Source organism: Mirounga leonina, unplaced genomic scaffold (assembly GCF_011800145.1).
Source record: "Mirounga leonina isolate KUSES-001 unplaced genomic scaffold, KU_Mleo_1.0 Mir_204, whole genome shotgun sequence".
NCBI lineage: Eukaryota > Metazoa > Chordata > Mammalia > Carnivora > Phocidae > Mirounga > Mirounga leonina.
In genome coordinates this window covers 5,889,783-5,961,871 of record NW_023270513.1, presented here as the reverse complement: position 1 = coordinate 5,961,871, position 72,089 = coordinate 5,889,783, and the positions used below count along the sequence as shown (strand labels likewise).

At 39.6% G+C, this 72,089-nt stretch overlaps 1 protein-coding gene across 3 annotated transcripts; it reads right to left on the bottom strand.

The window, feature by feature from the left end:
- Positions 1 to 36,995: 36,995 nt before the first annotated feature.
- Positions 36,996 to 65,709, bottom strand: UPRT (uracil phosphoribosyltransferase homolog). 3 transcript variants are annotated; one of them, XM_035028777.1, is made up of 7 exons: positions 65,212 to 65,709; positions 48,968 to 49,010; positions 45,103 to 45,172; positions 43,551 to 43,613; positions 41,507 to 41,668; positions 40,268 to 40,408; positions 36,996 to 38,345 (listed from the first exon to the last, which is right to left on the bottom strand). In XM_035028777.1, the coding sequence occupies exons 1-7, from the start codon at positions 65,580 to 65,582 to the stop codon at positions 38,239 to 38,241; spliced, it is 957 nt and encodes a 318-aa protein (XP_034884668.1). In that variant the 5' UTR covers positions 65,583 to 65,709; the 3' UTR covers positions 36,996 to 38,238. The 3 variants fall into 3 exon arrangements, with proteins under 3 accessions (XP_034884668.1, XP_034884669.1, XP_034884670.1); XM_035028778.1 differs by having other exon boundaries at positions 40,310 to 40,408; XM_035028779.1 differs by lacking the exon at positions 41,507 to 41,668.
- Positions 65,710 to 72,089: the final 6,380 nt, after the last annotated feature.

Sequence of the window (72,089 nt, the reverse complement as noted above, 5' to 3'; positions counted from 1 at the left end):
TCCCTGCTCCCATACCTGGGAGCTCTGCCGCACTCAGGCACCCCCGGTCTTTCTGTGACCCCGAGGGTCCTGAGACCACACTGTCCCGGAGGGTTCCACCCCCCGCTTAGCCACCAGAGTGACGTCCCTCGGCGGAGCAGACTTTTAAAAGTTCCAATTTTGTGCTCCGTGGTTCTATCACTTGCCAGAAGCGGCCGACGGAGGCCCCTCCCCCGCCATCTATCCTCCCGAATATCGCCGCGGATTCACTTCTCCGCACGTCCTACCTTCCAGAAAGTGGTCGCTTTTCTGATGAGAGAGTTGTTGCTCTTCTTTTCTTCGATCTCCTGTTGAGTTTGTAGGTGTTCAGAATGGTTTGATCCCTATCCAGCTGAATTCCTGAGAGGAGACGAAATCCAGGTCTCCTACTCCTCCACCATCTTGCTCCGCCCTAATTTTAACCCTACATTTTTTCAGTTTGTTTTGTGGCCAAACATGTGATTTCTGTTTTCTTACTGATTTTTTACCTGGATAATTTATCTATCATCTATCTATCTATCTATCTATCTATCATCATCTATCTATTGATATAAGTGGAGTATTAATGTCCCCTATTATTATTGCATTACCATCAATTTCTCTCTTTATGTCCATTAATGTTTATGTATTTAGGTGCCCCTATGTTGGGTGTATAGATATTTATAATTGTTATATCCTATTGTAGGATTGATCCCTTTATCACTACATAATACCTTTCTTTGTCTCTTATTACTGTCTTTCTTTTAAACTCTGTTTCCTCTGATGTAAGTACAGCTACCCCCTTTTTTTTTCTCTTCCATTTCCTTGTTAAATGTTTTTTCAACCTTTCACTTTCAGTCTGTAAGTGTCTTTAGGTCTGAGGTGTGTTTCTTCTCTCTATCTGTAACATTTGACATTTTAACTATTATGTGTCATGGTATGGCTCTCCTTGGTTCATCTTGTTTGGAACTCTAGTTCGTAAACCTGGATATATATTTCCTTCCCTGGATTAGAGACACTTTCTCCTATTATTTCTTCAAAGAAGTTTTCTGCCCCTTTCTCTCTTCTTGTCCTGAGACTCCTATAATGTGAATGTTTGTTTCCTTGATGTTATCCAAGATATCCCTTAACCCATCCTCATTTTAAAAAATTCTTTTATCTTTTTGTTGTTCACTACTCTTTCTTGCAGATCACTGATACATTCTTCTGCATCCAATCATCTGTTGATTCCCTCTAGTGTATTTCATTATTTTAGTTATTGTATTCAACTCTGATTGGCTCTTTTCCATATTTCTATATTTTTATCAAAGGTCTCACTGAGTTCTTCCACTCTTCTTTACAACCAGGTGTGCCTCATTAAGATCATTACTTTAAATTCTTTATCAGACATATTACTTATCTCCATTTCAATTAGTTTTTTTTCTGAGGTTTTGTCTTTTTCTTTCTTTTTTCTTTTTTCTTTTTTTTTCTTTCTTTCTAATTCCCCATTTTACTTCACTTTGTTTCTATGGATTAGGTGAAACAGGCACTTCACCTAACTTGAAGGAATGGTCTTGTGTATGGTCATTTTCCATGTAGACTGCATGTGTTTGATGAATTTTGCTGGCTGGCTGAAACTGGCTGGCATGGGCTGGAGGTCTAGAGATCTCCATACAGTTGGCATCCTGGGCAAATAACTAAAGCTGATGTTGGTACAGGCCAGGGGGTCCCAGGGTTCTAAGTGCTGAAGGCACCCTAGCAGGAGAGGTGAAGCTAAAATAGGTGCACTCCAGGGGATCGTGGGTCACTTTGTGCAATGGTCACCCAGTCAGGCCAACTAAGGCTGAAGTGGATGCCGGCCAGGTTGTCCCAGGTTTCTATACCTGGCATGAAAGCAAAAGGTGAAATGGGTACAATCTCGGGTGCCCCAGGGTTCTCTGCATAGGAAAGGGAGGTCCCTAGGATCTCTGCTCAGTGGGTGCCCTGGCAGGATAGCTGCAGCTAAAGTGGGTACGAGCAAGGTGGTTCCAAGGCCCTACACTAAGAGGGACACTTGGCAGGGTAGCTGAAGCTGAATTGGGTGTAAACCGGGGTTTCCAAGACTTCCCACAAATAGGACGCTCTAAAGGGGCAACTGGACCTGAGGTGGGGCACAGGCCAGAAGGTCTTGGGGTGCTCTGTAGTGGGCACCCTTAAAGGACAGCCAAAGCTAAAATGGACATGGGCCACTGTGGTCTCTGGGCTCCCCATGTGAAATGTGTCCTGGCAGGACATATGAATCTGAATTGATTGCATACTTGTTCTTCTGGGGCTCTCCACACTGTGGGCAACATGGCAGTATAGCTGAAGGTGAATTGGATGTATGCTGGGTGTCACAGGGTGCTCAGCACATGGGTTGCCTGGGCTGCATTACTGGAGCTAAGCCTGATATGGGCAAGTGTGTTCTGGGGTGCTCATGCAGGCTGGCTACATCCTTGTTTATTTTCTGTTTAGATGATCTCACCATTGATTTAATTAGGGTGTTAAATTCCCCTACTGTTGTTGTATTATTATCAATTAGTTCTTTTATGATTTTTAATTATTGTTTTATATATTTGGTGCTCCCAAGCTGGTGCATAAATACTTACAAGTTTTAGATCTTCTTGTTTGATAGAATCCTTTATTATGATATAGTGTCCTTCTGCATCTCTTGTTACAGACTTTTATAAAGTCTAGTTTGTCCAATATAAGTATTGCTATTCCAGCTTTCTTTTGATGACGATTTGCATGATAATGTTTCTCCATCCCCTCACTTTCAATCTGCAGGTGTCTTTAGGTCTAAAGTGAGTCTCTTATAGGCAGCATATAGATGGGTCATTTTTGTATCCATTCTGACACCATATGTATTTTGATTGGAGTGTTTAGGGCATTTACATTCAGAGTAATTACTGATAGATAAGTATTTGATGACATTTATTACTTGTTTTGTTGTTGTTTCTCAAGATATTCTCTGATCCTTTCTTATTTTTATCACTTTTTATCTTTCTTTTCCACTCAAAGAATCCTCCTTAATATTTTTTGCAAGGCTGGTCTAGTGGTCACAATGTCCTTTAGTTTTTGTTTGTCTGGGAAACTCTTTATCTCTCCTTCTATTCTGAATGATAGCCCTGCTGGATAGAATATTCTTGGCTGCAGACTTTTCCCCTTCAGCACTTTGAATATGCCATGCCACTCCCTTCTGGCTTGACACATTTCTGTTGAGAAATCTGCAGCTAGCCTTATGGGTCTTCCCTTGGAAGCTGAGATCTTATTTTTTTTTCTTGCTACTTTTTAGATTTTTTTCTTTATCTGTATATTTTGCAAATTTAATTATAGTATATGTCAGTATTGTCCTGCTTGTATTAATTTTGATGCAAGTTCTCTGTTCCTCCTGAATCTGAATGTCTGTTTCCTTCCCCAGATTAGGGAAGTTTTCAACTTTAGTTCCCCAGATTTTCTATCCCATTTCCTCTCTCTTCTTCTGACTCTGTATTATGAATGTTATCACATTTGATGGAGTCAGTGAGTTCCCCAAGTGTATTCTCATGTTACATAAGTCTTCTTTCTCTCTTTTATTCAGCTTCATCATTTTCTATTATTTTGTCTTCTATATTGATATAGGAAAGCTGTTATTAGGGTTCGAGGCTGATGGCCAAGAAAGAATTCTTGAGACGTCTTTGGAGCAAAAAGATGATTTTATTAAAGCATGGGGACAGGACCCGTGGGCAGAAAGAGCTGCACCAGGGTCATGAGGAGTGGCCCATTATATACTTTCAAGTTGGGAGGTGGTTAGGGATAGCATAAGTCTCTAAGGAATTTTGGAAGCAAGGTTTCCAGGACCTTGAGCAGGGTAGCTGTTGTTGGGGAAAGGTCATTTATTACCGTATAATAAAACCTTAGTCATGAGACCCTTCAGATGTATATCGGTGGGCCATATGCTTGGGGGATGATTGCCAACACGTATCTTGCGGGGGTTAGAGATAAAGGAAGTTTCCAAAGGAATTTTTATACGTTAAAGTAGACTTACAGGATCCTGGTTGGGGGTGGGGGTGGGGGGTCAGACTAGGATTGCCTTTTGCCCTTAGCGAAGTATTAACATTGAGGCAGTTGAGTCTCTAGAGGAATGTCACTCTGCCTGTTTCAAGGACTTGTCAATGGGCTGTGGGTAGTAAGGAAATTTAATAATTTTTCTTCTGCCTTTGTTTCCCACATCATTCCCCCCTGAACTATTTTGACCCTTAAATCTTTAAGGTTGTTGAGGGTGGAAGGTCTCATCTTCTATAACTTCTTCCTTCTGAATAGGGGTGTAGAGATGTCCCTGCCTATGGTTCAACATTGGTCAGTTGAGGCTTCTATAGATATAGGAGTTACAAAAGGCAGAGGCAGCTGAATCCAACGGAGATGGCTCGTGTGGATCTTCCCAAGTGGAAAGGATCATCTGTTGGCTTGAAGTTATGGCAGTGAAGGAATCTGGGCACCAGGTGGAGAGACATGGGAGAAAACAGCAAAACATGATTAGTGTAACAAAAAGAAAAAGAGTCCTCTGATAGTTGACAAAAAATCCTTTTCTAGTCCAGGAGTTTAATCAATCATTAAAGGAAAGAGAGGGATTGTTTAAAGTGCCAATTTGAGTATTTATGTCAGAAACCCAGAAATATTTTGTGGTAATCTGGAACATATACATAGCATTTTGTTTTTATGACAGCACACGTTCCACCTTGTGCAGCAGTTAATCTAATGGCATTCTATTTTGTAAAACTGCTTTAAGGATTTGTGTTACTTCAGTATTTAGTAGAGAAATGCTATTTTGAGTATCATGTAGGGCCTTGACTGTGTACTTATTAAAAGCTTCCATGTGCCAAACAATACCCTCCAGTCCCAAAGAGGGAACAAAAATGGATGTTAGTTGACCATACCAACGAGACAGAGAACATGTCCACCATTGTTTTAAATTTGGAAGGTTGGCTTTGTTGGTAATGATTTTAATAATGCGTCCGTGCATCCAGGCAAAACCCAGAGTACAGTGGCCTATCTAGCCTGGGGGAAGCCATGAACACAAGTTAGAGCCGTATAGTCATTGGGTCCTGTTAGGAGAGAGTCGTCTAATTCTGGGCCTCCTTTAACTGCAGTCAAGATATCAAGGGCTATTCAGTTTTGGAGGGCCATCTTTTGAATATGTAATAAAAGACAGTCTATTGTTAGTTTGTAGGGACCAAGGGAATCCAAATATAGGGATAATTTTTCTTAGAAAAGTTTTTGTCGGGGCGCCTGGGTGGCTCAGTCATTAAGTATCTGCCTTTGGTTCAGGTCATGGTCCCAGGGTCCTGGGATCGAGCCCCGCATCAGGGGCGTCCCTGCTCAGCGGGGAGCCTGCTTCTCCCTCTCCCACTCCCCCTGCTTGTGTTCCCTCTCTCGCTGTCTCTCTCTCTCTCAAATAAATAAATAAAATCTTTAAAAAAAAAAAGTTTTTGTCACCTCTGTGGCCTTTTTACCCAAATCAGTAGCCTGGTGTAAACCGGTATTACTTTCATTGGTTCCTAAGGTCATATCCTTTGATGGCCTTTGAGGTGAATTACAGCTACCTCTTTAGGTAGGTGTACAGCCTTAAGAAGAGTAATAATTTTAGGCCCATATTGATTGGGGAGTTATGGCTTGATAATAATCCCCTTCTGAATTGCTCCATGGACATGTAGGACTAGGGAAGCACATTTGGAGTCAGTATAAATATTAATTTTTTTAAAGATAGAGACAAAGTAAGAGAGGGAACACAAGCAGGGGGAGTGGGAGAGGGAGAAGCAAGCTTCCCGTGGAGCAGGGAACCCGATGCGGGGCTCGATCCCATGACCCTGGGATCACGACCTGAGCCGAAGGCAGACGCTTAATGACTGAGCCACCCAGGCGCCCCTAAATATTAATTTTTAAGGCTTTGGCAATTGCAAAGCACGAGTGAGCACTATAGCATACCCAGCTTTTCTTATTCTCTTTTCCATAAAACTATTGCCATCAGTAAACCAACTGTCATCTGTATTTTCAATAGGAGCATCTTTTAAATCTGGTTGACTAGCATAAACAAGATCAATGACCTCTGAACAGTTATGCTCTATAGAAGTATGATGGTCAGGTCCAAGCATAAGGGTAGCTGGGTTTAAAGTCTGACAGGTTTCAAGTACTATGTCAGGCATATTTATAAAGTGTAACCTGGTATTTAATAAGTCAGCCTCCCATCATCCTGTGGTGGCCTTTGGTTTCTAAGACACTCTGGACCTGATGTGAAGTCATTACAGTCAAGGACTGTCCCATAGTGAGCTTTGAGGCTCTTTTCACCCGGAGGGTTGTTCTGTGCTTGGCTAAAGCCTTTGTTTGCAATTGTACCTCAGTAGGATAAATATGACTATGAGGGATGAAACCATCATTTGTTTGAGGTCCAGCATTAACAATATCCTAATTATAAGGAATCACTGGCAAGTGGGAGAAGACTTGTCAAGAGATAAGGGCATCCCCAAGTGCATCATCCAATCCAAGCATAAAGAAAGTGGGGTCATCCATTATCTCCATAAGCCCATAGTTAACCCTGTGGAGTGTGGTATGCTCTGGCTTTTAAGGAGCAATTTCATCATCCCAGCCACATAGAATTGGTCAAGGTGCTAGATGAGTTATACAATCGTTGGGGAATCAATCCCATTTCCCATCTGTTTAAATAATCATGTGCCCATGGGGTCCTGTTATTATCCCCACAGAATAACAAGCAAGAAGATTGTCTATACATGAGTTATTATGCTAATTTCTCTGAAGTTTACCTCAAGTTGTCTAGCTTAGGTAAACAACACACATTTATTTTTTTTTTAAAGATTTTATTTATTTATTTGACAGAGAGAGACACAGCGAGAGAGGGAACACCAGCAGGGGGAGTGGGAGAGGGAGAAGCAGGCTTCCCGCTGAGCAGGGAGCCCAATGTGGGGCTCAGTCCCAGGAGCATGGGATCATGACCTGAGCCAAAGGCAGACGCTTAACGACTGAGCTACCCAGGCGCCCTACAACACACATTTAAAGACAATCAGATCTAGAATTTAACATCCACAAAGGTGTGTTACTGAAACAATTTTTTTCTCTAAAATAACCTCATATTTAATCAGAGGTACCCAAATCAGGACTAATTTATTTGCAAAACAAGTTCAGTTTTAACAAACTTGGCCTAATCATTTACATAAGCTCAGCAAGAATAATGATTGATCATATAGATCTTTTAGAATCCGGTTTGCTAAAACTTTTATAAGGAATCTCTAGGCTGAACTTTTAGTAGCCTCTCCAGGCCAGAAGCCAAGCCAGGTACTTGCCATCAGACATGCCTGTGATAACTGTAGATTTGGGCAGATTCCTCTTCATGAGGTCCCCAATATATCCTGAGGTTCCTGCACCTGCCAGGAAGTGACATTCTTTACTCACCTGGTGAGGCTGCTGGGAACTCTGTAAGCAAGGTATCAGGCCAACATTTCCATGGGGCTTTATGGCTCCAGGTTTCCTAAAGTCAACCTTAGTTCCTTAAAGCTGTTTGGTCATATCTGAGTCTATGCATGTCTCTCTCAAATATGACATTCCAGTCAAAGCCTTGGTAAAATAACCAATGTTTCCAATGACATCCTATTACAAGGAGAACAGATTCTTCCTCAACTTATGCAAATGACTATGACTGCCATGGAAGAAAGACTACTTACTGAGACCTTTTGAATTTTGGAGGGTTCAGGTAGAGAGAAAAGTTAAATGCTTCAATTTATTCACAAATGAATACTTTTTCACCTTTCTGTAAGTCATAGATATCTTAAGAGAAAGTTTCCTTAATCTGGAAGAGTAAATATTAGAGAACCAGCAATGTTTCAAACAAGAGTCACCAAACTATAGTCGTCTATTTTTTTATTATAGTATAATGTATTATTGTTTCGGGGGTACAGGACTGTGATTCATCAGTCTTACACAATTCACAGCGCTCACCACAGCACATACCCTCCCCAGTGTCCATCATCCAGCCACCCCATCCCTCCTCCATCACTCAGCCACCCCCCTCCACTCCAGGAACCCTTAGTTTGTTTCCTGAGATTAAGAATCTCGTATGGTTTGTCTCCCTCTCTGGTTTCATCTTGTTTCATTTTTGCCTCCCTTCCCATTTGATCCTCTGCCTTGTTTCTCAAATTCCACATCAGTGAGATTATATGATAATTGTCTTTCTCTGAGTGACTTATTTCGCTTTTGTTCATTGAGTCCCAGGTTACTAATTCTTGTTCAGTTTGAATGCAGCTTTTACTTAGTTCTGGAAAATCTTACCCATTTCAGTTTTATGATCTTAAAGATCATACCTGTATTGTCCTAAAAGTCCGTTATATGCATCTCCTTGAAGATGAAACTCATTTTGCAAGACAATAAGAATAATTATAAATGACAAAAACTCAGAAATGGACATTGTTAATGATCTGATATGAGAGTTCATTATGATGTGATTGACAAGGAAACTCAGTTATTCTGTGACACATAACACTTCAATAGCCAGAATATTGAGTGATGATGACCTTACACCAGAACATAACCTACCAAACAAACAAGCCTAATTAGTCAGTGAGACTTTGTTCATGATTTAAATCTTGGGGAACTTTGTTAAAACCTTAGAAAGTTTTAAAGCACATACCTAAATAGGATTAGGGATGTTAAAGACTTGATAAAGGCAAAACATAGAAACTGGTTTTTCTGGGCAGGCAAAGAGAAAACAGCTGTTTACATTTTAATAAAAGTTCTATTTGAGACATAATAAAAATTTTAAATATCAGTACATACAAAAAGAACTAGATTTTCTATGATAGAAGTAATGCATGCCCATGGTTTTTTTAAAAAATCAGACAGAAATGAACAGCCCAATTTAAAAATGCATAAAATATCTGAACAGATATGTTACCAAAGTAGACATACAAATGGCAAACAGCATATGAAAAGATGCTCAGTACCGTACATCATTATGGATTTACAAATCAAATCAACAAGATACCACTACACCTATTAGAATGGCAGAAATTCAAAACACTGACAGTACCAATGCTGGTGAGGATGTGGAGCAACAGGAACTCTCATTCATAGCTGGTGGGATTGCAGAATGGTACAACCACTTTGGTAGACAGTTTGGTAGTTTATATAAAACTAAACACTCTTGGGTGCCTGGGTTTATTTGGAGGAGGCCTATTTAGATAATTATCATGCAGTGTGTCAGGAGAGAGTTTATTAGCCGACTCATTCAGGCAAACACATTCTGCAAGAGGCCCTTAGGTCAGGGTCCTGGTGCAGAGCAATGAAGGCCTAGGTATAGCAATGAAAGTACCCTGGGTCCATTTGCCCAATATATTTCCTGCAGAGGAGATCTAACTGATAGATCCCACTGAGGCCATGCAGTGTTACAGGAGCTTAATCCTTTCCTAAGTTTTGCAATCCGAATTGTTTCCAGTGGGTTAAAAGGCATCCCAAGGGAAAGTCCTTGGGAACTGAAGAAAAGAGAAGGTCCATTACCTAGAAAATCTCCCCCCCCACAACTCCCAGGGGGCATTCCACACAGGATATGTCAGAGGTTCCTGGTGTCAAAGCGACCTGAGGCGTCCCCTGAATAAAACCGCTATGACCACTGCTGCCAAGGACCAAACACTGCCCACTGCAAGCAAGGAAAATCTCTGCAGATGACTGGCCTGAAGGATAAAACAGCCAAGACACAACAGCAGAGTGCACTCTGCATATGTTACAGACACTGAGACACTCCCTACAGCATCAGGCCCTGGACACTATATGGCCTCTTCTTCATAAAGTTATTACTTTCAGGAAAAGGAGACATAACTGCTTTTCTAACACAGAGAAGAAGGTAGAGACTTAGAAAAAATGCCAAGATGGAGGAATTCATCCCAAATGAGAGAACAAGATAAGGCCACAGCCAGAGATGTAAGTGAAACAGATATAAGTAACATGCCTGATGGAGAATTTCAAGCAAAAATCATAAGGATAAGTCACTGGGCTTGAGAAAACAATGGGACACATCAGTGAGACTCTAACTGCAGAGATAAAAGAGTTAAAAAAGAATCAATCAGAAATGAAGAATGCAATAAATGAGATTGGAAACAGGCTTGATGCAATGAACAGCAGGGTGAAGCAGAGGAATGAATTAGTGATATATGATGTGGGAAACAAAGGCAGAAAAAAATTATTAAATTTCCTTACTACTTACAGCCCACTGACAAGTCCTTGAAACAGGCAGAGTGACATTCCTCTAGAGACTCAACTGCCTCAATGTTAATACTTCGCTAAGGGCAAAAGGCAATCCTAGTCTCACCGCCCACCCCCCCATCAGGATCCTGTAAGTCTACTTTAACGTATAAAAATTCCTTTGGAAACTTCCTTTATCTCTAACCCCCCCCCCCCCCCCCGCAAGATACGTGTTGACAAATCATCCCCCAAGCATGTGGCCCACTGATATATATCTGAAGGGTCTCATGACTAAGGTTTTATTACACAGTAATAAATGACCTTTTCCCAACAACAGATAGCCTGCTCAAGATCCTGGAAACCTTGCTTCCAAAATTCCTTAGAGACTTATGCTATCCCTAACCACCTCCCAACTTGAAAGTATATAATGGGCCACTCCTTATGACCCTGGTGCAGCGCTTTCTGCCCACGGGTTCTGTCCCCATGTTTTAATAAAATCATCTTTTTGCTCCAAAGACGTCTCAAGAATTCTTTCTTGGCCATCAGCCTCGAACCCTAATAACAGCTTTCCTATATCAATATAGAAGACAAAATAATAGAAAATGATGAAGCTGAATAAAAGAGAGAAAGAAGACTTATGTAACATGAGAATACACTTGGGGAACTCACTGACTCATCAAATGTGATAACATTCATAATACAGAGTCAGAAGAAGAGAGAGGAAATGGGATAGAAAATCTTTGGGGAACTAAAGTTGAAAACTTCCCTAATCTGGAGAAGGAAACAGACATCCAGATTCAGGAGGAACAGAGAACTTGCATCAAAATTAATACAAGCAGGACAATACTGACATATACTATAATTAAATTTGCAAAATATACTGATAAAGAAAAAAATCTTAAAAGTAGCAAGAAAAAATAAGTCCTTAGCTTCCAAGGGAAGACCCATAAGGCTAGCTGTAGATTTCTAAACAGAAATGTGTCAAGCCAGAAGGGAGTGGCATGGCATATTCAAAGTGCTGAAGGGGAAAAGTCTGCAGCCAAGAATATTCTATCCAGCAAGGCTATCATTCAGAATAGCAGAGAAAGTTTCCCAGACAAACAAAAATGAAAGGATATCATTACAACTATACCAGCCCTGCAGGAAATATTAAAGGGGACTCTTTGAGTGGAAGGTAAAGACCAAAAGTGACAAAGACAAAAAAGGATCAGAAAAAATCTCCAGAAACACTGACATAAGAAGTAATAAAATGGCACCAAATATATATCTACCAATAATTACTCTGAATTTAATTAGAATAAATGCTCCAATCAAAGACTCCAATCAGAATGGATGATAAAACAAACCAATATATATGCTGCCTATAAGAGACTCATTTTAGAGCTGAAGACACCTTCATACTGAAAGTGAGGGGATGGAAAACATTTATCACAGGAAAGGATGTCAAAAGAAAGCTGGAGTAGCTTATATTGGGCAAACCAGACATTAAAACAAAGACTGTATTGAACAACGTGGTGAGAGTGGACATCCCTGTCATGTTCTTGACCTTAGAGGAAAAGCTCTCAGTAGAAGGTGATATTCACTCTGGGTCTTTCGTATATGGCTTTTATGATGTTGAGGTATGTTCCCTCTATCCTTACATGGCAGAGGGCTTTTATCAAGAAAGGATCCTGTATTTTGTCAAGTGCTTTTTCTGCATCTATTGGATCATATGGTTCTTGTCCTTTCTTTTATTAATGTGGTGTATCATATTGATTTGTAGATGTTGAACCACCCCTGAAGCCCAGAAACAAATCCCACTTGGTCAGGGTGAATAATCTTTTTAATGTACTATTGGATCCTATTAGCTAGTATCTTGGTGAGAATTTCTGCATCCATGTTCATCAGGGATGTTGGTCTGTAATTCTCCTTTTTAGTGGGGTCCTTGTCTGGTTTTTGGGATCAAGGTAATGCTGGGCTCATAGAATGAGTCTGGAAGTTTTCCTTCCATTTCTATTTTTTTGGAACAGTCAGAAGAATATGTGTTAACTCTACTTTAAATGTTAGGTAGAATTCCCCTGGGAAGCCATCCAGCCCTGGACTCTTGTTTGTTGGGAGATTTTTGATGACTGACACAATTTCTTTGCCGGTTATGGGTCTGTTCACATTTTCTATTTCTTCCTGTTTCAGTTGTGGTAGTTCATGTTTCTAGGAATTTATCCATTTCTTCCAGATTGCCTAATTTGATGGCATATAATTGCTCATAATATTCTCTTATAATTGCTTGTATCTCTGGGGTGTTGGTTGTGATCTCTCCTCTTCCATTCCTGATTTTTTTTTTATTATTTACTTATTTATTTATTTATTTATTTATTATTTGGGTTCTTTCTTTTTTGTTCTTTTTCTTTTTTTTTTTTTTTGAGAAGTCTTGCCTAGGGGTTTATCAATCTTATTAATTCTCGCAAAGATCCAGGCCCTAGTTTCATTGCTCTGTTCTATTGGGTTTTTTAAATTTCTATAGCATTGATTTCTGTTCTAAACTTTATTATTTCTTGTCTTCTGCTGGATTTAGGCTTTATTTGCTGTTCTTTTTCAGCTCCTTTAGGTTGCATATTTGAGACTTGCTTCTTGAGGAAGCCCTGTAATTGGACTACCAGGTATTTATCCAAATGATACAAAAATAGTGATTCAAAGGGGCACATGGACTCCAATGTTTATAACAGCAATGTCCACAATAGCCAAAATATTGAAAAAGCCCAGATGTCCATTGGTAGATGAATGGATATAGAAGATGTAGTGTATATATATATATATATACAATGGAATATTACTCAGGCATCATAAAGAATGAAATCTTGCCATTTGCAATGACGTGGATGGAACTAAAAGGTATTATGTTAAGGGAAATAATTAAGTTAGAGAAAGACAAATACCATATGATTTCAATCATATGTGGAATTTAAGAAACAAAACAGATGAACATAGGGGAAGGGAAGGAAAAATAAAATAAGATAAAAACAGAGAGGGAGGCAAATCATAAGAGACTCTTAACTATAGGAAAAAAAAACTGAGGGTTGCTGGAGTAGAGGTGAGGGGGTGGGGTAACTAGGTGATGGGCATTAGAAGGGCACTTGATGGAATGAGCACTGGGTGTTATATGCAACTGATGAATCACTAAATTCTACCCCTGAAGCTAATAGTACACTATATGTTAACAAAATTGAATTTAAATAAAAAATTAAAATTAAAACAAAGAAAACAAAAACTGCAACAAAAGATGAAGAAGGTCAGGATATCATAATAAAGTGGTCTATCCAAAAAGAAGATGTAATAATTGTAAATGTTTATGCACCCAAAAGGGAGCACCCAAATATGTAAAACATTTAGTAACAAACATAAAGGAAATAATGGATATTAACAAATTAATCGTAGGAGACTTTAATACCCACCTTACATCAATGGACAAATCACCTACACAGAAAATAAACAAGGCAACAATGGCTTTGAATGACATACTGGACCAGATAGACTTATAAGATATATTCAAAACATTCCATCCCCAAACAGCAGAATACACATTCTTTTCAAATGCACATGGGACATTCTCCAGAATAGATTACATACTAGCTCACAAATCAGGCCTCAACAAGTACAAAAAGATTGAGATCATACCCTGCATCTTTTCTGACCACAATGCTATGAAACTTGAAGTCAATGACAAGAAAAAAATTGGAACGACCACAAATACATGTCGGCTAAGCAACATGGTACTAAACAATGAATGGGTCAATATGGAAATCAAGGGGAAAAAAACACCAAAAAAGTATGCAATCAATTGAAAATGAAAACACAAGGATCCAAAACCTTTGGAATGCAGCAAAAGCAGTCCCAAGAGGGATGTATATAGCAATACAGGCCTACCTTAAGAAGCAAGAAAAATTTCTTTTTCTTCTTCTTCTTTTTCTTTTTCTTCTTTTTTTTTTTCTTTTTCTTTTTCTTTTTTTTCCTTTTTCAAAGATTTTATTTATTTGACAGAGAGAGACACAGTGAGAAAGGGAACACAAGCAGGGGGAGTGGGAGAGGGAGAAGCAGGCTTCCCACTGAGCAGGGAGCCCGATGCGGGGCTCGATCCCAGGACCCTGGGATCATGACCTGAGCTGAAGGCAGACGCTTAACGACTGAGCCACCCAGGCGCCCCAAGAAAAATTTCAATTAAAAATCTAACCTTACATGTAAAGGACATACAAAAAGAGCAATATATGAAGCCTGAAGCTAGCAGAACAAGGGAAATAATAAAGATTAGTGCAGAAATAATTGATATAGAAACTGAAAAACAAACAAACAAACAAACAATAGAACAGACCAATGGAACCAGGAGGTTGTTCCTAGAAAAAATTACTAAAATTTATAAACCTCTAGCCAGGCTTATCAAAAAGAAAAGAGAAAGGACCCCAAAAAATAAGATTACAAATGAGAGAGGACAGATAACAACCAACACCACAGACATACAAACAATAATAAGAGAATATTAGGAAAAACTATATGCCAACAAATTGGATAATTTAAAAATGGATAAATTCCTAGAAATGTATAAGCTACCAAAACTGATACAGGAAGATAGAAAACTTGAAAACCAATAACCATCAAAGAAATAAAATCATTAATCAAAAATAATCCTACAAACAAAAGTCCCAGGCCAGATGGCTTCCCAGAGGAATTATACCAGACATTTAAAGAAGAGTTATTATCTATTATTTTTAAACTATTCCAAAACATAGAAAAGGAAGGGCAACTTCCAAATTCATTCTATGAGGCCAGCATTACCCTAACACCAAATCCAGATAAAGACTCCGTTAAGAAAGAGAATTACAAACCAATATCCCTGATGAACATGGATGCAAAATTTCTCAATAAAATACTAGCAAACCAAATCCACCAATACATTAAAAGAATCATTCACCATGACCAAGTGAGATTTATTCCTGAGTTGCAAGGGTGGTGCAGTATTTGCAAATCAATCAATGTGATACACCACATTAATAATAGGATAAGAAACATATGATCATCTGAATAGATGCATAAAATGCATTTGACAAAGTTCAACATCCATTCATTATAAAAACCCTCATCAAAGTAGGTTTAGAGGAAACATACCTGAACATAATAAAGGTCATCTATTTAAAGCCCACAGCTAACATCATAGTCAATGGGGAAAAACTGAGAGCTTTTCCTCTATGGTCAGGAACAAAACAGGGATGTCCACTCTCACCACTGTTATTTACCATAGTATGGGAAGTTCCATCCACAGCAATCTGACAACAAAAAGAAATAAAGGGCATCTCAATTGGCAATGAAGATGTAAATTTCACTATTTGCAGATGAGGTAATACTCTATACAGAAAACCCAGAAGACTCCACCAAAAAACTGATAGAAATGAGGAGCTAAAATGGTGGCATTAGGAGGACCCTAGGCTTGCTTCATCTCTTGAAAACAGCTAGATAAATATCAAATCATTTTGAATACCCAAGAGATTGATGAGGACTGACAGAACAAACTGCACAACTAGCGGGAGAGTGGAGGCCACATCGTAGAGGGTAGGAGGTGCAGCGATGTGATTTGGGAGATAAAAGGATCCTATGTGCTGTGGAGGTGAGGGAGCCCTGCTCACAGAGAGAGGTAAGGGTTGGGGGAGCACACAGGGGATTGCACATGAAAAACACTTCCCCCAAAGCCATTGACTGGGAAAACCAGAGAAGCTGATTTTCATGAGTTTTTACAACCAGCAGGGCTCAAAGATGAGTTTTAGTGGTCCACAGCATAGCCAGTGGATGTTGCAGTGCTCCTGTGGAGAAGAAGGGCAGATAACCCAGTAGCAGAGGGCATGATCCGAAGATCCCCTGGGATGCACTGGGAGGGACAGTTCCCCTTTTCTGGACCACATCTGTAAGAGGTGGCATTGCATCTCTGGGGACAAAAGGGTCTGTGGGTGCCATTACCCTGTCCTGCCACTCAGCATAGGTACAGAGACATCCGCTTAGGGCAGCTAACCTGGACACAGCTCTTTGTTGCACTTTATTCCAAAATCCACGCCCCTACACTTTGTTGTGACTGCCCTTCTGGGACAAACCTGCATCAGGCTGAGAGCAGCAAGACCATCACCCAGAGTAGGAGTGCCAGTCCCCACTATACTAGGTCACTAAAGTTTGTTGTTTTAAAACAGCCATTTTGCCTGGAATAGAACACAGGTACACTGTGCTGCCAGGTGGGCAGACAGCCCAGACACAGAAAGGGTGAATGCAGGGATATGAAGGATGCCTGGAACACACAAGAGGAGACTGTTTGCTCTTCTGAGAAGGCTAACCAGACAGCAATGGGTGCAAACTCCCATCTCCAGGACTAGGGAGGGCTGGAGCCATTTCTCTACCCTGCCCCTCAGGATAAACTAACTTCAGTAAGCAGAACAGCACCAACAGTGGTGACCTATAATGCTTACACCAAACCCTGCGCCCCTGTGCTCTGTAGGCACTGCTTTTCTAGGGAAAGTGTATCTCAGAACCAGAGCAGCAGGCCCCTCCCCCAGAAGACCAGCACAACCCCAGTTCACCCCACAGACACCTTGTCTACTGACCATAGTTCTGCAAAGCTTCAGCTCTAATAGAAATAGCACTGGGCCTCTTATAACAAGCAGACCAGAGCACACCTAGTTAAAACTCACCATACTCTGGCCATGTCCAAACCCTCCCCACTGCAGGCAAGGAGAAACTCTGCAGAGCACTGACCTGAGGGAAAGAGCAACCAAAACACAGCAGCAGAGTGCACACAGCATACAACAGAGATACTTCCTGAAGCACAAGGCCTTAGCAGTATATGACCTCTTCTTTCTAAAGCCATTAATCTCAGGAGCAGAAACCATGACAGGATTTTCTAACAAACAAAATAGAGAGACCTAGACAAAATGCCATGATGGAGGCATTCATCCCAAAAGAAAGAACAAGAAAAGGTCACAGCAAGGATTCTACACGAAACAGATATAAGTAATATGACTGATCCAGAATTTACAGCAATCATAAGGATACTAGCTGGGCTTAAGGAAAGCATAAAAGACATGAAGGAGTCCCTTACTGCAGAGATAAAAGACCTAAAAACTAGTCAGGCCAAAATAAAAAATCCTATAACCAAGATATGAAACTGACTGGATGTAATGACCACAAGGATGGAAGAAGAAGAGGAAGAATAAGTGATATAGAAGACAAAATTATGGAAAATAACAAAGATGAAAAGAAGAGGGAAAAAATATTGGTTCACAAATGTAGAGTTAGGGAACTCAGTGACTCCATAAAGCAAAGTAACACTAGTACCATAGGAGTCCCAGAAGAAGAGAGGGAAAAAGTGGCAGAAGGTTTATTTAAGCAAATTATAGCTGAAAACTTCCCCTAATCTGGGGAAAAACAGACAACCAATCTAGGAAGTAGAGTGAACTTCCATCAAAATCAACAAAAGCTAGACATCACCAAAAGATCATAATTAAATTTGAAAAATACAGAGATAAAAAAAATTTTAATGGCACCAAGACAAAGCAAATCTTCAACTTAAAGGGAAGACAAATTTAGTTTAGCAGCAGACCTCTCCATAAAAACTTGGGAGGTCAGAAGGGAGTAGAATGATATATTCAATGTGCTGAATGGGAAAAATATGCAGCCAACAATACTCTACCCAGCAAGGCTGTCATTCAGGGGAGATAGAAGGAGAAAGAGTTTCCCAGAAAAACAGACACTAAAGGAGTTCCTGACCACTAAACCAGACCTGCAAGAAATATTTTGAAGGGGACTCTTTGAGCGGGAAAGAAAGATCAACAGCTAAAAGGACTAGAGAGGAACAGAGAAAAACTTCAGAAACAATAACAAAACAAGTAATAAAATGAACTAAATTCATAACTGTCAATAATTTCTCTGAATGTGAATGGACTAAATGCTCCAATCAAAAGACAGGGTGTGAAAAGGGATAAAAAAGAAAAAACAAGACCCATCTAATTCTGCCTACAACAGAAGAAAGAAAAATCTAGGAATCAATCCCATTTACAATTGCACCCAAAACCATAAATACCTAGGAATAAACATAACCAAAGACGTAAAGGATCTGTATTCTGAAAACTATAGAACACTCATGAAAGAAATGGAGGAAGAGGGCGCCTGGGTGGCTCAGTTGGTTGAGCGGCTGCCTTCGGCTCAGGTCATGATCCTGGACTCCCTGGATCGAGTCCCGCATCAGGCTCCCTGCTCGGCAGGGAGTCTGCTTCTCCCTCTGACCCTAACCCCTCTCATGTGCTCTCTCTCATTCTCTCTCTCAAATAAGTAAATAAAATCTTTAAAAAAAGAAAGAAAGAAAGAAATGGAGGAAGACACAAAAAAAATGGGAAAACATTCCATGCTCATGGATTGAAAGAGCAAATATTGTTAAAATGTCTATGCTACCCAGAGCAATCTACACTTCCAATGCAATCCCTATCAAAATACCATCAACATTTTTCACAGAACTGGAACAAATAATCCTAAAATTTGTATGGAACCAGAAAAGGCCCCAAATAGCCAAAGGAAGGTTGAAAAAGAAAACCAAAGCTGGTTTATCACAATTCCAGCCTTCAAGCTCTATTACAAAGCTGTAATCATCAAGACAGTATGGTACTGGCACAAAAACAGACACATAGATCAACTGAACAGAATAGAGAACCCAGAAATGGACCCTCAACTCCATGGTCAACTAATCTTCAACAAAGCAGGAAAGAACATCCAGTGGAAAAGGTCTCTTCAACAAATGGTGTTGGGAAAATTGGACAGCCACATGCAGAAGGATGAAACTGGACCATTTCCTTACACCATATACAAAAATAAACTCGAAATGGATGAAAGATCTAAATATAAGACAGGAATCCATCAAAATCCTGTAAGAGAACACCGGTAGCAACCTCTTTGCCCTCAGCTACAGCAACTTTTTGCTAGACACGTCTCCAGAGACAAGGGAAACAAAAGCAAAAATGAACTACTGCGACTTCATCAAGATAAAAAGCTTTTGCACTGCAAAGGAAATAATCGACAAAACTACAAGGCAACCTACAGAATGGGAGAAGATATTTGCAAATGTCTTATCAGATAAAGGGCTAGTATCCAAAATCTATAAAGAACTTATCAAAGTCAACACCCAAAGGAAAATAATCCAATCAAGAAATGGGCAGAAGGCATGAACAGACATTTCTCCAAAGAAGACACAAATGGCCAACAGACACATGAAAAAATGCTCCACATCACTTGGCATCAGGGAAATACAAATCAAAACCACAATGGGATACCACCTCATACAGTCAGAATGGCTAAAATTAACAACTCAGGAAACGATAGATATTGGTGAGGATGCAGAAAAAGGGAAACCCTCTTACACTGTTGGTGTGAATGCAAGCTGGTACACCCACTCTGGAAAACAGTATGGAGGTTTCACAAGAAGTTAAAATAGAGCTACCCTATGATCCAGCAATTGCACTACTAGGTATTTATCCAAAGGATACAAACATAGTGATTTGAGGGGGCAAGTGCACCCCAATGTTTATAGCAGCAATGTCCACAATAGCCAAACTATGGAAAGAGCCCAGATGTCCATTGACAGTTGAATGGATAAAGAAGAGGTGGTATATATACCAATGGAATATTACTCAGCCATCAAAAAAGAATGAAATCTTGCCATTTGCAATGACGTGGATGGAACTAGAGGGTACTATGATAAGGGAAATAAGTCAATTAGAGAAAGACAAATACCATATGATTTCACTCATATGTGGAATTTAAGAAACAAAACAGATGAACATAGGGGAAGGGAAGGAAAAATAAAATAAGATGAAACCAGAGAGGGAGACAAGCCATAAAAAACTCTTAACTATAGGAAACAAATGGAGGATTGCTGGAGGAAAGGTGGGTGGAGGGATGGGGTAACTGAGTGATTGGCATCACGGAGGGCACTTGATATAATGAGCACTGGGTGTTATATGCAACTGATGAATCACTTAACTCTAACTCTGAAAGTAATAATACACTATGTGTTAATTAATTGATTTTAAATAAAATAAATAATAAAAAAATAAATGCTGCCTAAAAGAGACTCATTTTAGACCTAAAGACACCTGCAGACTGAAAGTGAGGGGATGGAGAAATATTTACCACACAAACAGCAGTCAAGAGAAAGCCAGGGTAGCAATACTTCTATCAGACAAACTATATTTTAAACCAAAGACTATAACAAAAGATGAGGAAGGGCACTATATCATAATGAAGGGGTCTATCCAACAAGAAGATCTAACAATTGTCAATATTTTTGTACCCAAAATTGGAGCACCCAAATATATAAAATACTTAATATCAAACATAAAGGAATGCATTGATAATAATACAATAATCATAGGGGAATTTAACACCCCACTTACATCAATGGACAGATCATCTAATCAGAAAATCAACAAGGAAACAATGGCTTTGAATGACACACTGGAGCAGATGGACTTAACAGATATATTCACCACATTTCATCCTAAAGCAACAGAATATGCATAACTTGTTAAGTGTACATGGGACATTCTCCAGAAAAGATCACCTAGGTCTCAAAGCAGGCCCCAACAAGTACAAAAAGACTGAGATCATACCATGCATATTTTCTAACCACAACATTATGAAAATCGAAGGCAACCTCAAGAAAAAATTTGGAAAGACTAAATACATGGAAATTAAAGAACATACAACTAAAGAATGAATAGGTCAACCAAGAAATCAAAGAGGAGTTTAAAAATATACATTGCAACAAATAAAAATGAAAACACGCCAGTCCAAAACCTTTGGGATGCAGCAAAAGCAGACCTAAAAGGGAAGTATATAGCAATACAGGCCTAACTCCCAAAGCAAGAAAAATCTGAAATAAGCAACCTAACCTTACACCCAAAGGAGATAGAAAAAGAACAACAAATGAAGCCTAAAGCCACCAGAAGAAGGGAACTAATAAAGATCAGAGCAGAAATAACTGATATAGAAACAAACAAACAAAAAGAGCAGATCAATGAAACCAAGAGCTGATTCTTCAAAAGAATTAATGAAATTGATAAACCCCTAGCCAGAGTTATCAAAAAAGAAAAATGAAAGGACCCAAATAAATAAACTCACAAATGAGACAGGAGAAATCACAACCAACACCACAGAAATACAAACAATTATAAGAGAATATTATGAAAAACCATATGCCCGGGGCACCTGGGTGGCCCAGCTGGTTAAGCATCTGCCTTTGGTTCAGGTCATGATCCCAAGTTCATGGGATCAAGCCCCGCAGGGAGCCTGCTTCTCTCTCTCCCTCTGCCACTCCCCCTACTTGTGTTCTCTCGCCCTCTCTCAGGTGAATAAATAAAAGTCTTTAAAAGAGCTAAGAGATCAGAGGGAGAGGGAGAAGCAGACTCATCGCTGAGAAGGGAGCCTGATTCGGGGCTTGATTGCAGGACCCTGAGACCATGACCTGAGCTGAAGGCAGATGCTTAACTGTCTGAGCCACCCAGGCACCCCCAAAAATAAAATCTTAAAAAAAAAAAACCCATATGCCAACAAGTTGGACAACCTGGAAGAAATGGATAAATTCCTAGAAATATATAAACTACCAAAACTGAAACAGGAACAAATAGAAAACTTGAAAAGTCCAATAACCACCAAAGAAATTGAATTAGTAATCAAAAAATCTACCAAGAGACAAAATTCCAGGGCCAGATGGCTTCACAGGGCAGTTCTACCAGACATTTAAAGAAGACTTTTATACCTATTCATCTTGCACTATTCCAAAAATAGAAATGGAAGGAAAACTTCCAAACACATTCTATGAGGCCAGTATTACCCTGATTCAAAAACCAAAGACTCCACTGAAAAAAGAACTACAGGCCAATATCCCTGATGAACATGAACAAAAAGATTCTCAACAAAATACTAGGAACTAGAATACAGGATTCGAGTTCTTCCAATCCATGAGCATGGAATGTCTTTCTATTTCTTGGTGTCAACTTCAATTTCTTTCATCAGTGTTTTATAGTTTCAGAGTACAGATCTTTTACCTCTGTGATAAGGTTTATTCCTAGGTATCTTATGGGATACCCAGGAACACATTACACGCAATCATTCCCCACAATCAGGTGGGATTTATTCCAGGGTTGCAAGGGTGGTTCAATATTTGCAAATCAATAAACATGGTACACCACATTAAAAAAAGAAAGGATAGGAAACATTTCATCCTCTCAACAGATACAGAAAAAGCATTCGACCAAATACAACATCCATTCTTAATGGAAACCCTCACCAAAGTAGAAGGAACATAACTCTACATCATAAAGGCCATACATGAAAAACCCACAGCTAATATCCTCCTCAATAGGGAAAAGCTGAGAGATTTTCCTCTATGGTCAGAAATAAGACAGGGATGTCCACTTTCACCACTATTACTTAACATAGTACTGAATGTCCTAGCCTTAACAATCAGATAACAAAAAGGAATAAAAGGCATCCAAATTGGCAAGGAAGGATTAAAACTTTCACTGTTTGCAGACATGATACACTATGTAGAAAACCTAAAAGACCCCACCAAGAAATTGCTAGAACTGATACATGAATTCAGTCAAGTGGCAGGATACAAAATCCATGTGCAGAAATCTGTTGCAATTCTATACGCCAATAATGAAGCAGCAGAAAGAGAAATCAAGGAATCGATCCCTTTTACAACTGCACCAAAACCCATAAGATACCTAGGAATAAACCTAATCAAAGAGGTAAAAGATCTGTACTCTGAAAACTAAAACACTGATGAAAGAAATTGAAGATGACACAGGGAAATAGATATTCCATGCTCATGGATTGGAAGAACAAATACTGTTAAAATCTCTATATTACCCAAAGAAATCTACACATTTAAAGCAATCCCTCTCAAAATCACCAGCATTTTTCACAGAGCTAGAACACACAATCCTAAAAGTTTTATGGAATCTCAAGAGGCCCCAAATAGCCAAAGGAATCTTGAAAAAGAAATGCAAATCTAGAGGCTTCCAGACTTCAAGTTATATTACAAAGGTATAATGATCAAAACAGAATGGTACTGGCACAAAAATAGACACATAGATCAATAGAACAGAATAGAAAACCGAGAAATGAACCCACAACTATATGGTCAACTAATCTTTGACAAAGCAGGAAAGAATATCCAATGGGAAAAATAATATCTCTTCAGCAGCTAGTGGTTTTTGATTTGTAGTTACTATTAGTTTTGTATATAACGTCTTCTGTATGTAGCAGTCTATATTAAGTTGATGGTCACTTAAGTTTGAACCCATCTTTACTTCTTCCTCCCCATACACATTTTAGGTATATGGTGTCATATTTTACATCCCTTCATTTTGTGAATGCCCTGACTGAATTTTTATAGAAATATTTATTTTTACTGCTTGTTTCCTACTTTTCATACTGCCACTTTTGGTCTTTCCTTTCCACTCAAGTGTTCCCTTTAATATTTCTTTTAGGGCTGGTTTACTGGTCTTGAACTCTTTCAGCTTTTGTTTGTCTGGGAAACTCTATTTCTCACTTTGATCTGAATGATAGTCTTGCTGGATAGAGTATTCTTGACTGCAGATTTTTCCCTTTCAGAACTTTGTATCATGTCACTCTCTTTTGGCTTGCAAAGTTTCTGCTGAAAAAGCTGCTTATAACCTTATTATGGGGTTTCCCTTGTATGTAGCTGTCTTCTTTTCTCTTGCTGCTTTTAAAATTTTTGCTTTTAAAATTTTTTCTTTATCACTACTTTTTGCCATTTTGATTACTATGTGTCTTGGTGTGGACCTCCTTTGGTTGACTTTGTTGCGGGATCTCTGTGTCTTCTGGATCTGGGTATCTGTTTCCTTCACTAGATTAGGGATGTTTTAAGCTACTATTTCTTCAAATAAATTTTCTTCCCCCTTTTTCTCTCTTCTCCCTCTGGGATCCCCATAATACAAATGTCATTATGCTTGATGCAGTCACCACATTCCCTAAGTCTATTCTCATTTTGCATAATTCATTTTTCTGTCATTTGTTCAGCTTTATTACTTTGCATTACTCTGGAATCTAGTTCATTAATTCATTTTGCTTCTTCCAGCCTGCTATTTATTCCATCAACTGTATTTTTAATTTCATTTATTCTGTTCTTCATCTCTCATAATTCTTTTTTATGTTTTCTACCTCTTTCTTAAGGTCTTACTGATTTCCTTCACTCTTTTCTCAAACGCAGTGAATATCTGTATGACCATCACTTTAAATTCTCTATCAGGCATTTTATTTGTATCTTCTTCACTTAAGTCTTTTGCTGTGGTTTTGTCCTGTCCTTTCATTTGTGATATATTCTTCAGTCTCCTCATTTTACCTAACTCTCTATTTGTGTTAGGAAAGTCAACTATGTCTCTTGCTCTTGAAAGTAGTGGGCCAGACATACACTTTTAACTAGGTAACTCCAGCAGGAGGTGGAGCTCCACAAAGATTGCACAGCTGACGGGCACTTCACAAAGTGCCCATTTGGACAGGGGCACATTTTCACAAGCTGCAGTAATTGTCCTCTCCCACAGGCGACGTGCAGCCACCCTGTAGGCCCAAGCCAGCCTGGGCTGCTTGGCAAAGCATGTGCAGGCAAGGGATGTACTTTTTTTATTTGTCTTTTTTTTTTATTAGTAGTTTCAGAGGTAGAATTTAGTGATTCATCAGTTGCATATAACACCCAGTGGTCATTACATCAAGTGCCTTCCACAATGCCCATCACCTAATTATCCCTTCCCCCCACCCGCCTCCCCTTCAGCAACCCTCAATTTTGTTTCCTAGAGTTTAGTGTCTCTTACAGTTTGCCTCCCTCTCTGTTTTCCTCTTGTCTTATTTTTCCTTCCCTTCAAGGGGTGCACTTTTAACAAGGTGTGCTCCTTCTCCACAGGAGTTCAGGAGAAGCAGTGTTTTTAAATTTTGCATGGGTCTTCTTGGGGAGGGTATCCAAAGCACTGGGACTGAGGTAGATCTGGCTGAAGGGGACAGAGCATAGTGTAAGTGAGTTGGGTAATAAGTGCTGGTGCTGCACTGGTTCCTGCAGGTGGCTGTGTGTTTATAGTGTCGGGCGGGGGAAAGAAATGACATCTGCCAGCTCCTTTGTTCCTGGTGAAGTCCCTGAGCAAACTCAAATTAGTAACTAACTCTCCCTCCCATAAGCCCCAGGTACCTTTCAAACTGCTGCTTCCAAGCTGTATTTCCACATGCTGTTTGCTGTGCTATTTCTTTAGTGGCAAGGGCTCAGTTTCCTAGAGTCTTCTAGGCTCTCTCACAAGCAAACCCACTGATTTTTTTAAATTTCAGTCTTTAAGTCCCACTAGTTATAAGCACTCATGAAATCCGACCCCTCTGATTTTCAAAGTCAAATGCTATGGGGATTTCTCTTCCTTTTGTAGGCTCCTCACTGTACTAGTCTGTTTCTCACCCTTCTCTGTGCCCACAGCTCCCTCCTTCTGGTGGTCAGACACACGGGGTTTAGGTCCCCACCAAGTCCTCATCCTTCCTACCCTCTTTGATGTGGCCTCTTCTCTACATTTAGTTGTGGAGTTTGTTGGACCAGCCTTTGGGATACTTTTCTGGGTTGTTTGCTCTGATGCAGATGTCATCTAGTTGCATCCATGGGATGACATGAGTTTATGGTCCTCCTACTCTGCCATCTTCCCTGGAAGTCCAATCAAAATAGACTTTAAACAAAACATTTTAAGAGAGATGAACAGGTATATATTTTATAATACTCAAAGATGAAACTCTAAAATTGTTGCCCATAAGATCAGGACCAAAATGAAGATGCCTGCTTTCAGCACTTTTTTCAGTATTATAATGGAACTTCTAGTCACAGCAATTAGGCAAAAAAGGAATAAAATTCATTCAAATTGGAAAAGAACTAAAACTATCTCTATATGCATATAACATGATCTTATATGTAGAAAATCCTGAAGAAGACAGACACACACACAAAAACATTTAGAGCTAATAAACAAGTTCTGCAAAGTTGCAAGATATAAGATCAACACAGAAAATCACTCTTATACCCATACTGTAGCAATGAACAATCTGAAAGGAAATTAATAAAACAATTTCATTTACAATAGCATCAAAATAAATAAAATACTTAGGGATAAATTTAATGAAGGAGGACGAGACTTGTATACAGAAATCTACAAAACATTGCTGGAAGAAATTAAACACAAATAAATGGAAGGACATCTCATGCTAATGGGTTGGAAGATAATTTTGTTAAGATGTCAATATTACTCAAAGTGACCTGCAGATTCAATGCAATTCCTCTAAAAATCCCAGTGGCCCATTTTACAGAAATGGAAGCTTATCCTAAAATCCATAAGGAATTGTAAGAGACCCCAAGTAGCCAAAAGAATCCTGATAAAGCACAAAGTAGAAGAATTCCCACTTCCTGATATCAAAACTTACCACAAAGCTACAGTAATCAAAACTAGCATAACGATAAACATATACAACAATAAAACAGAATACAACAATAAAACAGAATTGAGAGACCATAAATATATTTATGGTCAATGGATTCTTGACAAGGGTACCAAGACAATTCAATGGGGAATAAAGCCCTTTTTATAAATGACACTGGGACAACTGGATAACCACATGCAAAGGAATAAATTTGAATTCTTTCCTTACATCAAACATGAAAATAAACTGAAAATGGATTACATATTGTATGATTTCATTTATGTCAAATGTTCAGAATAGGTATATCCATTGAAACAGAAGATAAATTAGTGGTTGCCAGGGACTGGAGGGAGGCAGAATGAAGAGTGACTACTAATGAATACAGGTTTCTTATTGTGTTAATAAAAAATTCTTGAATTAGATAGTGGTGGTTGGTCAATTCTGTGAATGTATTAAAAATGACTTAAATATTTTAAAGGGTTACTTCTATTGTATGTGAATTATGACATAATAAAAAAGTGATGAGAGACAAAGCATGAAACCTTTACATACTTCAGTGAACATGTGCTTACATTCAACATGAGGGCAACCGAAGAATGGTCCCCACTGAATAGTCTCCTTGACTTTTGTAGGGAAGTAAGGGTATGGAGGATACTGTAAAGCTATTCAGTCATTTCACACATCACCTCAACATTTTTTTCCTGCTTGATGAAGTGGTTTTAGGACCAGGACTACAACAGTGCCTGTCAGAACCAGGGATGATCCCTAAGCAAGAAACTAATTATACCTTTAAATCTTTATGCCAGAATTTCTAAGGGCCTTTGGGGATGGATTATACTTTCACCCCATCTTGCAAAATTGGAATTGACAATGACTGCAGCTGTATTGCCTAGTGGCCCAGATAGCCTACTAGTTACCTGTGTAACCCTATTCCATACAGAGGTGAATGGACTGAAAGGAAAGCACTTGCTAGACTCTTACTGCTGTTGTCAGAAATCTGAACCAGCACTGTCACCGAATCTGACACTCCTTCTAAAGATGGGAAGGTTTGGGTTAAAACCAGTGACAAGTACAAAGAAGGAAAAATAGTAGCTGAAGGTAAAAGAATAAATGGCTTATGTAACAAAGGACATCCCATATTACATTGTTTCCTCGAGGGGTTCAAAAGAAGAGAAAAATACTATCTCATCATAATTATACAAGATATCCAAGAGGGTGACACTGTTATGTTTGCCCAGACCACCCCCACTTTTGGATTTTGACAAGGTTGAATGGAAGCTTGCAAAGCTAAGTGGTATTATTACTCTAGGAGACATTCTGGTCATATGCTATAATGAGCAGGATCAACTGCTGATGACTGAATAAATCTTTAACGATGTGCCAGTACATTTTGCTTCTTAAATTTCAGGTTATATCTACTATAAAGGATATCAGTTAGGAAGATACTTCCAGGAATTACTCTGCTGAACCATCAAACCATACAACTCCTGGCAGACTGATCACTGTGTAAAACTATAAACTTTGATCACCAAATACTTAGAAAGGTTCTGGGCTATTATGGTCAGAATATAGCAGCTGCATGCCTATGATGCCAAAGTGTGCTGTGTATAAATACTTAATACCCTTGTTTTTGTGGGTATAAAGCTAGTAAATAAAAGCTAGTTTCTGATAGGAATAAGGTAGCAGGCATTATATGGTGGGCTTAAATCCCCATGGGAAATGGCCCCACTTTGAGACAAGGAAGGCTAGGGGAGGCCTTCATGGCATACTGAGAATAAATAACACCTAGGCGTGACTACCCATATAATCTCAGCATGTGGGACCCAACATTTTAGGGAACAAAACATGTATTCTTTAAAAAAGATTTATTTATTGGGGCGCCTGGGTGGCTCAGTCGGTTAAATGTCTGCCTTCGGCTCAGGTCATGATCACAGGGTCCTGGGATCGAGCCCCGCATTGGGCTCCCTGCTCAGCGGGAAGCCTGCTTCTCTCTCCCACTCTCCCTGCTTGCTCTCTCTCTCCAATTAAATAAATAAAATCTTAAAAAAAAAAAAAAAGAATAGCTTTTAAAAAATAAATAAATAAATAAATAAAAAGATTATTTATAAAAGGGGGAAGAGAGAGCACATGCCAGCACGTGGGGGCGGGGGGAGGCAGAGGGGAGGGAGAGAGAAACTCAAGCAGACTCTGCACTGAGCATGGATATACCAATGTATGTTAACACCACTCTCTCAATAACTGATAGAACAAACACACAGAAATATCTGTAAAGAGAAATCTTGAACAACACTATCAACTAACTTAACTTAATTGACATTTCTATAGAACACTCAATAACAATAGGAAACACATACTTTCCAAGCACACAGGGAAGATTTACCAAGAGACTATATTCTGGGCCATAAAACAAATCTCAATAAATTTAAAAGGATTCAAATTGTATGAAGCATAGTCTCTGAATTAAATTAGGAATCAGTAATTAAAAAGAATCTAGAAAATACTATAAACTTGGAAATTAAATAACACACTTCTAAATAACCCTAGATCAAAGGAAAAATCAAAACAGAAATGAAAGTGTTTTGCCTGAAATGAAAATGAAAACACAACATACCAAGATTTGTGGGGTACAGCTAAATCAGTATTTCTAAGGATATTTATATCATGAAATTCTTGTATTATAAAAGTACCACCTAATATCAAAGTGTGGCCACCAGACCAGCAACACCAGCATTACCTGGGAACTTAGAAACTCAAGTCCTCAGTCCCTATTCCAGACCTACCAAATCAGAAATTCTAGTGGTGAGGTCCAGGTGACTTTGATGCACATTCAACTTTTGAGAAACACTGCTGTATACTATTTGAGTGTCGTTTTTATGGTGTTAGGGTTTCTTTCTTCAATAAGGAATCTACAAAGTTTAAATTGCTCTGAAATTCATGTCATTAAAAATAATCTTGTTTTGAATAGTCTGTTAATTTTGTATCATTTAGAAAATTTCCCAGGCCCTGAGTTGTACAAGTGATTAACCCTACAAATAATGCCTCACTTGGTAAAAAGGTCCAAATTTCAGAAGCCATAGTTACAATTTTTCTTGAAATCTGAAGGGGGTTAAAGGAAAAACATTTGTGGGGAATATGATCCCACTGAATAAATGCTATTGCTTATAGTCGGAAGTCCCTCCATGTGGAAACCAAGAGTAGTCAAATCCCAATCATGTTCAGTGATGAAAAGAAACAAGACACATTATTTTTTTAAAGATTTTATTTATTTGAGAGAGAGAAAGCCAGAGACAGAGCATGAGTGGAGGGGGAGGGGGAGAGGGTGGGCAGAGGGAGAGGGAGAAGCAGGCTCCCCATTGAGCAAGGAGCCCATTCTCAATCCCAGGACCCTGGGATCATGATCTGAGCGGAAGAAAGATGCTTAACTGACTAAGCCACCCAGGCGCCCCAAAACAAGACACATTAAATCTAAATGGCTGATAATATAAAAATAATTTACTAACAATATGGTTTTATACCTGCACTTGAAAATGAACTTGTCTGATGTTCTAGATAGTTACTTCCAGGTATTAAAATCCTAACATAAGTACCAACTCAGAAGCACTGACTGACTCCTATAGGGGTAGACATCACCTTTCCAACTAATTCAATACATCAATCTAAGCCAAATCTGGTCTCTATCTAAAGTTTCTGCTCACATTTTTCCTAGGACACTGAGTTAAAGATTTGGGCTTTACTGGGCTTCAGTTACAGCTTCTGCTAATCAAGAATAAACAAATTCGAAACTGTATCAAAATAATGGGTAATAAATGATAATTTCAATAAGAATATGAAAGCAACATTTGCCATGGAAGAATTGTAATATGGGTAATCTATCAATTAATCTCAGTTTTCATAATTATGACAGTTTTCAAAAATAAAGGGAGATAGGTTGGAGCTAAGATGACGGCATACTAGAAGGACCCAAGGCTCATCTCGTCCCTCAAACAGAACTATATAACTAACAAATCATTCTAAATGCCCCCAAAATCAACCTGAAGACTGACAGAACAAATTCCACAACTAAAGGGAGAGAAGAAACCACATCGAAGAAGATAGGAAGTGCGGAGATGTGGTTGAGGGAAGAAACAGATCAAGGGTACAGGTTAGGAGCTGTGGTTGTGGAGAGAGATGAAAGAGAGCAGAACACACAGGGGAATGCACAAGGAGGACATTTCCCCAAAGCCACTGACTGGGAAAACAAGAAGGGCTGATTTTCATGAGTTCTTGCAACCAGGAAGGCTTAAAGACTAGCGATTTGAAGGTCAGCAGGCAGGGCTGGCATAGAACCCTAAGGGCACTGCCTACACCTGGAGAGAAGGTAGGCTAAAAAACCCAGGGGCAGATGGCATGGAAATAATGACCTGAAGAACTCTTGGGGGCACATGGGGGGAGATTATTTGGCTCTTCTTGGAGTGAGTCCCTGAGAGGCAGAGTTCCAGGGAGATGATTCTCTTAGTGACAAAAGAGTTGGCCAGAGCCATTTCCATCCCTAGCCCCTCAGCATAAACACAGAGCCACCTGCATAAAGCAACACTGGTAGCCTAACTTGCTTACACCAGGTCCCAAATCCCTGTGCTCTGGCAGTACTGCCCTTCTTGGTGAAGCCTGCCTCAGTCCCAGGGTGGTGGGCCCCTTCCCCAGAAGACCAGCACAGGACCCTGCAACACCACATCTCCTGACCAGAGAGGTCTTCAGTTCTAGTGGAAGTAGTATCAGGTCTCATTTAACAAGCAGGCCAGAGTAAACCTAGTTAAAACTCACCACATTTTGGCCAAGGACCAACACTGTCCACTGCAGGCAAGGAGAGCCTCTGCAGACGACTGACCTGAAGGATAGAGCAGCCAAAACAAAAGAGCAGAGTATATGCAGCACACACCAGAGATACTCCCTGGACACTATATGACCTCTTTTTCATAAAGCCATTCCTCTCAGGAACATGAAACATAAATGGCTTTCTTAACACACAGAAGAAGTTAGGGACATGGACAAAACGCCAAGAAGGAGAAATTCATTCCAAATGAAAGAACAAGATAAGGTCACAGCCAGAGATCTAAGCAGAACAGATAATAAGTAACATGCCTGATGGAAAATTTTGAACAACAATAAGGATACTTGCTGGGCTTGAGAAAAGAATGGGCCTAACCTTACACCTAAAGGAACTACAAAAAGAACAAAAAACGAAGCCTAAAGCCAGCAGAAGGAGGGAAATAATAGATTAAATGGAAAGAAATGATATAGACACATAGACCAATGGAACAGAGTAGAGACTCCAGAAATGGACCCTCAAATCTATGGTCAACTAATCTTTGACAAATCAGGAAAAAATATCCAATGGAAAAAAGACAGTCTCTTCAATATGTGGTGCTGGGAAAATTGGACAGCTACATATAGAAGAATGAAACTCGACCATTCTCTTACACCATACACAAAGATAAACTCAAAATGGATGAAAGACCTCAATGTGAGACAGGAATCCATCAAAATCCTAGAGGAGAACATAGGCAGTAACCTCTTCGACATCAGCCACAGTAATTTCTTTCAAGACATGTCTCCAAAGGCAAGTGAAACAAAAGCAAAAATGAACTTTTGGGACTTCATCAAGATAAAAAGCTTCTGCACAGCAAAGGCAACAGTCAACAAAACAAAGAGGCAACCCACAGAATGGGAGAAGATATTTGCAAATGACATTACAGATAAAGGGCTGATATCCAAGACCGATAAAGAACTTCTCAAACTTAACACTCAAAAAACTAATAACCCAGTCAAAAATGGGCAGAAGACATGAACAGACACTTCTCCAAAAAAGACATACAAATGGCTAACAGACACATGAAAAAAATGCTCAACATCACTAGCCATTAGAGAAATACAAATCAAAATCACAATGAGATACCACCTCACACCAAATGAGATACCACCTCACACCAGTTAGAATGGCAAAAATTAACAAGACAGGAAACAAGAAGTGTTGGCGAGGATGTGGAGAAAGGGGAACCCTCTTATAGTGTTGGGGGGAATGCAAGCTGGTACAGCCACTCTGGAAAACAGTATGGAGGTTCCTCAAGAAGTTAAAAATAGAGCTACCCTATGACCCAGCAACTGCACTCCTGGGTGTTTACCCCAAAGATACAGACGTAGTGAAAAGAAGGGGCACGTGAACCCCAATGTTCATAGCAGCAATGTCCACAATAGCCAAAATGTGGAAGGAGCTGAGATGCCCTTTAACAGATGAATGGATAAAGAAGATGTGGTACATATACACAGTGGAATATTATTCAACATTCAGAAACGATTAATACTCACCATTTCCATCGACATGGATGGGACTGGAGGAGATTATGTTAAGTGAAGTAAGTCAAGCAGAGAGAGACAATTATCATATGGTCTCACTTATATGTGGAACATAAGCAATAGCACGGAGGACCATAGGGGAAGGGAGGGAAATCCAAAGGGGGAGAAATCGGAGAGGGAGATGAACCATGAGACACTATGGACCCTGAGAAACAATCTGGGGGTTTCAGAGGGGAGGAGAATGGGGGGGTAATAGTGTGATGGGTATTGAGGAGGGCACGTGCTGTGATGAGCACTGGGTGTTATACTTAACTGAGGAATCATTGAACACTACATCAAAAACTATGTACTATACAGTGGCTAACTGAACATAATAAATAAATAATAAATAGCAAGAGAAAAAAATTTTAAAAAATGATATAGAAACTAAAAAACAATAGAACAGATCAATGCAACCAGGAGCTGTTTCTTAAAAAAAAAAAAATAAATAAATAAAACTGATAAACCCCTAGCAGACTTATCAAAAAGAAAAGTGAAAGGACCCAAACTAATAAAATCACAAATAAGAGACGAGATAATCACAGAAGTACAAACAATTCTAACAGAATGTTATGAAAAAATATATGGCAAAAAAATTGGACAACTTGGAATAAATAAATTCCTAGAAACATAGAAACAACCAAAACTGAAACAGGAAGAAATAGAAAACTAGAAAAGACCAATAACAAGCAAAGAAATTGAGTCAGCAATCAAAAAATTCCCAACAAACAAGAGTCCAGGGCCAGACGGCTTCCCAGGAGAATTCTACCAAACATTTAAAGAAAAGTTAATATCTATTCTACAATTTCAAAAAATAGAATTGGAAGGAAAACTTCCAAATTCATTCTATGAGGCCAGCATTACCCCAATACCAAAACCAGATAAAGACTCCACTAAAAAAGAGAATTACAGGCCAATGTCCCCAGTGCACATGGATGCAAAAATTCTCAATAAAATACTAGGAAATCGAGGAGCACCTGGATGGCTCAGTTGTTAAGCGGTTGCCTTCAGCTCAGGTCATGATCTCAGGGTCCTGCAATTGAGCTCCACGTAGGGCTCCCTGCTCAGCAGGGAGTCTGCTTCTCCCTCTCCCTCTGCCCCTCCCTCCTGCTTGTGCACACACACTCTCTCTCTCAAATAAATAAATAAAATCTTTTAGGAAAAAAAAACTAGGAAATCAAACCCAACTGCACATTAAAAGAGTCATTCACCACAATCAAGTGGAGTTTATTCCTGGGTTGCAAGGTTGGTTCAATATTCCCAAATCAATCAAGATGATATACCATACTAATAAAAGAAAGGATAAGAACCATATGATCCTCTCAGTACATGCAGAAAAACCACTTGACAAAGTACAGTGTCCATTTTTGATAAAAAACCTCAACAAAGTAGGGACTGAGGGAACATAACTCATCATAAAGACCATATACAAAGAAACCCAGAGCTAATATCATCCTCAATGGGGAAAAACTGAGAGCTTTTCCTCTTTGGTCAGGAACGAGACAGGGATGTCCACCCTCGCCCCTGTTATTTAGGATAGTACTGGAAGTTCTAGCCTCAGCAAACAGACAAGAAAAGGAAATAAAAGGCATCCAAATCAGCAAAGAAGAAGTCAAACTTGCACTATTTGCACACGACATGATACTCTATGTAGAAAATCCAAAAGACTCCACAAAAAATTTGCTAGAATACATGAATTCAGTCAAGTCTCAGGATCCAAAATCAACATATAGAAATCTGTTGCATTTCTTTTCTTTTTTTTTTTTTAAACATTTTATTTATTTATTTATTTGTCAGAGAGAGAGAAAAAGAGAGTAGCACATGCAGGGAGAGTGGCAGGCAGAGCAGGCAGGGGGAGAAGCAGGCTCCCCTCTGAGAAAGAAGCCCGATGCAGGACTCTATCCCAGGATCCTGGGATCATGACCTGAGCTGAAGGCAGATGCTTAACCGATTGAGCCACCCAGGCATCCCTAAATCTGTTACATTTCTATACACAAATAATGAAGCAGCAGAAAGAGAAATCAAGGAATCTATCCCATTTACAATTGCAGCAAAAACCATAAGATACCTAGGAATAAACCTAACCAAAGAGGTAAAATCTGTATCAAGTGTAAAACACTGATGAAAGAAATCGAAGATGCCACAAAGAAATGGAAAGACATTCCATACTCATGGAACAGAAGAACAAATATTGTTGAAATGTCTATAATACCCAAAGCAATCTACACATTTAATGCAATCCCTATCAAAATAACACCAGCATTTTTTACAGAGCTAGAACAAACAATCCTAAAATTTGTATGGAACCAGGAAAGAGCCCAAACAGCCAAAGCAACCTTGAAAAAGAAAAGCAAAGCTGGTGGCATCACAATTCCAGACTTCAAGCTGTATTACAAACTTGTATTCATCAAGACAGTATGGTACTGGCACAGAAACAGATACATAGATCAATAGAACAGAACAGAAAACCCAGAAATGTACCCACAACTACAGGGCAACTAATCTTCAATAAAGCAGGAAAAGAATATCCAATGGAAAAACAATAGTCTTAGTAGTTATGTCTCCCGAGGCAAGGAAAACAAAAGCAAAAATAAACTATTGGGACTTTATAAAAATAAAAAGCTTTTCTGCACAGAGAAGGTAAAAATCAACAAAACTAAACGGCAACATTAGGAATGGGAGAAGATATTTGCAAGTGACATATCTGATAAAGGGTTAGTATCCAAAATATATAAAGAACTTATCAAACTCAACACCCAAAAAACAAATAATCCAGTTTATAAATGGGCAGAAGACATGAATAGACATTTTTCCAAAGAAGAACTGCAGATGGCCAACAGACACATGAAAAGATGCTCCACATCACTGATCATCAGGAAAATACCAATCAAAACTACAATATCACCTCACACCTGTCAGGATGGCTAAAATCAGCAACACAGGAAACAACAGGTGTTGGAGAGGATGTGGAGAAAGGGAAATCCTACTGCACTGGTGGTGAGAATGCAGACTGGTGCCGACACTCTGGAAAACAGTATGGAGGTTCCTCAAAAAGTTAAAACTAGAACTACCCCAGCAACTGCACTCCTAGGTATTTACCCGAAGGATACAAAAATACGGATTTGAAGGGATACCTTGATGTTTACAGCAGCATTATCAACAATAACCAAATTATGGAAAGAGCCCCAATGCCCATGGACTGATGAATGGATAAAGAAGTTGTGGTGTGTATATATATGATATTATGTATATATAAAATGGAATATTAGTCATAAAAATAATGAAATCTTGCCATTTGAAACGATGTGGATGGAGCTAGAGAGTATGATGCTAAGTGAAATAAGTCAGTCAGAGAAAGACAAATACCGTATGATTTCACTCATATGTGGAATTTAAGAAACAAAACAGATGATCATAGGGGAAAACAAAGCGAGGTAAACCAGGAAACAGACTCTTTTTTTTAGGAAACAGACTCTTAGAGAACAAACTGATGGTTACCAGAGGGGACATGGGGTGGGGGGATGGGTTAAATAGGCGATGAGGATTAAGGAGGGCACTTGTGATGAGCACTGGGTGTTGAATCCCAACATTCTACAATTGAAACTAATATCACACTGTATGTTAAGTAACATACAGTGAATTTAAATAAAAACTAAAAAAAAATTAAAATAAAGGGAAAATACAGTGAAGTCTTTCTAGCATTCCTAGGCTCTATAGGGAAAATGCATTCCATTGTACACGAGCTTTTCCTTCCTCTCCCCTCATCTTTGCTGACTTTCATCAGCTTTGGTTCTAAGACACTGCCTGCTGCTTTTTCTGGATTTTTTGGACCAGAGGCCCACAACAGCTGCCTCTGGGGCTGAGAGAGTATAATTATTCAAGTCATCAGCCAGAACCACTGTTAAAATGTTTAATATCAATGCAAAATGAGATCAGGGTTTCACAAACAAATTTCAGAACACAAACACTGATTTCTACAGCAGTTTATCTTCCTTTCAGAGGTCTAAATAGGAACACACATAAATCTTAAGGATTTAAAAAATATCATGGTATTTTTAACTTTAATACATCTACAGGTGACAAGTATGCGAAAGAACTCATTCCCAAATTGAATGGAATATCCAAATTTAAAATGTAGCAATTTAATTTACTCATGGGCCATGAAACTCAGCAAGAAACCGCTCTTTCCATTCTTTCCCCCATACCTCAGAAAAACCACCACAGATTCCTCTCTAGGGCATTGATGGCATTAACAGTACTGAGCCTTGTCAGCATCCACATATCCCTGGTTCAATCTATCTACGTAAATTAATGTTACAGTTCCGTTGTCGGAAATGCTCACCAGCTTCTTCACTGCAGTGTACTTGGCAAGGCACCTACCAACAATGCACAGGATGGGAAGTGAGCCATGAAGAACATAATGGCTTGACTAAAGAGCTAGCCATATATCCTGGGTCTGCTAACTGAGTGAGGATATTAATGGAAATGTACAATTTCAGGACACATTCTTTTTTCACCTTCCCCAAGTTACCGGCATGTACAGTACTAGGAAGTAAAGAGTAGAAGAAGGTGCCAACAGCCATATATACGAACTCTCCCTAGAACTAAAAGCAAACTAAACAAAATGTAAACTACAGTGGGCCAAAGACCAGACTCCCATTTGGGCTTTATTTGTGGCTGCAGACAACATCCAAACTGAGAGGTTCAAAAATTAGCAAACAGTTTTGGGGCACCTGGGTGGCTCAGTCGGTCAAGCACCTGACTCTTGATCTCAGCGCAGGTCTTGATCTCAGGGTTGTGAGTTCAAGCCCCGCACTAGGCTCCATGCTGGGTGTGGAGCCTACCTAAAAAAATATTAGGTAGCAGTTTCAGTGCACCGAGGGATCATCGACTTGCAGAAGAACATTATTAAAATATTTTCTAAGAGTTGTGTGTGCTTCCCTGTTGAATTTGGTGCCGACAGTTAAGAAATAATCAAATAAACTAAATAAATCTCAAATATTTCCTTTTTACTATACCCACTTCCAAGTTATAAAACGTAATTTCCTCTGCCATTCCTCAAGTGAATTAGTAAAACAAGTAGAAACTCAGAACATTAACTATAATAGTACACAAGATCATTAATTTTCCTTTGGTAACTCAGTCTGTCCCAAAGTATTTCTGTCCAAAATGTGTAGGTGCGACAGGATGAACTTCAGTAGTTAAAATTGTGATCTCTGGAAACTCCTGAATGATTGATTTGGCACCTTCAAAAAATAAAAAGAGAATTACTGTTATGGCATGACTTTTTGGTAACATTAGCTGGAATTCAGAAATTTCAGAGTCATTGGGTATAATACAGACAGAAGACAGAAAGCAATGACCTTTAAATACCTAGTCAGACTGGATTACTCTCCGAGTTTATATGTCTGATATCTGAAAAGCTTTGACAATCATCACACTATGCCTCCATTCATTCACTAATAAATTCTTAGAATCAAATTGTTATATATCCAAGACTTTAAAAATACATTCAGTTACAACAACTTTCTCCCTGAAGAGTCTTTGTTTTGTTTCATTTTAAAGGCAGCTGGAACAGAGAGACTACAATCCCTTCCAGAAACAGGATCATATATAAGATGATGGCTTCTCAACTGGAGCACTGTGAAACAAGTGTAAAAACTCCTTTGGATGTCAGAGTGAGCTAGCTTTTAGAACTTAGGACTCTAGCTTTGGGGGTTGCAGGGAAAGGGACGAGCTAGGACCCTCGCCAAACTAAAAAAACATAGCAATGCTGCCACAAAATAAGATTTGTTCATCTACAATGTCAAAGAATAGTACACCACTCTAATGTATACTCTTAGAAATAAGAGTTAACTTTTCTACTTCCAAAGGCAGGAAACCCAGTAATTATTTGGTTATCTCAATGTTCACAGTGCCACCTCTGCTATATATAAACAGATGACCAAGCAAATTGCCCATTGTCACCATCAACATTTGAACTGCAGGTGAATTTTTATTATGAAACAACAAAATAAACAATGGCCTACGGAAAGCAGCCCTCCCAACTGGATACCCTGTAGCCCCTTCAAGGTTGGCTGAGACTGGGAACCTTTGGAAATGAGGAAACACCCTAAGCATAAGCCACATATTTCTCTTTCTTTTCGGTTAGGAAACAAATACAAATTCATTGTCAAACATTTGGAAAATACCAAAAAAAAAAAAAAGCTTAAAAAAATAAAATGAATTGCTTAGAGTCCCAGCATCCTATGAGAGCCACCATTAATATAGTATGTATTTTAAAATGAAAATTGAAATAGTATTGTGCATCTGTCTAATCTCTCATGCTAAGGAAAGACTTATTAGGTTCTATGTTAAATCCAAGTCTGATTTTGGTAGTCATAATAGTCATAATTTGCATTAGTCGCCTCTAAAGTTGGTGATAACATTTTATGTTATTTTAATGCTGTTATTTTTTAACATGCTTTTTTATGTTTACATGTAGGTTTTTCTATGTTATTAAATATTTTTCAAAAACATGATTTAACAGTTACATAATATTACATCCTTTGAATGTATATTTATTTAACCATTTCTTGTTGTAAGTCGTTTATATACTTTCAAATTTTTTCTCATACTACAAATAACTCTGCAGTGAATACCCTAAGGGCTAAATTTCTACATGCGTGTATGATTACTTTCTTAGGACACTTTCACAATTGTCCTAGATTGTATGGCCAAACACTGGGGCCTTACATTAGGTTTACCTTCCCGAGGAAATGGAGAACACACAGTTCTACCCTTTATGCCCTCTGAGCAGAGGCAGAACTTAGAAAACAACCACTCTTTGCTTCACGCTGCGAAGTTTATGCAGCAAGACCACAGGGCTAACCAGAGCCTCAAGTTTCTTGCTGTTTGGGAGCAGGTCTCAGGCTCAGGTGAGCAGTCAGGAGAAACAGGGACATTGTAGCCATGTGCAGGCTCTACCCAAACAGGGATACCAGGAAAACAATTACAATCCCTTTCAAAGAGGTTAGTTCATACTTTCCATTTGAATTTGAACATGAGAATGGTATAAAAATACTTTATCACTAAGCTTAGAGATAATAAACTACCAAAATTCGATTTAGATTTAATGTGGAAGAAGCAATTTTCTTCACAATGAGAGTCTGGATAGATACACACTTACCCAACCCATGCTCATCTGGAGCCCCAGTCATGCTGAACTCACCATGCGGAGTAGAGAACAGACTGAGTAGGATGATAACACTGGGTTGAACTCCATGTTCTATAAGGACCTTTACAGCTTCAATTACAGTATTTCCAGTGCCTGAAATCAAATGACAACCAAATGCATTAGCAACTGTAACATTTATCTCAAAACGGCTCTGAAGTTTCTTTGAAGTAAAGGCAGTTTGACACTAGGCAAAGCTCCATTTGAAGGTGCCTGCTCTTTATCAATGACGTTCTCTTTTCTTTTTTTTAGAGATTTTATTTGTTTATTTATCTCTTTATTTATCTGAGAGAGAGAGAGAGAGAAACAGAGAGAGACAGGAGCCTGATGCTGGGCTCGATCTCATGACCCAGAGATCATGACCTGAGCCGGAACCAAGAGTCGGACACTTAACCGACTGAGCCACCCAGGCGCCCCATCCATGATATTATTTTCAAAAATGGACATGACACACACACTTTTCAGTTTTCAAATGCACATCAAACCCCAAATTCATTGAGTATTTGAGATATCAAATTTGACACCCACCCTCCACCACAGACCCTGGGAGACAATACCGTGTGGGATCCGAATAAGCTTATAACACAGAACAGAAAAAAATATTACTTCCAGAGAGGATAAATCCTTGAGAAATTCATTGCTATATTAATTGGGCTAGAGAAGGGACATATTTCGATATATTTTCTTTTCTTTTTTTAAAGACTTTATTTATTTATTTGACAGAGAGAGACACAGCGAGAGAGGGAACACAAGCAGGGGGAGCGGCAGGCAGAGGGAGCAGGAGAAGCAGACTCCCCGCCGAGCAGGGAGCCTGATGCGGGGCTCGATCCCAGGACTCTGGGATCATGACCTGAGCCGAAGGCAGATACTTAACGACTGAGCCACCCAGGCACCCCTCAATATATTTTCTGTGTTCTATATATTTTGCCTCATTAGATCCTTTGCTTCAGTGTTCTCATTCATTTTAAAACAAAAGCTCTTTGGAGCTAATAAAGCTTATTTAGACAATGTATACTCTCTTATTACACAATAAAAATTCCCCAGTGAACTGCCCAGGGCAACTCCAAATCCAACTGAGAAAAACACATTGAGAAACGGTTTTGCCTTTATATAAGGAGTACCTAAAAGGTAGTCACCAAGTTGAACTGATTTAAACCCTAAACAAAGTATACAAATTAAACTCCAGCCACTCACTGAGAATTGGATACATCAGAAGGACTTTTCTGCGGTAAATGTCTGGGGGGAACTTGGCATAATATACTTTGGCTCTTTGTGTCTCTTCATCACTCTGAATCAGGATCTTTCCAATTCGTATGGATCGACAGCAGTCTCGTAAACCTTGTTCCATTGCCTCACCTCGAAGAAGGAAAATTTTCAAAAGGGAAACAAAGGGTTGGGGGAGACAGAATTAAAGTCCAAAAATAGGCCAAAGCAGAGTGTGTGACTATTATTAATAGAAGAAGGACACTGTCAAGATGGGAGCAATTCTTCTTAAGCTAAGAGCTTTTACTTCTGATACGCTCTTATTTTATACTTAGTGCAAGTCAATTAAACCAGATTAAGGGCTGGTCAACGAAAGTAGGATAAACTAGTTTTATTGCTGGCTTTCAAGTTGTAGAGCTGTCACGCTTCCATGAAATACAAAAAATAAAGTGTTTTGTTGGGCTGCTCCCTGAGCTTTTCCAGTATCAGGACCATTTTACTCCTATTATTTTAAGGAAGCCTTTAAACCACCTCAACCTGTTATTTTCACTGTAAAAAAAAATACAGAAGATTTATGGAAGAATCGGGCTACAGACCAAAGTGGCATCAGGAGATAGCACTATGCCCCAGCAATGCCTCCAATCACAGAAGTTTGCTGGCAAACAGTGAAAAAGTATATTGCTCCTTCCCTCCCCTCCTCCAAGAACCATAACCAACACTACTACTCCCCCCTTGGTTTCTGAACACAGGTATTTTTTTGGGCTAAATTCCTTTAAGGAAGTGTTTGCCAAAAGGGAATCATTCTCGTACCATCTTCCAGATTTTAGGCTAGATCCGAATTCTATCTGTACTGTTATTTACTTAACATTTTTCTTCAACTATTTTCACTTGCATTTATTTTAAGAGGAAAGTTTCCATCACTGGTGTAAACATAAAAACAGTTTCTAGTATATATGAAAATCAACCAATAGCTAATAAGGTTAAAAAACAATGCTGTCTATGCATTACCCCAAGGTCATCTGCTATAGACTAGGGGTGTGAGGATGCTGCTACCTTTAGGGCAGGAACTGGACTAAACTAAAAAGAAAAAATGCCCTAAAAGCCCATCTCCATTGTCTTCACCAGTTTTAAAAGGTTAAGTAACATTGTCCTGAAAATCCTTTCATTGCTTAAAAGCTACCTTCTACTTAAAAAAAAGGGAGCTTAAAGCTCCTATTCTACTTAAGGTATTCAACTGCTCACAAACAGAAATTCACAGCCAGAGAAAAGGCAATGCTTATATGGGAAAAATAAATCCATTTGTCTCCAGTGCAAGCAAGTGAAGCTTCCACTGAACCTTGGATCTTGTGCGAAAATTTATTTACGTAGTTGCCAAATGGAAGTAATCATCCCCATGGAACAAGTAGATATTCTAATTACAGGCATGTGATTTTGTTGCACAAAGGTGGGTTTAAAAGAGTAATCAGTTGGACTCAAACACAAATACAACATTTATAAGACCAGCAACTGGAAATACCTAGAGTCAGTAACAGTTAAGTGCTTTTGCCATATGGTCACATACACATCAAATATAAAACTAAAAACACTAAATAAGTCATTCAGTCCAGCTCCCGATAGGGTAGGACTGTTCCCTACAAAAGAAATTTTTAAAATATGTATTTCTCCAGTCAGGTATTCAAAGTTCCACGGGCCTGAATTTGTGCCATATTCCATCAGTGTTCAAGCTGCCCTGTTCTCCCCAAGAGAGCACCATCTCATCCTCCTATCCTACCCTGAATCTCTCCGAAGGCTGGCTTGCTGCGGGGGGGGGGGGGGGGGGGAGATAGGCCACTAGAGTAGATGCTCTGCAGTTAAAATTAGTCAAACTTAGCAACACACAGGCCATGATCCAAGGCACCGTGATAACAGACAACACAGGTGGTGAGATTTAAGTCAAGGCAGGCTGCAATTATGACAGACAAGCTCACCTCTCTCCTGGAAAAATAATTGTTTCTCTGCGTGCAAAGAGACAAGAATCACACATATGCAAACCTACCGCTTCTCATTATGCTGACCCCACAATTTCCCTTCTCAAATTTCACTCCTTCATACTTGTACCCTGTGGGGGAATAAAATCAAAGAATTTATCTCTCATTACCAGAGCAATCCACTTATTTTTAAAGTGCCTATAATTTAAAGCCAATGGGTACAGAGCAACCCTTGTCTAGACAGTCTGTATAACCTCTTAAGGTTCCCTGTGAAAGTAATGAGAAGTCATGATTTTTCCGTTATTTCTTCAATCTTCACAATAGACCTGCGGGGATAATTGGGAGACGCGGGCTTCAAGTAGGAACAGGACTTATGATAGCATGATATTCACACACACATTCCTCAAATTGAATGCAGAGGGAAATCATCATACTCTGAGGGCTATAAACCCCATCAGTTCAAACTGGGACCTCACCATGAGGCACAGCAGAGCCCCCTTCATTCCAGCCCTTTTTATGAGCTTCCATTCTGCCTTAAAAAGCAGAAGACAAAGGCTGAAGTCGTTACCAAGACATGTTCAGCCCTTGGTGTCATCCTGAATTTGGATCAATTATGATGCAACAAGCTCAGGCCCTAATTTTCATAAAGTCAACCTTTGAATAGAACAGCTTCCATTATTTACTAGAGAACATTTGGTTCTCTCGGAATTTCAAATCCCTGAAATAGGGATCTTCAGCTGTGTTCTATTAGAGTAAAACAAAGTACTCTCTCCCGATCTCATCATTTTTAGTTTTCTTTGTCTTTTTTTACTTCTCATTCTTTTACCTGGAGTTTCAATGCCAAACCAACCCACCCATTTATTAATACCAGCAGCTTCCCCACAGAGGTGAAGATAAGCTGCCAGCAATTCTTAACTCTGGTCCCAATGGGCTGTCATCAAAGGCAACACTTGCATGCTAAAGAATATTTATTAACCTTGAACTTGAACTGACAAGCAAGCCATTAACAAAAAGTCATCCACATAAATTTCTTTACTAAATGTCTCTGAGTTTATTAAGTTGTTGAAAAGAACAGCTACACCTAGACTCCTTATTTTGCATACTGATTTGCTCAGGCTGCTTTTTTTTTTTTTAAGGAAACAATTTGAAGCATTTATTTATTTATTTATTTATTTTAAAGATTTTTATGTATTTATTTGACGGACAGATAGCGAGAGCAGGAACACAAGCAGGGGGAGTGGGAGAGGGAGAAGCAGAGAGCCCGATGCGGGGCTCGATCCCAGGACCCTGAGATCATGACCTGAGCCGAAGGCAGACGCTTAACCCACTGAGCCACCCAGGCACCCCTGAAGCATTTATTGCAAACAAAAGTTAATATTCCTCAGACATACATAGACACATACAAAAAGCTCTATAAATTAAGAACCAGGATAAAACTTCACAAGAGAACTGAAAATTAAAAAGAAGAAGAAGAAGAAGAGGAGGAGGAAGAAGAAAAAGTATTCTCAACCTCACGGTAGATAAATCACAGTAAAATGACTGCTTTTTTTTTTTTTTCCATTTTCCCCCTAATTCGCAGAATTTTCAGGAAGAGAATCTGAGAGTAACAGCCCTGGTTACCTGTTGGGGTGGTCACCATGCATTCTTTATATGGCAGCTGATTCAATCCCTCTTCCACAACAAGTCTGATCTAAAGAGTCAAAAGAAGAAGAAGTTGAGTAGCTGCTAGGTCTAGTGTTAGCTGTTAGCTTCAGGAGCTGAACACTAGGCACAAAGTCAGTAACACAGTGGGAGAGGGTTTAGCTTGTGGAGGTAGGAAGGGGGCCCCCTAACACAGGTTAGATGCCGAAATAGATCCAAAAGCTAGGCTGCTTGCTGCTAGGTATCCAACCTCGGGTAGGCGCATGACTGCCACCAAAAGGCTCAAGTATGCCTTCTGATTCTCATTCAGTTAGTCCAGCTGGTATTATGAGAGATGCGAAACTACAAGTGGCAAGAGTCATCCTTGGAAGTAATACACTTCCGGTAACTCTGAAAATAGTGCCCACTGGGAACTGCTCTGCCTTGTTCGGTACTTTGAAATTAAGTTGGATTGTTTTTAACAAAGGCTCACCATAATGCAAATAAAACCTGAAACCTCTCAGGAGGAAATAAATGAATGGATGGGGCTGAATCGATTTCCTGAGCTTGAAGTAGGTGCCAGTAGAATGCCCTGGGGCTTCTTGGCTTTAAAAAAAAAAAAAAAAGGCTCCTAACGATCTTAATGTGTGGTACAGAGGAAGGAATCCATCAGAGCTACTAGGAACAGCCTCCAAAACCCAGATATGATATTCCTACGAGCACCCAGAGCCTACTACAATTAAGGCAGTGCTGAGTCTGCAATGCACATTTTCTCTAATCAATATTACATTATTGATTAAGAATTAGGAAAAGCAGGGAGAAATACCATGTTCTGTCATCACAACACAACACCTTACTGCCATTAAAATGATCAATGCTAAATGGGCCAGCACTTTGTCAGCGTGAAGCACCAGAGGGCCCAGGAACCTGATGAATACTGTGTATGTATGCATACTCATCTCTAGCCACCACCTTCTGTGGAGGTGAATGTTTCTTTTTTTTTTTAAGATTTTATTTATTTATTTGACAGAGAGAGACACAGAGAGAGGGAACACAAGCAGGGGGAGTGGGAGAGGGAGAAGCAGGCTTCCTGCCGAGCAGGGAGCCCGATGCGGGGCTCGATCCCAGGACCCCGGGATCATGACCTGAGCCGAAGGCAGACGCTTAACCATCTGAGCCACCCAGGCGCACCGAGGTGTATGTTTCTTAGGAGCAAGTTGAAGGGAAGAAAAGGATCCTTTTCTTTGGATAGCCTAGATCTCCTAGTAACACCGTCTTTTTTTTTTTTTTTTAAAGATTTATATATTTATTTGAGAGAGAGAGAGCGTGGGTGGGGGGAGGAAGTGGGCAGAGGGAGAGGGAGAATCTCATGCAGACTCCCCACTGAGTATGGAGCTCGACATAGGACTCTATCTCACGACCCTGAGATCACGACCTGAGCCGAAATCAAGAGTCAGGCACTTAATGGACTGAGCTACCCGGGCGCCCCTCCCAGTAACACTCTTTCTAGAGAGTCTTACCTCCTGCCCGTCTCCTGCAACTCTGGGACAGAAATTAGTATGTCCAAGCCTTATAGGAGAACATAAAACCAGCAGAAGGGTGACTAAATAGAAAGAATTCAAGATCTGAGTGCCAGGGAAGCCAATCCTGACAAATCCAGGATGGAATTAATGTTACCTATAATGGGACCCAACAGACAGTGTACTAGAAATCCTCAATACCAGAAACCTAAATAGCTCCAGTCCCTACCACAACCACAAAAGACCCTCCACACTCTCCCAGTATCAGAACCTTCAAAGCCAACTGCAGAGAATAGAGAGGTCCAAATTACCATTCCTTCATGTCAATCGTCATGGGCCCTTATTATCTGATTTGATTAAGATATAATACCTGCCCTTTCAAGCAAGCATTTTACAATAACCATGAACTTAACTCCTACCTTCTATAGACAAAAGGCAAAGAAAGCAAAAGAAAGAGGAACCATTTTCTACTAATGAACACCAACATTTCTGTTTTCTCCACAGCAGCCAATGACACAGGTTCCTTCCTCCTTGAACCCATTCCTTTGGTTTGATAAAAACATAAAGACAGGGCGCCTGGGTGGCTCAGTCGTTAAGCGTCTGCCTTCAGCTCAGGTCACAATCCCAGGGTCCTGGGATCGAGCCCCGCGTCGGGCTCCCTGCTCAGCAGAGAGCCTGCTTCTCCTGCTCCCTCTGCCTGCCGCTCTCCCTGCTTGTGCTCTCAAATAATCAAATAAAATAAAATCTTAAGAAAAAAAGCATAAAGACAGAATGACCTAACTATCACTCCAGGAGTGCCAAATACACGGACCTTGATGCAATCCAAGGGTTATTACTGCCCCCGGAAGCTCAAAGGATTGTAAAGAGAAGTGGCCTCTGAACCAGAAACACTTAAAGCCAAAAGCACAACAGGAGCTGCCTACACTCCTTTGGAATTAGTATTTTCCCCAGGGAACAGCTAAATGAAAAGTTTCACGCCTTTTTCCCCCTCACATTCCCTTTAATAATCTATCCTCTACTCTCTGATTACACCTGTGAGGATAACAAGCCACTTTTCTTTCTTTCCCACACTACATACTGCCAACAGCATTTCGAATGTAAACTCCATGAGATCAGGGACAATGTCTGTATTCTGTACTGCTGTATCGCCTGCCCCTGCAACACAGCCTAGCCCAGGGCCTGACTCGAGGTCAGTAGACACTTCATCAACAGATGAATACTAATAGCACAGCAGAAGATGTGTCAACCTTATTTCAAGCACTGAGCACACTTAGATGGAAACACAAGAAGGAAATGCAGTGCTTTACCTGAAAACAACCCAATTCGGCCTGAGATCCTCTCAGACCTCACTAGCTAAACTGAATTGGGCTTATCAGAAAGGATGAACACTGACCATTGACATCGATGTGGATGGAACTGGAGAGTATTATGCTGAGCGAAATAAGTCAAGCAGAGAAAGACATGTGTCATATGCTTTTACTCCTATGTGTGGAATATAAGAAACAGCGCAGAGGATCATAGGGGAAGGGAGGGAAAACTGAATGGGAAGAAATCAGCGAAGTAGACAAAGCATGAGAGGCTCTGGACTCCAGGAAACAAACTGAGGGTTGCTGGAGAGGAGGTGGGTGGGGGGATGGGGTAACTGGGTGACGGGCATTAAGGAGGGCACGTGATGTGATGGCCACTGGGTGTTATATGCAACTGATGAATTGCTGAACTCTCCATCTAAAACTAATGATGTACTATGTGTTGGCTAATTGAATTTCAATTTAAAAATTTTTTTTTTAATTAAAAAAAAAGGTCTCCTTTGCAAATTTAAAAATAGATAAATAAATAAACTGAATTGGGCTTGGCCAATCCTTAACAGGAAGTCCCTGAGGGAAGTATACACAGCCCAACTTAGTATTTCACATGTGAGGATAGTACAGAAAAGGTAAAATAAGTAACCCTCCAGGTAAACTACAAGAGGGGGTATTAGTGTTTCTGTATTAAATGAATACCACAAGGGTAACTACTAGGTCTCCTTACATCTTTGGTTTTCTTTCAATGTACTTCACTTCACTGCCCTAAGATGACCTCTTTAAGGATTGCCAAGATCCACTTGAGAGGTAGAAGTGCCTCAGAATTACAGAAAACGAGTTCATGGGCAATGCTTTGAGGTGAAAGGGATTGAGGCACAGCTTTAATGAACGAGTAGAAACAATACTTCAGAAGCCTGCCAGGATGATGATTACTTGGCACAATCTCTCTCACCCCCCAGGATTCTCTAGAACAAAAAAGTCACTTAGCCTCCTATGACTATATCACTAGGAACAATGAAACAAAAATGGAAAGCCTCCACCTACCAAACGATCCGCAGAAAACATGAAGTCCCCTCTACTGGCTGTCCTAGAAAGAAAGTAGTATAAATTTTAGTCCAGCTTAGAGCTTTACGGGAAAATATTACTTAATACATATAGTAACAATGCTATTAAGACCTATTACATACTAAAAGCCTAAAAGCTTACATGTACAAACTATCACTGAAGCAAGATATTTTTTCACTAGGATACAGGAACTTAAATGGAATGACTTGATATTATTGAAAATGCTTACTTGATATCAACACTAGAGACAGCAATTGAAAAGATCATGCAGTCTCCCACTGAGCTGCCCAAGTCTGTATTATCCAAGCGGGAGCCGAATGAAGCTCCCCCTGCAAGACGGCAGCAAGCCCGCAGCTCAAGTTAAGAGAAAAACTTCCGCAGCATGAAAACCAGCTTCTTCCCATTCTCCCTCTCCATTCACCTTGATCTAAAACCCACATTACCAAGATAAGTAACCCATCTACTTTGTCTCTAATCCTTTTTGGAATGAGAATGATACAAATAAATCCTCTACTTTTGCCATTGTTTTCAAGAATGCATAACCTAACTTCCAAGACCTCTTTCTCAAAGTATTGATAATTTGTTCCTTTTGCCCGTTTTTTTTTTTTTTTTTCAATCAAATACTTTATCTCCTAGATCTTTCTGCCATTTTTCTGTACATATCCTTCTGGTCAACACTTTCATATCCTGAGGTGCCCAAGTAATAATAATGCAAGGTTGCACCTACCCACCTAACGGACCCAAAAGGGGATGTTAAAAGGCCGACATTTTTTTCTGTACGTAAAAATCTAGTATTGTTCCACTCCCTTCTCCCATGTAAGTTAAATGATTTGACTGAACAGACTGATGTACAGTTTATGTACTTAAAATTCCCCATCTGCCTATCCATAGCATACCTAAAATATTCCAACACAGCATCAAAATGGCAATATGCAAGCGTGTATTATCTCAGTATACCATTAGTCACTACTCCTTTTTTTCCCGAGCTGCATTTACTTTTTCTGACAGGAAAAAGCAATGAAATACCCCTGACACAAATGACATTTGGTTTCTCAGAGTAACCACAGTTCTATCATATTACAGATATTAACTCTCTAAAATATGAACCATAACTGAGCAATAGCAAGAATATAGGCTTGTATTCTTTATATACAAATATTCCCTAAACTCAGAAAACTATCCACACATACCTACACACACACACACACACACACGGAGCCCACTTAAAACAGGCTGCGTTTAAAGAACAAACTAACGGTTGCCAGAGGGGAGGGGGATAGGGGATGGGCAAAATGGGTGAAGGTGAGTGGGAGATACAGGCTCCCAGTTATGGAATGAGTAAGTCAGGGGAATAAAAGGCACAGCATAAGGACTATAGTCCATGATACTGTAATAGTGCTGGATGGTGACAGATGGTAGCTACGCTTGTTGGGAGCATGGCGTAACATGTAAACTTGTGGTTCCACGTATATATACTACAGTATACGTATATATAGTATATATATAAGATTGTACACCTTATACTAACAGAACACTGTGTGTCAACTACACCCAAAAAACAATAAATTAAATAAATAAATAAAACAGACTATTTCATGTACTGTGGTTTTCAAATAAAACTACACTATTACGCTAGCAGCTTTCATTTCTGAAATTCATCTTCACAATATGCTTGTCAAGGAAATAAAAGCTAGTGAACTACAATAAATACTGAAGCCTACTTTCTGTTTGCTAGACCTATACAAACAATCTAGACGGCCAGAACAGTTTTTCAATAGGGAAGGAAAATCTGGATTTGCCTCATAAGAATTATTCAGTACTATTTCTTGGGACCACATCTGAAATATTTGTTTTTAATGTCTGAACAGTTACACACAAGCTTATTACATAGAAAAGCCACATTAGGTTAAGGGATCAGAGTTGTGCAAGTCTATTATTTTACCTTAAAATCAGACATTTTCACACCTTTCATATTCTCCCCCAAAATATCAGCCTCAGCAGATAGCTTTTCCATAATCATCACCTCCTCTACACTCCTAACAAGTACATGCCAGAACTGTCATCTCTTGATAGCTATTTGACTTCCAATTAAAGCATTTACTGCTCCAAGTCATCCTGCTACAAACAATAATTACCAACCCCGTTTCCTGTCATTTTAGACCCACACTATTCAGGACCCATACTGTGTACTTTAAATCAATTTAGAAATTAAACTACAGTTAGAATATGGTAAGTTGACTGCATTTTTTGAAAACCACAGTGGTCTTCATTATTCACATCTAAATCCTTAACACTGTTAACACTAGAGTTTCATAAAACGGATATATACTTGTCAGATCAACAAGTTGCACATATTCTCTGAGCCCCTACTTTCCGCCCAACACTGCACTGAAGTGTTTGTTAAGAAAGGAGTTTCAGTGTAAACCCAGGTCTTATTCACTCCATACACTGTTTTTCAAATTGTAACTCTATTCACTTGTCTCAAAATCATTTTTTTTAAAAAGTCTCATACTAAAAACAAGGTTCTGAAAGTCACTTTAATCATTTTCTATCTAATAACAGTCCCAAATAAAATCGAATGCAAAACTGTCACAAAGCAACAAAAACTGACACACATTCCTGGAATATTCTAAAATATAGCCAAATGATCAAATATTAAATATTTAAACAGTGATATCCAGACACTCTTAATTCAGAACTTGGAAATCTAATTAGTGTTAAACTGAGCATTTTTTTAAAAAATTGTACAACCTCCAGGGGTGCCTGGGTGGCTCAGTCATTAAGCGTCTGCCTTTGGCTCAGGTCATGGTCCCAGGGTCCTGGGATCGAGCCCCGCATCGGGCTCCCTGCTCTGCGGGGAGCCTGCTTCTCCCTCTCCCACTCCCCCTGCTTGTGTTCCCTCTCTCACTGTGTCTCTCTCTGTCAAATAAATAAATAAATCTTTGAAAAATAAATATGTAAATAAATTATATAACCTCCGAACAGTATTAACAATGCAGACCTAATCATATCTGTGAATACACTTTTCTTGACACTGCCCTCCCCCAACAAATGTGTCACACATCTGTAGCAAGAAAATGAAAAGCCAAAGGTAGCCATTTAAAAAAATTATCTTCACAATGAAACAACAAAAGAATGAGAATCATACAGGAAGTCAAATCCTCGTTTTAATGTGGACTTGGTAAGCCTGACTCTTCCTATTCAATGCTGTCTAGAAAGCACCTTAAAATTTCTACGGAGGCAGGGTGTCTGGGTGGCCCAGTCGGTTAAGCGTCTGCCTTCAGCTCAGGTCATGATCCCAGGGTCCTGGGATCGAGTCCCTTGCATGGCATCGCATTGCATCACATCACAGCACATCGGGCTCTCTGCTCAGCGGGGAGCCTGCTTCTCCTGCTCCCTCTGCTTTTTTCCCGCTTGTGCTTGCTCTCTCTCTCTCTCTCTCTCACTCTCTGTCAAAGAAATAAAATCTTTAAAAAGAAAATTCTAGAGGCTTCAGCAAATGTGTATATTTAAAAACATGCATGTCTCGGGGCGCCTGGGTGGCTCAGATGGTTAAGCGTCTGCCTTCGGCTCAGGTCATGATCCCAGGGTCCTGGGATCGAGTCCTGCATCGGGCTCCCTGCTCCTAGGGAGCCTGCTTCTCCCTCTGCCTCTCTCTCTGTCTCTCATGAATAAATAAATAAAATCTTTAAAAAAATAAAAAATAAAAATAAAATAAAATAAAAACATGCATGTCTCATAGCAAATGCAAACCAAGATGGAACCTCTTGAATCTCACTGAACTCTATTTACTTATCACAGAACTATGACAGAGGAATGATTTTATAATATTAAAAAATTAAGACTTCAAGTAGAGATCCTCTCCCCTGTTCGTTCTAGTCCTTACTACTACTACTACTACTACTACTACTACTACTACTAGAGGAATTCTCTAGTGTGTTGGATGATGTCCTCCCCTGGGACAATTACAACGTCAATTTCTACAGCAGAAATTGCCATTTGATCACTCTCCGCTCCTTCTCTTCATTCAGAATAGACTTGACAGCTCCCCCCCTTTATTAACAAGAATGATTTTAATAACTACACATGCACACTAGGTGTACAAAGATGTACCTATAAAGCTTTTCTAAAAAGGTCTGAAAGTTACAGCAGGTACCTAATATTATTCATACATTACTCCCTTCTTTCCCACAGGTCACTATCTATTAAAAACTTCCTTGGTGCCAAGTATTAAGCACTTTTGGTGCATTATCTGATCTACTCCTCACACAACCTTAAGAGGTAGATTCCATTAAGTGATGAAAATAGTGAGGTTTACAGAGGTGAAGTACCTCACGGTACTTCCCAGCCTGAAGCTCTCCGATTCCACGTCCCTGAGTAAAGCCATTATTTATTTTGCTCTAATAAGGGAATATTTTCTAAAGGTGACAGTTTGAGATGTATTTTAATTTCTCTCCCTGAAAATCAGACTGCCATGAACATACAATGCAAAGAATGAAATAGAGTCTGGTAGACAAATAAGAAAACATCATTAAAATGCTCCTTCTGAAGAGGGAGAAGCTGCCATTGTAACATGGCTTGTAAAAAAAAAAAAAAGTGAACACATACAAGAACATACCCTTTTCAAAAAATTTTACATCAAAACCTCTGACCCATAACTTAAAACAACTGAATTGAAATCAAATCCCAGTAGCACTGATTTAGGTATCATTTAAGAAACAAGGCCCAAGGAGGGAGTTAAGATGGCACAGAGGTAGGGGGACCCTAGGCTTGCCTCATCTCTAAATCACAGCTAGATAAATACTAAAACTTTCCAAACACCCGAGAGATCAACCTGAATGGTGAGAGAACAAACTGGAGAACTAGAGAGAAAAGAAGCCACATCCTGGAGGTAGGACGTGATACGGGGAGAAAAGAATTGTGGGTGCTGTGGAGGGGAGGGAGCCTTAATCTCAGAGAGAGGAAAGAGAGAGAGAAACAGAGAGAAGGCAGCATGCAGGGAACTGCACCAGAGAGAGACTTACCCAGAGAGAGAGAGGTGTTCATTCCCTGGGAAAACTAGAGTGGCTGATTATTGCAAGTTTTTACAAGCATTGGAGCCCAAAGTCTGAAGGTTTAGAAGTCCGGAACACTGCTGGGTGGAGCCTGGCAGGCAGAGCGGTGCTCCTGGGGGGAAGGAGGGCAGAGGCCCCGGAGTGGCCAGTGCGCTCGGAGGATCCCGTGGGTTGCACAGGGAGAAACAGTTCCCCTTCTTGTAGGGCATTTGGGGCGGTGGAACAGCCTCTCGGGGGGCAAAAAAGCTAGCAGATGCCAATGTGAGACCCCATTTATTAGCACAGGAACATAGACACCTGCTGAGGGCAGCAAACCTTGGTGCCGGCTTTTTGCTGCACTTCACCATAAACTCCAGCCACTGTGCGATCGTGCTAACGGGCACCATCTGCAGTGTGGGGAGACCCTCCCTCAGAGGATCAGCATGAGTCCACATGCACCAGGTCCCTAAACATCGGAGTTTGGAGTTTTGAAACCCAGCCGTGTGCCTGAGATAAAACACAGGAGTTCTGTACCGCTTGGCAGGTAGACAGCTTGGAGGCAGGGATCTGACAGACAACAGGGACACAAGAGGGGTGAATATTTGCTTTTCTGTGAGGGCTTCCTGAAGAGTGGTGGACAGGAACTCTCTGCTCCGGGCACAAGAGAGCAGAGCTATGCCATTGCCTGCCCCCCCCCCCCCCCCCCCCCCCCGCCCCATCAGCACAGACCTACTTCAGTAAGCAACACAGCGCCACCCAGTGGAGGTTGGAGCCACTTGCACAAAGCACCCTCCAGCTTCCCCTCCCCACGCCCTGCAGGTGCATCTCCACTGGGGCAAATCTACCAGAGTAATCAGTGCATCAGGCCCCTCCCCCCAGAAGACCAGCACAAATCCCTCACATGCACCAAGTCTACTGATCATAGACTGCTGCAAAGCTTCAACTCTAGGGGAAACAGGATCTAGCTTTTTTTTACCTCTTCTTAATATAGCCATTACCCTCAGGAGCAGGAATATAACAGGCTTTCCTAACAACCACACACACACAAAACAGTGACCTACAGTAAATGACAAGGTGGAGGAATTCACCCCAAAAAAAGGACAGGAAGAAGTCATGGCCAGGGATCTATTCAATACAGATACAAGTAAGATGTCTGAACCAGAATTCAAATAAACAATTCTATGGCTACTAGCTGGGCTTGAGAAAAGCATAGAAGACACCAGAGAATCCCTTATTGCAGAGATAAAAGAACTAACATCTAGTAAGGCCAAAATTAAAAATACTACAACCAAGATGCAAACCGGAATGGTTGCCGTGACAATGAGGATGGACAAAGCAGAGGAACAAATCGGTGATATAGAAGATAAAAGTATGGAAAATAATGAAACTGAAAAGAAGAGGGAAAGAAAAGTATTGGATCATGAATGTAGACTTAGGAAACTCAGCAACTCCATGAAGCATAGTATTTCTATCATAGGAGTCCCAGAAGAAGAGAGAGAAAAAGGAGGTTTATTTGAACAAGTTATAGCTGAAAACTATCCTAATCTGGGGAAATAAACAGACACTGAAATCCAAAAAGCACAGAGAACTCCCATTAAATTCAACAAAAGCTGATGATCACCAAGACATCGTAGCCAAATTCACAAAATACAGAGACAAGGAAAGAATCCTGAAAGCAGTAAGGGAAAAAAACTCCTTAACCTATAAGGGAAGACAGACCAGGTTCCCAACAGATATCTCCATAAATTCTTGGCTGGCCAGAAGAAAGTGCCATGATATGTTCAATATGCTGCATGGGAAAAATATGCAGCCAAGAATATTTTATCCAGCAAGGCTGTCATTCAGAATAGGAGAACAGACAGTTTCCCAGACAGACAAAACAAAAGGAGTTCATGACCACTAAACCAGCCCTGCAAGAAATATAAAAGGGGCCTCTTTAGGTAGGGAAAAAAAAGACCAAAAGTGACAAAGACTAGGAAGGAACAGAGAACATCACCAGAAATACCAACTTTACAGTTAATACAATGGCACTAAATTCTTTTTTTTATTCTTTTTTTATCCTTATGTTATGTTAATCACCACACATTACATCATTAGTTTTTGATGTAGTGTTCCATGATTCATTGTTTGTGTATAACACCCAGTGCTCCATTCAGTACGTGCCCTCTTTAATACCCATCACCAGGCTAACCCATCCTCCCACCCCCTTCCCTCTAGTACCCTCAGTTTGTTTTTCAGAGTCCATCAATTCTTATCTATCAATAATCACTCTGAAAGTAAATGGACTAAATACTACAATCAAAAGACATAGGGTACTAGAATGGATAAAAAAAAAAAACAACAAGATCCATCTATCTATATGCTGCTTACAAGACTCATTTTATTTTTTTACTGTCATTATTAAGACATATATTTCTTTTTTTTCAAATTTTTATATAAATTCTAGTTATTTAACATAAAGTACAATACTGGTTGCAGGAGTAGAATTCAGAGGTTCATCACTTACAACACCCCGTGCTCATCATAACAAGTGCCCTCCTTAATACCCATCACCCATCAAGCCCATCTCCCCACCACCTCCCTCCATCAACCCTCAGTTTGTTTACTATCATTAAGAGTTACAAGAGACTCATTTTAGACCTAAAGACACCTGCAGATTGAAAATGAGGGGATGGAGAACCATCTATCATGCTAAGGGACATCAAAAGAAAGTCAGCTTAGCCACATTTACATCAGACAAACTAGATTTTAAACCAAAGACTGTAACAAGAGATGAAGGGCACTATATCATAATTAAGGGGTCTATCCATCAAGAAGATGTAACAACTGTAAATATTTATGCCCCCAACTTGGGAGCACCCAAATATATAAATCAATTAATAACATACATAAAGAAACTCATTGATAATAATACAATAATAGTAGGGGACTTTAACACCACACTTACAGCAATGCACAGACCATCTGAACAGAAAATCAAGAAGGAAACAATGGCTTTCAATGACACACTGGACCAGATATATTCAGAACATTTTATCCTAAAGAGCAGAATACACATTCTTTTCAAGTGCACGTGGAACATTCTCCAGAATAGATCACATACAAGGTCACAAATCAGTCAGCCCTCAACGGGTACAAAAAGACTGAGTTCATACCATGCGTATTTTCAGACCACAATGCTTTGAAACTTGAGGTCAACCACAAGAAAAAATCTGGAAAGACCACAAATACTGGAGGTTTTAAAGAACATCCAACTAAAGAATGAATGGGTTAACCAGGAAATTAAAGATGAAAAAAAAATGATACATGGAAGCAAATGAAAATGAAAATACAACAGTTCAAAACCTTTGGGAGGTAGCAAAGGTGGTCCTAAGAGGGAAGTATATAGCAATACAGGCCTACATCCAGAAGGAAGAAAAGTCTCAAATACACAGCCTAACCATACACCTAAAGGAGCTAGAAAAGGAACAGCAAATAAAGCCTAAAGCTAGCAGAAGAAGGGAAATAATAAAGATTAGAGCAGAAATAAATAACATAAAAACCAAAAAAACTAGAAAAGATCAATGAAACTAAGAGCTGCATATTTGGAAGAAAAAAACTGATAAACCCCTAGCCAGACTTACCAAAAAGAAAAGAGAAAGAACCCAAATAAATAAAATAATGAATGAAAGAGGAGAGATCACAACAAACACCACAGAAATAGAAACAATTATAAGAGAACATTATGAAAAGTTATATGCCAACAAACTGGGCAATCTGAAAGAAATGGACAAATTCCTAGAAACATACAAATGACCAAAACTGAAATAGGAAGAAATAGAAAATTTGAACAGACCCATAACCAGTAAAGAAATCGAATCAGTAATCAAAAATCTCCTAACAAACAAAAGTCCAGGGCCAGATGGCTTTCTAGGGGAATTCTACCAGATATTTTTTTTTTTTAAGATTTTATTTATTTATTTGAGAGAGAGAGAATGAGAGACAGAGAGCACGAGAGGGAAGAGGGTCAGAAGGAGAAGCAGACCCCCCACCGAGCAGGGAGCCCAATGTGGGACTCGATCCTGGGACTCCAGGATCATGACCTGAGCCAAAGGCAGTTGCTTAACCAACTGAGCCACCCAGGCGCCCGAATTCTACCAGATATTTAAAGAAGAGTTTAATATCTATTCTTCTCAAACTGTTCCAAAAAACAGAAATGGAAGAAAACTTCCAAACTCGTTCTATGAAGCCAACATTACCTTGATTACAAAACCAGACAATGACCCCACTAAAAGGAATTACAGGCCCATATCCCTGATGAACATGGATGTAAAAATTCTCAACAAAATACTAGCAAATCATATTCAACAATACATTAGAAGAATTATTCACCACGATCAACTGGGATTATTCCCGGCTGCAGGGGCAGTTCAATATTCACAAATCAATCTATGTGATACACCACATTAATAAAAGAAAGGATAAGAACCATATGATCCTCTCAATCGATGCAGAAAAAGCATTTGACAAAATACAGTATCCATTCTTGATAAAAAACCCCCAACAAGGAGGAATAGAGGGAACATACCTCAACATCATAAAGGTCATATATGAAAGATCCACAACTAATATCCTACTCAATGGGGAAACACTGAGAGCCTTTCCTCTATGATCAGGAACAAGACAGGGATGTCCACACTCACCACTACTATTTAACACACTACTGGAAGTCTTAGGATCAGCAATCAGACAACATACAAAAAAATAAAAGGCTCACAAATTGGCAAAGAAGTCAAACTGTCACTACTTGTACACAACATGATACTCTATATAGAAAACCGAAAGATTCCACCACAAAAGTGCTACATTTTTAATAAGTTGGAGAAAGACAAATACCATATGATTTCACTCAAATGTGGAATTTTTTTTTTAAAGATTTTATTTTATTATTTATTTGAGACAGAGAGAAAGAGAGAGAGAGAGAGCACATGAGAGGGGGGAGGGTCAGAGGGAGAAGCAGGCTCCTTGCTGAGCAGGGAGCCCGATGCGGGACTCGATCCAGGGACTCCAGGATCATGACCTGAGCCAAAGGCAGTCGCTTAACCAACTGAGCCACCCAGGCGCCCAATGTGGAATTTTTTTTTAAAGGGACTACCTGAAAAATGAGAATTTATTATTTTTTTTTAATTTTTAAATTTTATTATGTTATGTCACCATACAATACCTCATTAGTTTTTGATGTGGTGATCCACGATCCATTGTCAAATGTGGAATTTAAGAAGCAAAAAAGATGAACATATATGAAGGGAAAAAAAAGCAAAAAGAGAGAGTGAAACAAACCATAAGAGACTCTTAAGGACAGAGAACAAACTGAGGGTTAATGGAAGAGGTGGGTGGGGGATGGGCTAGATGGGTGGTGGGTATTAAGAAGGACACTTGTTATGATTAGCACTGCGTTTTCTAGGTAAGTAATGAATTAATTAATTAATTAATTCAGCAAAGTTGCAAGATATAAAATTAGTGTATAGAAATCTGTTGCACACACCAATAATGGAGCAGCAGAAAAAGAAATCAAGGAATCCATCCCGTTTACAAATGCACCCAAAACCATAAGATACCTAGGAATAAACCTAACCAACGAGATAAAAGATCTATACTCTGAAAACTATAGAAACTTAAGAAAGAAATGGAAGACACAAAGAAATGGGAAAAAATTCCAATGCCATGGATTGGAAGAACAAACATTATTAACATGTCTATAGTACCCAAAGCAACCTACACATTTAATGCAATCCCTATCAAAATACCACCAGCATTTTTCATAGAGCTAGAACAAACAATCCTATAATTTGTATGGAACTACAAAAGACCCTGAATAGCCAAAGCAATTTTGAAGAAAAGCAAACCTGGAGGCATCATGATTCCGGACGTCAAGCTCTATTACAAAGATGTCATTATCAAGACAGCATGGTACTGGCACAAAAACAGACACATAGATCAATGGAACAGAACAGAGAGCCCCGAAATGGACCCACAGCTATGTGATCAACTAATCTTTGATAAAACAGGAAATCCAATGGAAAAAAAGACAGTCCCTTCAACAAATGGTTTTGGGAAAACTGGACAGCAACATGCAGAAGAATGAAGCTGGAACTCTTTCTTACACCAAACACAAAATAAATTCAAAATGCAGAAAACCTGAATGTGAGAAAGGAAACTATTAAAATCTATTAAACTATTAAAATCCTAGAGGAGAACACTGGCAGTTAACTACTGTGACATCGGCAGTAGTAACTTCTTACTAGATCCATCTCCTGAGGCAAGGGAAACAAAAGGAAAAATGAACTATTGGGACTTCATAAAGATATAAAGATTCTGCACAGCATAGGAAACAATCAACAAAAAAAAAAAGGGAGCCTTTGGAGGAAGAAAATATATTTTCAAATGACATATCTGATAAAGGGTTAGTACCCAAAATCTATAAAGAACTTACAAAACTCAGCACTCAAAACACAAATAATCCAGTTAAAAAATGGGCAGAAGACATGAATAGGCATTTCTCCAAAGAAGACATCCAGATGGCCAGCAGACACATGAAAAGATGCTCAACATCACTCAACATCAGGGAAATACAAATCAGAAGCACAATGAGATACCACCCCACACCTGTCAGAATGGCTAAAGTCAACAACTTTGCATCCTGGCAAGGATGTGGAGAAAGGGGAACCCTCCTACACTGTTGGTGGGAATGCAAGCTGGTGCAGTCACTCTGGAAAACAGTATGGAGGTTCCTCAGAAAGTTAAAAATAGAGCTACCCTAGGGCCCAGCAATTGCACTCCTAGGTATTTCCCCCAAAGGATTCAAAAGTATAGATTTGAAGGGGTACATGCACCTGGATGTTTATTGCAGCACTATCCACAACAGCCAAACTATGGGAAGAGCCCAAATGCCCAACGACCGATGAATGGATAAAGAAGTGGTATATACATACAATGGAATATTACTCAGTCATAAAAAGAATGAATTTTTGCCATTTGCAACAAGGTGGATGGTGCTAGAGTGTTTTATGCTAAGCAAAATAAGTCAGAGAAAGACAAATACCGTATGATTTCACTCATACGTGGAATTTAAGAAGCAAAAAAGATGAACATATGTGAAGGAGAAAAAAGAAAAAAAGAGAGAGTGAAACAAACCCTAAGAGACTTAAGGATAGAGAACAAACTGAGGGTTAATGGAAGAGGTGGGTGGGGGATGGGCTAGATGGGTGGTGGGTATTAAGGAGGACACTTGTTATGATAAGCACTGCGTTTTATATGTAAGTGATGAATCACTAAATTCTACCCCTGAAACCAATATTACACTATATTTTAATTAACTAGAAATTAAATAACATTTTTTTAAAATTAATTAATTAAAAACAAGGATTATTTTCAACATTTGGGGTGGGAGAAGTTAGGGTTAACATAGGGTTGCCAGATATAGCAAATAAAAATACAGGACACCCACTTAAATTTGTATTTCAGAAGTATGTCCCATTCAATGTTTAGGATACACGAAAAAAAGTTCATTGTTTATCTGAATTCAAATTTAACTGGGTGTCCTGTATTTTACCTGGTAACCTAAGAAAAAAACTAAATAGACTCAAATTCAGTTCTATTATGGTTTTGTTTGTTTTTGATTTTGATTTTTTTAAGCAACAGGTAAAAGCGAAGTGGGACATAAAAGCTTTTCCAGCAGGTTTAAACCAAAGGAATGTTTTATTTAGAGTTAATGGTTAGTTAAAGCTCTGAAAACATAAACTCTATTTCCAGAGCTATTTTGTATAATGTGATCACTACAATAAAGAATAATTCCAAGGTTTGCCATGGTATGCAGATGTTTTGTAAATGATTTTCTGCCTCCTTCCGTCACCCTCCCCCCAGTGAAGTACTTGGAGGAAAACTAATCTGATGTGAAAAACTAAAAATATATATATATTGCTTTTACTACCTGCCAGATACAATCAGCAAGGCCACAATCTCTAGCACCTTCTTAAAAAGCTGTTAAAATAGTGTCAATATTTACTTGCACCTCAAAGCAGAGTTTAATCTAAGTGTTCAAAATCAGGTAGAAAAAGAAGAGAAACTATCATTTTCTCTTAGAACCCAGGCTTCAGTCATTCAGAAGGTTATTTTTTTTATAATGATTGAATATTAATTCCCTTATGTGTCTGGTACTGTGCCAGGCCAGATTTTCTTTGTGCCTCCCTGGAGTATAGACTAGTTGGTGAGACGTTACTAGGATATGCCCCATAAACATTATTAACAAGGGTATGCATAGTTTAAAGAGGTGACTCCTCCTTCCTGGCCTAAAAGCCAGTTAGAAAATTCACGTGTAGGAGCGCCTGGATGGCTCAGTCAGTTAAGCATCTGCCTTCGGCTCAGGTCATGATCCCAGGGTCCTGGGATCCAGCCCCGCATCGGGCTCCCTGCTCAGTGGGGAGCCTGCTTCTCCCTCTTCCTCTGCCCGCCACTCCCCCTGCTTGTGCTCTCTCTCTCTCTCTCTCTAATAAATAAATAAAATCTTTTAAAGTTAAAAAAAAAAAGAATGTGAGTTCTATGTATAGGTAAACTCCTTTTACTGTCTCCTCGCCCTTATGAATGCAATTAGAACCATGCACAAATGAAAACACAACGGCTGGCACAGCTCTTCACAGTTTGTAACAAATGTTCAGACAGTATCTTGTTTCAGCATCCCAGGAGTTCCATGAGATATTACCACATCCTCATTTAACAAATGATAAAGCTGAAGCACAGAGATGCTAAACATCTTGCCTAAGATCACTCTGGATCCTGCTGTCTCTTTCCAAACTCACAAAAGAAAAAAAAAAAAAAAAAGATTTCACTTACACTCAGGTTTACTATACAACCCAGGATTTTCTGAACAATGCAGTAAAATCAAGTATTGATGCTGTCATACATGAATGCTGAACTCCATGCCCTCTCCAAATCCTACAGCAACAGTTTACCCTTACATTGTCATGAAGACCCCTTTGTGAAATGTAATGAAAGCTAACGAATCCTTACCCCATTAAAAAAAGGCACATATGCAAATGTTCATAGTAGCATTATTCATAATAGCCAAAGAGAGGAAACCACCCAAACATCCATCATCTGAGACAGATAAACAAAATGTGGTATATCATCAACACAGTGGAATATCACTCAGCTAAAAAAGGAATGGTGTACTGATACAATGTGGATGACACTTGAAAACATTATGCTAAATGAAACTAGTCACACAAAAGACCATATGTTAATATGACTCCATTTATATGAAATGTCCAGACTAGGCAACTTTGAACAGAGACAGAAAGTATATCAGCAGTTGTCGAGATTAGTGGCTGGGTGGGTTGAGGGGCAATGGGGAGTGACTGCTCATGTGTACGGGCTTTCTTGCTGAGGTGATGAAGATGTTCTAAAATCGATTGTGGTGATGGGTGCACAGCCATGAACATACTTAAAAACCACTCAATTGTGCACTTTAAATGGTGTATTATATGGCATGCAAATTATATCTCAATAAAGATGCTATTTAAAAACAATCACTAAAATACACATAATGAAGAATATTTCCCAAATCATTGCTGATAGTTCACCAAGGCCCTGAAACCCATCCACAGGTGCGGTGGTGTCTAAGAGTCAAAGTCAGTAACTCCTGATCTACAGGAACAAGACTCACCATCCTATTTTCTTTGTTCTCCAGATGAGTTTTATTTCAGCTTCCCCTACCGCAACTACCAAACCTATACCTCCTACTTTTTAAGATCACCATTTCCACCTATTAGATCACATGACTACAGTAGTTTTCAATAGTGATTCATTACATCTAATAGGTGAGACAAGACTGATACACAACAACATACAAAACAGAAGGTGAATCTTGTATTTAAAAAGCCAGGGAAGATCAGCAAGGAAGAATGATTAAAGGAAAGCTTCTTGACAGAGGAATGCTGGGTTTGATCTTGAATAGGTAGGATATGAAAACGAAGAGAAGGAGTAAAGGAAGGAGTAAAGAGAATTTCAGAGGAGAGCAGAATCAGGGATGTTTCGGAATAGTTCCTAGGAACCATGAAGAGAGGCCTTAATGTCAAGGTCAGGACCCTGGACTTTAATTGATAGGCTCTAAGAAGCCAAGGAAGGCTGCTGAGTAGGGTAATCAAAGCTCTATATTAAGATTGTTCAGGAATATGTGGGAGTATGCGGACGGCAGAAAAACTGAAGGCCAGGAAACAAATAGGGAGCCTATTAACAATAGTATGAAGAAAAAGTTACTACAGTATGATTTAGAGAATGACATCTTGACCCAGCAGCCATTTTAAAAGATTAAGGCACCCACTGAAAAAGGAGTGCTTTGACATGCAGTAGCTACTCATTTAAGGTGCTGCCAATATGGAAACCAGCTGTGGTTCATCATAGTACATATCTCCCTTGAAAAACCCCATCTACAACATGAGTTTTGAGATCTCCTCAAGACAGATTTTTAACATTACTTCTTGGGCTATTTGTGGGATTTTACTTGGCTGTTTGTGGGATTAGGAGGGGGCGCCAAAGATTCCTTTAGGTTCCCTTTGTGCCATTAACTCTACAGGAAACATTTGAGGTTCTGTAACTTTACAAAAATGAATCCTGATAAGAGTTGAATGATAAGCTTCCACGTGACCAACAAAACCCAAACTCCAACACTAAAAGCCCTTAGGCAAAATGACATATTTGCAGTAGCAAACACTAAAAGGCCAGAGAACTTGCTGAGCACAACAGAATTCCCTTGAAATTGCTTTATTTCTATTTGTGAGCCCGAGGTGATTGGTGGTAGGGCATAACCTCGGCAGCAACCATTTCTGGGTGACAGACCAGCACTGGACAGATAGCGTGGGCGCGTTTACAGCCAGGACTGGCTGAGGATTAGGATTCGCTCAGAGGAGACAAAGAGGGAGCCGGGGGCTACTTAAAAATATTCCTCCTTTTACCCGGCGATGTGAAACGCAGGGACTAGGAAAGACAGGGTTGGCGGCCTGAGTCACGTGACACCCTGCCCTGCCCCATCGGCACAAACTAGTTTCCCAGCGTCCAAAACGTTACCCCTGAGCCCTTTTACTTCCAGTCCCTGTCCCCTCCTCCCCCGCCTTGAGACACCCTCCACGTCCCCTTCCCCTTCTGATCGCGGCTCACTTGTCCCGGATGATGGTCTGCAGCTCCCGGATCTGATCATTCATAGGCAGCAGTTTAAGCTGCGCCCCGATCTGCTCGGAGACTTCGCCGTCGTCTAGGAGGGATTCGCTGGTTGGTGCGTCACAGTTGCCACCGCCACCGCTGCTCTCGGAGTTGAGGCTGGCCGCGCCGCACGCCGGAGGACCCAGCTCAGCCGGTACGCTGGAAAGAGCATGCCCTGCGAGGAGAGTCGGCTTGGCCTTGGAGGCGCTGTTGCCCTCGGCCTGGTCTGAGATCAGGTCGCCAGGTCGCAGCGGCTCGGAGCTTGGGGTAGAGACAGAGTTTGCTTTCTGGTTGTGACAAGGCACGGAGTCCGAACACCGTAAGTCCATGGCCGTACACCAGGCCCCGGGCTGTCCCTGCGGCTACCGACCCCGAAGGCTGCAGGAGGGCAGGGAGAAGGGGCCGATGCCCATCAGCTCTCCTGTTCGCCCCGGACGCTTCCAAACTCTTACCCGGGGTTGCCCCTCTCACCCCCGGGCCTCCGTAGGTTCCCCTCGGCGCGCGGCGTCCCTGCCCCGCCCACACCGGACGTACGGCCTGCCTCGACACTATTGGCTTCTCTCCCTGTCACTCTCCAGCGAACTGCTTGTAACCCTTGGAGTGCCCCGGCTGCCTGGGTTCCCACACGTTGGCCTGGCGGACGGGTGAGGCCAGGGTTGGTGGGTGGCAGGGTCTTCCGGGAGCCCTAAGGGGATCTGCATGCAAAACTTTGAGTGTGTGGTAGAGCCAGAAAAATCTAGCGGTGGAGAGTGATAAAATGATTACATATATAAGGCCCATTGGTTTTAGACTTTGTGTCTTGGCCGAGAGATTATACTTCGATAACTGCATCTTCAGTTAGCTTGTCTGTGTCACCAAAAGGGAAGTAAAAACTGCCTGGCAGACTGCCGAAGAGCCCGCCCTCTACTAGACCGTTCCATAAACTGCAGCTTCCCGAGTGTGCTTGACCACTAGTGTTTTCCTTATCTTCTTTATTCGCTGGGACCTACACTGAACGGTTGCCATGGGGATTCTGACAGCATTTCAGATCCACGACCACTTTGTTTATTTTAAGGACTTGGAAAAACAACTTTTTTGATTCTTTTGAGAAAGAATGTCAAGGCAGCAGTACTTTTCAACACCAGTGTGGTGTTAGAACAACCGGAGATCTTGTTAAAATGCAGGTTCTCATGGCCTACCTTTGAGCTATAGCGTGAACATCAGAAACCTGCTAGTTCTGCTGAAAAAAATGTTGAGCGGCATTTAACAAGTCCCTTTCCCTCTCTGGACTTGCCTTTCCCCATCTATCAGTGAGATGCATTAACTATTTGACTCCTAAATGTTCTTCCAATTTTGACATTCTATAATTCTATTTTGCCTTCCAAAAAACCCAATTCTTAAAATTTTCTTTTCCACAGAGGCACATAAGCAACACATGAGAGATTCAAAGTAACATGAGTAACAGATAAGAGGAATATCCCGGCCTCTGGCGGGCCTTGAGCCTTGATCTGGCTCTCTGTTTTCAATTTTTTGTTTGTTTGTTGTTTTGGTATTGGTATTCATGGTATTTGTATCCCTTTGTTTCACTCCCATTTTCTCTGCTTTGTTCCTAACCCTCTAGGTCAGCACACTATTATCTGTAATTATAGAGAGTTTAAATTTGATTGGTTGATAAGAATTGCAGCCTAGAATTTTAATCCCAGTCACTTTTGAAAGCTTGTGCATTTTTCCACCTAGCACTGAATGTAGTTCAAAGGGTCTCTGGGTTTAAAAGACAAATCTGGCTACTTTGCCAATGGATGCTCTACAGGAAAACACTGTAGTACAGTATTGTTTCTTTATCAGTAATTTAAATGAAGTCATGACTTTAAAATGGTATCTTGAGATATTACACGACTAAAACTGTACTGTAGTCATTTTTGTCTAGTTTCTCATCAGGCAAATGGCTTTGTTCTCAATGCCACAGAATATGAGTTAGGACAGTACAATTGCTAGTGTGTCTTGTATTTTCACTCATAGGAAATACCCATACGTACACTTACCTATATTAACCAATAATCATTAGAAAATCTATGTATCTAGTTATTTAAGATGCTATTAAAGCACAATTCACTAATGAGTATTCATAATAACACCTAAAATTTGGTGTTCATAATTTACAAAACGCTTCTACACATTCTCTCATTTAGTTTTCAAAAAAAGCTTTGAGGTTTACTAAGCACCCTTTAGAGAACTTATCTGTGTGATTCTTTTTCCTAAAGTGACTTGTCCAAGGTCACACATCCAAAAAAAGCAGAGCCAAGACAGAAACCCCAGTGTTTTGACTTCAAGTGCAGCCTTCTCCACACATACTGACAGAACCATGAAATCATTCAGTTAACAAATACTAGTTGAGCCCTTACTATTTGCCAGGCATATTGCTGTGTGCTAGAACAGATACAAAGAAAAATGAGTGAAGATCTTGAAATTCTCCATGGTGGTAGAGGTCATGGATAGTATGGATCTTTGAAAACCAAAGGACAATATTAAGCAGCATGGAAACCAAAACCAAACATGCTAATAACAGAATTGACAAATTTGAATTTAGCTTTCTTGCTCACATTTTTATGGAGGCATGAAGCCAGATAAAGCAAAAGCTGGAGAATTCTCCTGTAGTAATTGAGATGACTGTAAACTTCATTTTAGGTCATGAGCTCTAAATTTGATATAATCCCTAAAAATTATGGGAAGCAACAAACCAATTGCTTGTATCAATAGAAATCCTTCACATACATCTACATAGTACCTTTAGAAAGCACTTATATATAGGTTATTTCATTCAACATTGTGGAGTAGTGAGGCTCAGTATTATAATTCCTGTTTTACAGGTGAGAAAATTGAGACTTAGGGAACTAATTTACAGTTACATCCTGAATAGTAGAGTTGGGAGAAGGCAAAAGAGAATTCATATTAATATAAACTCTATTTTCTATGCAGTATGCTTTAGTTATCTCATTTAAGTCTTTCAACAACCTTAGGAGGTACGCTGTATTTGTTATCTATTATCTGTTATTTTACTGATAACAAAACAAATGTAATGAGATTAACTTGACACTGTCACACAGGTACTAAGTGCAGGAGCAGATTTTTTTTTTAAAGGTTTTGTTTTTTGTCAGAGAGAGAGAGAGAGCACAAGCAGGAGGAGTGGCAGGCCAAGGGAGAGGCAGGCTCCCCACTGAGCAAGGAGTCGATTCGGGACCAGTCTCAATCGTGACCTGAGCCAAAGGCAGATGCTTAACCTACTGAGCCACCCAGGTGTCCCAGGAGCAGAGATTTGAACTGAAGTATGATCAGGTCAATTTGACTGTTCCTATAACCCAGGTCCTCAGATTTGTCCAAGTTATATTCCTCTGCTATAGACCACACTTCATCATGTTTGTGCTGGATAGTATCTCACCTGAAATACCAGATTTAACCTATGAACCAAAAATTGTGCTATATGACTGATCTGGGGGATCCTGATATAATTACGTTAATACATAGTTCTCAGATGAACTCCTTGACAATCCCTTTGTGCCCTAAGCTCCAAGAGTTCTTTAATTCAAGTTGACTCTGGTGATGCTTAAGCCATTGCATTGTTATTTTAAATGTCTTATGAACCAAAACTTTAATTAAAAGGATAGCCAATGATCTGAACAAATACTGTGATTTGTTTCTTTCCAAACGAATAGCTACACCAACTTTTAGATGTATGCCTTAGTTCTATGGCTTCCAATAATCTCAAAATTTCTATTTGCATATCTTTTCAAGTGTATACCTTATTTTTTTGCCATTTACTCCTCCTGCTTTCAAAATTTTTGAATCACTTTTGAACTACATATTTCCAGCCTTTTGAAGTTAGTTTACTTGTAAGTACAAAGATCCTCCTGTAGATCTTAAACAATTTCTGGTAGGGTGTATGGGGCAGGACAGGCAGATCATTTATAAAGGATTATTCCTTGTTCTAAGAAAGAAAATACCTTGTATAAGAGGTATAAAATAGGACCTGTTAATCTGACATATTAATAACTGAGGTGTCTTTTTAAAAAAGATTTTATTTATTTGAGAGAGAGAAGGAGAGGGAGCATGAGCAAGGGGAGGGGCAGAGGAAGAAGCAGGCTCACCAATGAGCAAGGAGCCTGATGCGGGACCCAATCCCAGAACCCTGGGATCATGACCTGAGCCAAAGGCAGATGCTACACTGACTGAGCAACCCAGGCACCCCCTGAGGTGTCTTTTTTTGTGTTTTGTTGATTTTTTGTATTGTATGCTTTGAAACATTTATATTTTTCTTTAGTGTAAATTCCAAAGGTACTTTTTTTCTGGTTACCTTGGGACTTACATAACATATTTTGTAATAGTATAGTTTAAGTTGATAACAACTTAAGTTCAATCAATAAAAACTCTACACTTTAACTTCTCCTGCCCCACTTTAACTTATTGTCACAATTTACATTTTTTCCTATTATGTATCATTAAACATATTTTACTTGTAGTTATTTGTAATAATTTTCTTTTATTAAGTACATTCTATGCCCAGCGTGGGGCTTGAACTCACAATCCTGAGATCAAGAGTCACATGCTCTACTGACTGAGCAAGCCAGGCACCCCTCTAATAATTTTCTTTTAACTTTTATATTTGAATTTAAATTCGTTTACTCACCACCATTATACTAATGCAGTGTTCTTTCATTTGTCTATATATTTACCTTGACCAATGAGTTTCATATTTTATTAGAATTGAGTTGCTGTTTAGTGTCCCTTTGTTTCAACTTGAAGAACTCCTTTCAGCATTTCTTAAAAGGCAGGTCTGGTGGGGATGAAGTCCCCTCAGATTTTGTTTGGACAGTCTTTATCTCTCTTTCATTTTTCTTCTTCCAAGTTTGTATTTAAATTTCAATTAGTTAACATATGGTGTAATATTAGTTTCAAGTGTAGGTTTCATTGATGCATCACTTACATACAACACCCATTGCTCATCACAAATGCCTTCCTGAATAGTCATCACCCTATTAACACATCCCCCCACCAATCTCCCCTCCAGCAACACTCAGTTTGTTCTCTATAGCTAAGAGTCCATTTATGCTTTCCTCTCTCTTTTTTTCCCCATGTTCATCTGTTTTGTTTCTTAACTTCCACATATGAGGGACATCATATGATATTAGTCTTACTATGACTGACTGATTTTGCTTAGCATAATACTCTCTAGATCTATCAACGTTGTTATAAATGGCAAGATTTCATTCCTTTTTATGGCTGAGTAATATTCCATTGCATGTATATGCCACAGCTTCTTTATCCATTCGTCACTCGATGGGCATTGGGGCTCATTCCATAATTTGGCTATTGTAAACCTATTCTTCATAAAGCCTTTGCTTTCAGGAGGAGGAACTGTAACAGACTTTCTTAACATACAGGGAAAGACAGAGACCTAGACAAAATGTCAAGATGGAGGAATTCATCACAAAAGAAAGAACAAGAAAAGGCCATGTTCAGGGATCTAATCAAAACAGAGATACGTAATATGCCTGAGCCAGAATTTAAAGCAACAATCATAAGGATACCAGTTGGACTTGAGAAGAGCATAGAAGTCATCAGGGAGAGCCTTACCATAAAGATAAAAGAGCTACAAACAAATCAGGCCAAAATGAAAAATGCAATAACAGAGATATGAAACTGACTGGATGTAATGACTTCAAGGATGGAAGAAGCAGAGGAAAGAATAAGTGATACAGAAGATGCAATTATGGAAAAAAATGAAACTGAAAAGAGGAGGGAAAGAAAAATCTTAAATCCTGAAAGTAGACTTGGGGAACGGAGTGACTCATGAAACATAATAACATAACATAATAACACTCTTATCATATACCCAGAGGAAGAAGAGAGAAAAGGGAGAAGGTTTATTTGAGGAAATTATAGCTGAAAAATTACCTAATCTAGGGAAGGAAACAGACTTCCAAATCCAGGAGGCAGAGAGAAATCCCATCAAAATCAACAAAAGCAGGCCAACACCAAGATGTATTGCAGTTAAATTTGCAATATATAGAGATAAAGAAAAAAAAATCATAAAAGCAGCAAGACAAAAGAAGTCCCTCACAAGGGAAGATGAATAAGATTATCAGCAGATCTCTCCACAAAAATTTGGCAGGCCAGAAGAGAGTGGCATGTTATATTCAATGTGCTGAATGGGAAAAATATGCAGTCAAGAATACTCTATTCAGGGCACCTGGGTGGCTCAGTTGGTTAAGCGACTGCCTTCGGCTCAGGTCATGATCCTGGAGTCCCGGGATCGAGTCCCGCATCGGGCTCCCTGCTCAGCAGGGAGTCTGCTTCTCCCTCTCACCCTCCCCACTCTCATGTGCTCTCTCTCATTCTCTCTCTCTCAAATAAATAAATAAAATCTTTAAAAAAAAAAAAAAAAAGAATACTCTATCCAGCAAGGCTGTCATTCAGAATAGAAGGAGAGATAAAGAGTTTCCCAAACAAACACTAAAGGAGTTTGTGACCACTAAACTAGCCCTGCAAGAACTATCAAAGGGAATTTTTTGAGTGGGAAAGAAAGACAAAAAGTGACAAAGACTAGAAAGGAACAGAGAAAAATCTCCAGAAACAATGACAAAACAAGTAATAAAATGGCACTGAATTCATCTATAACAATGATTACTCTGAATGCAAATAGACTAAATGCTTCAATCAAAAGACATAAGGGTGTCAGAATGGATAAAAACAAGATCCATCTATATGCTGCCTACAAGAGACTCATTTTAGACCTAAAGACACCTGCAGGTTGAAAGTGAGGGATAGAGAAATATTTATCATGCAAATGGATGTCAAAAGAA

Excerpts from the sequence above, each read along its gene's own strand:
- UPRT (XM_035028777.1), bottom strand. The coding sequence starts at position 65,582 with ATGGACTTACGGTGTTCGGACTCCGTGCCTTGTCACAACCAGAAAGCA. Across the intron at positions 45,173-48,967 it reads TGTTTTCTGCGGATCGTTTG|ATCAGACTTGTTGTGGAAGA; the intron begins GTAGGTGGAGGC and ends TTGACTCTTTAG. Across the intron at positions 41,669-43,550 it reads GGTCAGCATAATGAGAAGCG|GTGAGGCAATGGAACAAGGT; the intron begins GTAGGTTTGCAT and ends TCCTTCTTCGAG.